The sequence below is a fragment of the Nycticebus coucang genome, chromosome 17 (genome assembly GCF_027406575.1).
Source record: "Nycticebus coucang isolate mNycCou1 chromosome 17, mNycCou1.pri, whole genome shotgun sequence".
Lineage (NCBI taxonomy): Eukaryota > Metazoa > Chordata > Mammalia > Primates > Lorisidae > Nycticebus > Nycticebus coucang.
The window spans coordinates 40794178-40864952 of record NC_069796.1 but is presented as its reverse complement, the minus strand read 5'-3'; the positions used below and the strand labels follow the sequence as shown (position 1 = coordinate 40864952).

Below are 70775 nucleotides of genomic sequence, written 5' to 3'. Positions count from 1 at the left end.
TAACATTTTAAAAATTCTAGAAAATGGCTGGGCACCCATGCTCAGTGGTTAGGGCACCAGCCACATACACCGGAGCTGGTGGGTTAGAACCTGGCCAGGGCCTGCTAAACAACGACAACTACAACAAAAAACAGCCCGGTGTTGTGGCAGGCGCCTGTAGTCCCAGCTACTTTGGAGGCAAGGCAAAAGAATCACTTAAGCCCAAGAGTTTGAGGTTTCTATGAGCTGTGACACCATGGCACTCTACCAAGGGCAACATAGTGAGACTCTGTCTCAAAAAAAAAAAACAAAATCTAGAAGATAACCTAGGAAAAACTTCTGAACATTAGCATAGGCAAAGAATTTATGACTAAGATTCCTAAAGCAAATGCAACAAAAATAAAAATAAATAAATGGAACTTATAATAAAAAGCTTCTGCACAGCAAAGGACATAATCAATGGAGTAAACAGATAAACTACAGAATGGGAGAAAATATTTGCAAACTATGCTGCCGACAAAGACTAATATCCAGAATCTACAAGGAACTCAAACAACTAAACAAGAAGAAAAAAACAAACAAACAAATAACCCCATTAAAAAATGGGCAAATGACATGAACATTTTCTTCAAAAGAAGACATGCAAAAAACATATAAAAATGCTCAACATCATTAATTAACAGAGAAATACAAATTAAAATCACAATTAGATATCATCTTACTCTAGTCAGAACGAACATTATTAAAAAGCCAAAAAAATAGTCCAGGCATGGTGGCTCATGCCCATAATATTAACACTCTGGGAGGCCAAGGTGGGTGGATTACCTGAGCTCAGGAGTTTGAGACTAGCCTGTGCAAGAGTGAGTCCTCATCTCTAAAAATAGCCAGGCATTATGGTGGGTGCCTGTAGTCCCAGCTTGGGAGGCTGAGGCAAGGGGATCACTTGAGCCCAAGACTTTGAGGTTGCTGTGAGCTATGACACCACAGCACTCTACCAAGGGCAACAAGGTAAGACTCTGTCTCAAAAACAAAAAAAAGTCAAAACATGGCGGCGCCTGTGGCTCAGCGGGTAGGGCGCCGGTCCCATATGCCGGAGGTGGCGGGTTCAAACCCAGCCCCGGCCAAATTAAAAAAAAAAAAAAAAAAAAAGTCAAAACATAACATATTAGTGAGGATATGAAGAAAAGTAGATGCTTATACACCATTGGTGGCAATGTACATTAGTACAACCTTTATGGAAAACAGTATGGAGATATCTCAAAGAATTGAAAATAGATCTACCATTCAATTCAGCAAGCCCAGTAACGTATATCTACCCAAGGAAAATAAATCATTATATCAAAAGAAATACCTGCACCTGTATGTTTACTGCAGCACTACTCACAATGATAAAGAAATCAACCTTATGAAATCAATCTAAGTGGCCATCAACTGATGACTATATAAAAAAAGTGACACACGGGCAGGTGTCGTGGCTCACAACTGTAATCCTAGCACTCTGGGAGGCTGAGGCAGGTGGATTGATTGAGCTAATGAGTTCGAGACCATCCTGAGCAAAAGCAAGACCCCATTTCTAGAAAAAATGAGGCAAAGGGCTTGCTTGAGCCGAAGAGTTGGACTCATAGCTGTGAGCCATGACACCATGGCACTCTACCCAGGGTGACAGCTTGAGACTCTGTCTAAAAAAAAAAAGTCACACACACACCATGGAATACTACTCAGCCAGAAAAAATAATAAATTAATGCCCTTTGCAGCAAATTGGCTGAAACTTGAAGTCATTATTCTAAGTGAAGTAACTCGGGAACAGAAAAACAAATACCATATGTATTCACTTACACGCTAAACAATGGGTACACATGTCCTTGCAGGGTGGAGTAATAGACACTGGTGGCTCCAAAGGTGGGATAGTGGAAGGGGAATGAGAAATGAAAAATTATCTATTGGGAAGTATGTGCATTATTCAGATGATGGAGATACTAAAAGCCCTGACTTCACCACTACACAATATATATCCATGTAACAAAATTTCATTTATACCCCCTCAAACTATACAAATAATATTTTTAAAAAGCTGTTGGTCAGTTGGCTGGATACAGTGGCTCACGCCTGTGATCCTAGCACTCTGGGAGGCTGAGGTGGGTAGATTGCTTGAGCCCTTGAGTTTGAGACCAGCCTGAACAAGAGCGAGACCCCATCTTTACTAAAGATAGAAAAATTAGCAGGGCATTGTGGTGGGTGCCTGTAGTCCCAAATCCTCAGGAGACTGAGGCAAGAAGATCCCTTGAGCCCAGGAAACTGAGGTTGCTGTGAGCTATGATATAGCTCAGCAGCTAGGGCACTGGCCACATACACCAGGGCTGGTGGGTTCGAAAGCGGGCCTGCCAAACAACAATGACAACAACAACAAAAAATAACTGGGCATTGTGGCCGATGCCTGTAGTCCCAGCTACTTGGGAGGCTGAGGCAAGAAAACTGCTTAAGCCCAAGAGTTTGAGGTTGCTGTGAGCTGTGACACACAGCACTACTGGGAACAACATAGTGAGACTCTATCTCAAAAAAAAAAAAAAAAGACCTGTTGCAAACTATACATCACTGAGCAATGAAGATAAAATTAGAGGGCCAAGCACAGTGGCTCATCCCTACAATCCTAGCACTCTGGGAGGCCAAGCTAGTATTGATGAGCTCAGGGGTTCCAAATCAGCCTAAGCAAGAGTGAGACCTGTCTCTACTAAAAATACAAAAATTAGCCAGGCAGGGTGGTGCACATCTGTAGTCCCAGCTACTCAGGAGGGTGAGACAGGAGGATTCCTTGAACCCAGCGGTTTAAGGTTGCAGTGAGCTACAATGATGTCACTGCACTCCAGAGAGGAAAACTCTGTCTCAAAAAAAAAAAAATTTAGATCATAAGCTCAATTTACGAAGAAAATAAGATTTGGTTTATATGCTTGTCAAGAACACATCCATTTGTAACTGCAATAGTAATGGCAGTCTCATGAGCTGTGCTAATTATGTTTCATACATTAATTCAATAAAAAATATTCACATATGAATGAGTATATATATAAACAAGCAAGAACTATAAAGAGGCCACATTTGCAGATGGTCACAGATCAGCCAAGTAACATAGCCCATGGTTTAGCACATAAGCTCTAGACTGCTTCTAGTTCAAGCCCTGGCTCTATCATTTATTGAGTGTGTGACCTTTACAAAAAACATCTTTCCGGATGGCATGTGGTCAAATGGCCTTTGAATGGTTTTATTTGTTGTTACTAACACTAGTGCTGCCAGAACAAAGTGTGAGTCTCCTATCCAGCAGGGTAAGTTGGGTCTATAGCTACTTTGGACTTCACACAGCCTCATGAATATCCAGAGGGATCTGGGGTTGCCTCAGGCCGCGTAGTGTGATAAAGAGCAAACCCCTAAAAGATCCAGGTTTGTCTCAGCCTCTTTCAGCCTTAGTCCCCAACATGTTCCCCCTGATTAATTTCAAAAACAGGTTTCAGAATAGAACAGGGAAGTTCTCTGAGTTCCCCCAACCCCCTAGCAATGGCTAAACAATAGTGGAAAACTTACCTTAGCAAAGTTTCCCAAGCTACTGAGTGTCCCAAGCTGTTTCCATGCCACCTACCACGTTGTATGCCACACGGTCCCCAGGCTGTAGCCCCCCGACTGTAACTCCGCCCTGAGCTAACTGCCACGTTCTGCTCTTGTTTTTGCTTGCTGGCATGGCAACAAAAATGGTATAAAAGTCAGCCTGCTCCTCACTTTGGGGCCGCTTGCCTTCTCAGCAGCAGTCCCCTGGGCAGGTGTAATAAATCACCACCTGATTTATACCTGAAGTGGGGTCTGAGTCTTTTTTACGGGTGGCAGAGGGTACAACGATAGTTGCTGAGGTGTACTTAGAGACGGAAGCCACCTGCGGTCCTGTCTTACGTCCCTCTGACAGGTGAGATGGCACCAGCACTCACGTTGGGTGCCTCTCCCTATATAGAAAGCATGTCCTGGAGACTGTGGAGATCTACAAAATAGGTGAGAGTTTGCTTTAAGATTCAAACAAAGGAGTAGACATACTATGTCTGGCACACAGCAAATAATCGTTATTATGTATTATTACTATCTGTAATTGTATATAATTTGCTGAAGCATCTAAACACGTGACCTCATTAATAACAATTAACATTGGCTCGGTGTCTGTAGCTCAGCGGCTAGGGCGACAGCCACATGCACCAGAGCTGGTGGGTTCGAATACAGCTTTCCAAACAAAAAAGACAACTACAACCACAAAATAGCTGGGCGTTATGGCGGGCACCTGTAGTTCCAGCTACTTGGGAGGATGAGGCAAGAGAATCTCTTGAGCCCAAGAGTTTGAGGTTGCTGTGACCTGTGACATCACGGTACTCTACCCAGGGCGACATACTGAGATTCTGTCTCAAAAAAAAAAAAAAAAAATTAGCATTAATTGAGCACCTACTCCAGGAGCCATTTCTTGGGCCTGGATGCCCAATACTTCACCTTTTCCTGATGACAGCACTGTTTTCCTCTGTCTTCCCCACCCCCTCCCATGGGCCTGGCAGGGCTGCCCATCACAGTCCTCTATTCTAGCCCCTGACACTTTCTTTAAAGCTGCATCAGCCAGAGACCACTAGAAAAGAGCCTACAGTCTGACAAAATCGAATTTCTTGACTTCAAGAAGTGAGATAAGCTTTGGATTCCTGCTCAAGGATTCCTGGAGGCAAGCAGGAATCAGTTCTGAATTGGCTGCTGTTTGGGGTGTGGAATTAAAAAAATTGAGGATTAACTAGGAATTGAATGAGGTGTGGGTGGCCGAGCAATTGCTTATCCCCAATTGATAGATGAGAAGAGCAAGCAAGCCTCTCATTGCATCTTTTGTCACAGGTAAGAAAGCAGTGGTCACTCGGAGAGGGGTCCTTGTAGCATTTTACAGCTGCCGCATGACTTGGGGGGACAGTGTTTCCGTTGGCTTTGCAGCTGGCTTTATCTTCTCGGTCCTCCCAGTCTGCTTTTTCCTTTTTCAGCACAAGATGTTTTTTACTTTTTACTTTTAGTCGTAGATAGGGGTTTTATCCTTTCTTTCTTTCTTCTTTTTATTTTTTTAGAGGCAGAGTCTCACTTTGTCGCTCTTGGTAGAGTGTCGTGGTGTCACAGCTCACAGCCACCTCTAGCTCTTGGGCTTAGGTGATTCTCTTGCCTCAGCCTCCTGAATAGCTGGGACTATAGGCACCTGCCACAACACCCGGCTATTTTTTGTTGCCGTTTGGCCAGGGGCGGGTTCAAACCTGCCACCGTCAGTATATGGGGCCAGCGCCTTACTCACTGAGTCACTGGCCCCGCCTGGGGTTTTACCCTTTTTACCCCAACTATGTCTTTCAGCAAAGATACTTTTCCTCAAGACACTTTACTGCTCTCTGCCAGAAAATTGTCATAATAATTTTTCAAACCTCTGATGACTACGATGGGTAACCTTGGAGCTGTACAAAGCCTAACTGCAATTATAGGCAGCAACCCAGCACCACATGCCCTGAGCTGTGGCAATTAGGCACTGGAAGCTGGGGCAGGGCACGCTCAGGTCGTCTAAGGCAGAACCCCAAAGGAGGCTGAGCTATGAACTATTGCTGCTGAAGTTCCTGTCACTGCCTGGGCTCTTCTGGGCCTTCCTGAGGACAGATTGTTTAGCTCTTTTGATTCTGGAGCTATCCCAATCTTTCCCCAGTCATTCTTGTTAAATTGAGCCAGTCAGTTTTTGTGGCTTACAACCCAAGAATACTAAGTAAGATTATCTCTTTTTTAGGCCTTGTGTTGGGTACTGGGGCCAAGAAGAATAAAGTGCAGGCCCACAGTGGTATATGCCATTGTTTACCTAAAAGAGTCTGGGGTGGTGCCTGGGGCTCAACAGAGTAGGGTGCTGGTCCCATATGCCAGAGGTGGTGGGTTCAAGCCTAGCCCCAGCCAAAAACCAAAAAAAAAAAAAAAAAAAAGATACCAACAGATTCAGTGAATGAATGAAATGAATGAATGGAAGGGGCTCATAATTAAGCTTATGCACATGCTATTAACAAGTGATAGAGATTCCAAACTAGGACAGTCTGTGTCTTCACTACCCACACTATGTTCCTTTTATTCACCCTAGAAAGCAGAAAGTCAAGGTGTAAAAGGAAAGATTCTAATGTGAAAATAGCACGTTCTGATTTGGCAGTTCCTCAAAAAGTTAGACACAGAATTACCATACAACCCAGCAATCCTAAGTATATACCCAAAAGAGTTAAAAACAAGTAATCAAATAAGTACATGTATACACATGTTCATAAAAGCACTATTCATACAGCCAAAGGTGGAAATAGCCTAAATCTCCTTCAACGGATAAATGGATGAACAACTCTGGCATACGCACCCAAAGGAATGTTATGCAATAGTAGAAAGGAAGGAAGTATTGATATATGCTACAATGTGGATGAATCTTGAAAACATGCTAAATCAAATAAGTTAGACACAAAAGGTCACATATTGTGTGATTCAAGTTACATGAAATATCCAAAATAGGTAAATCCATAGAAACAGAACACAGATTGGTGGTTACCAGGGTAGGAGGGAATGGGGAGCAATTGCGTATCAGGTACAGCGTTTACTTTTGGGGTAATAAAAGTGTTTGGAACCGGGCGGCGCCTGTGGCTCAGGGAGTAGGGTGCCAGCCCCATATGCCGAGGTTGGTGGGTTCAAACCCAGCCCCGGCCAAACTGCAACCAAAAAAAAAAAAATAGCTGGGCGTTGTGGCGGGCGCCTGTAGTCCCAGCTGCTCAGAAGGCCGAGGCAAGAGAATCGTGTAAGCCCAAGAGTTAGAGGTTGCTGTGAGCCGTGTGACGCCACGGCACTCTGCCGAGGGCAGTACAGTGAGACTCTGTCTCTACAAAAAAAAAAATGTTTGGAATTAAAGAAGTGGTGGTTTTACAACATTGTGAAAGTCTTAAAGGCCTCCAAATTCTTCACTTTAGAGTTGGGCAGGGTGGCTCATGCCTGTAATCCCAGCACTTGGTAGGCTGAGGCGGGGGTTGGGTGGGGGGTGGAATTGCCTGAGCTCACAAGTTTGAGACCAGCCTGAGCCAGAGCGAGATCCTGTCCCTAAAAATAGGCGTTGTGGCGGGCACTTGTAGTCCTAGCTACTTGGGAGGCTGAGGCAAGAGGATCCCTTGAGCCCAAGAGTTTGAGGTTGCTGTTAACTATGACGCCATAGCACTCTACCCAGAGCAACAGAGTGAAACTCTGTTAAAAAAAAAAAAATTGTTCACTTTAAAATGGCTAATTTTATTACGTGGATTTCACCTCAATAATAAAAATTCCTAAAGCTACTAAACTGGACACTTAAAATGGTAAGTTTCATGTCATGTGTATCTTACTACACAAAAAAGTCCAGGCATGTGGCTCAGTGCCTGTACCACAGTGGTTATGGCGTTGGCCACATACACCCAGGCTGGTGGGTTTGAACCCAGCCAAGGCCAGCTAAATAACAATGACAACTGCAACAACAAAAAATAGCCAGGCGCTACCCTGGCACTCAGGAATACCATGTGTTTTCCATGACATCTCTCCTAGTTTTAGGGAATGCAATAGGTGCTCATGAGGGTTTGATGTTTTTAATTGGTTTTTAGGCTGTACTGCAGAAGCCCTCTTCTGGAGGCCATAGAGTTGAGTGGTTAGAAGTATAGACAGTCTGCCTGGCTTATTGTACCCTCAATGAATCCCCAACAATAAAAAAAAAAAAGAAAAAAAGAAGTATAGACAGTCTGGATTCAAATCTTGGGTCAGCTACTTATCAGCTTGGTGACCTTAGGTCAATTTATAAACTTGTCTATACAGGTTTTCTTTTCTTTTCTCTTTTTGAGACAGAGTCTCGCTATGTCACCCTTGGTAGCGTGCTGTGGCATCACAGCTCACAGCAACCTCAAACTCTTGGGCTTAACCGATTCTATTGCCTCAGCCTCCCAAGTAGCTGGGACTACAGGCGCCCGCCCACCACAACGCCAGGCTATTTTTTGTTTGTTGTTGTAGTTGCCATTGTTGTCTGGCAGACCCAGGCTGGGTTGGAACCCGTCAGCCCTGGTGTATGTGGCTGGTGCCCTAACCACTGAGCTGCAGGAGCTGAGTCCTATGCAGGTTTTCTTTCTTTTTTTTTTTGAGCCAGAGGACTATGCAGGTTTTCTAATCAGTAAAATTGGAGTAACTGTGTCTACTTCAGAGGGTTGTTCTAAGGACTAAGTGAAATGATAATACACGCAAAGCACCTGGAATAGTCCCTAGGCCACAGAAAGTGCTCAATAAATACCAGCTGCTATGATTAGGGTGATTATCTGCTACAGTGGGTTCTGCTACTCCCAACCCCTCCAGTTCCACAAACGTCCACCTACCTCTCTGTAATACATTTGGGACCACACTCTCAAAGCAGGCTGACTCCCAAACGAGGAGGCTTCTTATGACAAAATTCCAATGAAGCCCCGGAGACCCTTTCTTGGTTAGTATCTCCATCAGCAGTGGAGCGCTCCCAGGAAGTGACTTCTAGCCTGTGCCCTTTGGCTGCTTATGCAATTTAGCACATTTATTATGAGCTCTGTTTCTTAGTCATTTGCTGTGTGGGATGACACTGCTCCCCTCTGGAAGAAAGACTTCCCCCTCTTGCACTCAGGCTATTTCCTGTGTTCTGTGATGTGGAAGAGACTTAGAGACATGGAAAACATCTCATAGCAGATTGACCAGGCTCAGAGGTCCCTCAGCTTCAAGGGTCACCAGGCTCAGAAGACATCCTGTTCACATCTGCAAATGTATCTGTGCCTCTTATCCATTCCCAGACCCCACATTTTTTTTTTTTAATTATTATTATTTTTTCTTTTGGCCGGGGCTGGGTTTGAACCCGCCACCTCCGGCATATGGGACCTGCACCCTACTCCTTGAGCCACAGGCGCCGCCCCCCAGGCCCCACATTTAATTTTTTACAAAATCATTGTTTCAAAAATAGCTGGGCGTTGTGGCAGACGCCTGTAGTCCCAGCTACTAGGGAGGCTAAGGCAAGAGAATTGCCTAAGCTTGGGAGTTGGAGGTTGCTGTGAGCTGTGATAAAGTGAGACTCTGTCTCTAAAAAAAATAATAATAATTGTTTCAGGTTGGGAGCAGTGGCTCATACCTGTAATCCTAGCACTTTAGAAAACCAACATGGGAGGAATGCTTGAGCCTGGGAGTTTGAGTTTGCAGTCAGCTGTCATGATGCCACTGCACTGTAGCCTGGGCAACAGAATGAGACTCTATCTCAACAAAGAGGAAAAAAAGGTCATTGTTTTAAAAATAATCATTAAAATTGTTTAATATGGATAATGTACCACAAACAATAAAGAAATCAAAACACTATGTTAACCAGTGTGATAAAAATGTCAAATTGTATATAAAACCATGTATGGTGCCCCATGATTGCATTAATGTACACAGCTATGATTTAATAAAAAAAGAAAACAGTATCAGAAGGCTATACCCAGAAAAAGACTCTATTTCAGTTTCCCTCCCTCAAGATCACCATCACCTGTTTCTTCACCATCTTCCTAGAGACAGTCTATGCATAAGGAGCTTATCTTTTTGAAAAGAATGTCTCCAAGTCTCTTCCACAATATTCATATTTTAGTACAGATGATTCTGTACATGGACTTCAGCATCTTACTTAATTTTTTGTTTTTAAGAGATAGTCTTGCTCTCATCTCCTAGGGTGCAGTGCAGTGGCCTGATCATAGCTCACTGTAACCTTGAACTCTTGGGCTCAAGCAATCCTCCCACCTCAGTCTCCCAAAGTGCTAGGATTACAGGCATGAGCCCCTATACCCAGGCTTTTTCTTTTCTTTTTTTTCTTTTTAAACTTAACTACTTGATAGTTTTCATGTCAGTTCATGAATACAATTCATCCATTTTATAGATGAGCAAAGCTGTATTAAATCATTCCTGATTGATGAACATTTAGGTGGTTCCAATATTTTCCTTAATAAACAGGGACACAAACCATGCCCTTCAAGAAGGAAACAGGAATTAGATGTCCTTCTGTTGAGGGTGGGGCTTTCTCGTCCTTCCCCTCCCACTTTCCCCGGAGCTGCAGGTATATACAGGACATATCCTGTGACTTGTCCCACATGACTTTGTCAAGACATCCTGAATGTCTTGTGTTCCCCTTTTTGAATAAATTCAAAAATTCTTCAGATAAGGATCTGGACCATCTCTTATGGTCTCCTGTCGGTTAGGCTGAGGAAAGAATAGGAGGGACAACTGAGAATGAAAAGCACTTATTTTCCTATTCGGGAAAGGAAACACTGTTCTTTGGCAGAAGTCCCAAGTCACGAGCAGTAACCACCGTTAATTAGACATACCTTCCAATCGGCACACACGTTCTGAAAATCAGCCAGTCAGCGGCAGCCTCTCTCTAGAAACTGCACTCCTGAGGGTGAGCAGATCCATGACAGCCCGAAAGGCAGCCAACCAGTGTCAGCCCCTCTTTCTAGACAACAGCCAATAGGCAGGTGGCTCACTCCAGGATGCAGCTTCTGTATGTCAGGGTGCCTTAGGCTCAAGGGCAGCCTTACTCCTGTGACACGTTATCACAGCTCCAAGTCCTTAGATTCCTAAATACTTGTGCTTCAGAAGCTCCAGCACGCCCTGAATGCCAGGCTTTACAACACCTCACACAAAATCAGCACTGGGGTTTTGGGGAGACTCTGCTACACAAGCACAGTTCTCTCTTGCAGGCAAACAGGAAGTTCCCTTTTGTTACTTTAGATGTCATATTCAATTTAATGCAACTCTTTCAACAGTTGGACCCATTTGTGATTTGTTATAAGTTTGGACTTGTAAGTAAAAGATGCACAGAAATAGGCAGCGCCTGTGGCTCAAGGAGTAGGGCACGGGCCCCATATACCAGAGGTGGCGGGTTCAAACCCGGCCCCGGCCAAAAAAAGCAAAAAAAAAAAAAAAAAAAAAGATGCACAGAAACTTAACAAATTCAATCTCTTCCATTCTTGCAGTGGTTTCTTTTCTTTTTTTTCAGACAGAGCCTCAAGCTGTCGCCCTGGGTAGAGTGCAGTGGCATCACAGCTCACAGCAACCTCCAACTCCTGGGCTCAAGCAATTCTCCTGCCTCCACCGCCCAAGTAGCTGGGACCACAGGTACCTGCCACACGCCCGGCTATTTTTTGGTTGCAGCTGTCATTGTTATTTAGCAGGCCCAGGCTGATTCGAAACTGCCAGCTCAGGTGAATGTGGCTGGCGCTTTAGCTCCTTGAGCCACAGGTGCTGAGCCATACACTTTTGAATTTTCAATTGAGGTCCCAGATATCATCGCCACTGCAGCCTCTGAATTTGTAGCCTATAGAGACCAAAAGAGATAATAAATAATTATTGTTGTTTTAAGTCACTTAAGTTTGGGGGTGATCTGTTATGTGGCAATAAGATAACTAATAAAATACCCTTCCGGAATTTCCTCTAACTAGCTTCAGGGGAAAGGAGGGATATTTGTGTATTCCTTCATTCACTCACCCAACTATGGAACTCAAAAGTATATATCTGGCTTCAGACATGCTAAATCTAGAGGATGCACATGATGTTATCAATGCTCTGAATCTCCTATTGGTTCTACTTTTTTCTCTGGAAGCTCTAAGTTTCCCTGAATTTTGTAGCTTAAGATCGCGATAGAAGGGGCGGCACCTGTGCCTCAGTGAGCAGGGTGCCGGCCCCATATACCGAGGGTGGCGGGTTCAAACCCGGCCCTGGCCAAACTGCAACAAAAAAATAGCCGGACGTTGTGGCGAGCGCCTGTAGTCCCAGCTACTCGGGAGGCTGAGGCAGGAGAATCGCCTAAGCCCAGGAGTTGGAGGTTGCTGTGAGCTGTGTGATGCCACGGCACTCTACCGAGGGCAATAAAGTGAAACTCTGTCTCTACAAAAAAAAAAAAAAAAAAAAAGATCGCGATAGAAGAAGTGTATTTCCCCCAAATAGGAGCATAAACCCTAAGACCTGAATTACCTGTTCTAATGGTGAGTCATATCTTCACTTTTAAGTCTTCTACTGTAATAACAATGGCTTACAGTTTACTTTAAACCATTAGGACATTTATTATTTATATAGAAAAAGTCTATCAGTAGGAGGCAGCAGCAATAGTCAAATATCAGCAACTTAAGTTTTTTTCCCTATCATCCACTCTATTCTTATGCTTCTGGCCTTATAGTCACAATGTGGCTTCCCCAGCTCCAGTCATTACATCTGCCTTCGAGGCAGGAAGGAAAAGAAACCAGAAACAGCCAGTTTGTTGCTCAAGTATGTCACTTTTTTCTCAGGAAGTAAAATATCTTCTGAGAAGAGAAGCTATCCTTTGACCTCAAAGGCCAGAGGTAGGCTGCCTGCCTACTTTCTACTTGCAAGAGAAGCTGTGAGAAAAGATGACTTTCTAGCTTTTACTTCTACAATGGAAAGCAGCGAGGGAGACGGGAGCTGTGAATGGCTACGGGATTAGTGTTTTCCATGCCTGCCCAGCCTCATGGCCAGGGCAGTGGAAGTCTCAAATGGTTAGCTCCTAGGTCAAAGGGTAGGGCCAGCTCCACACAAACCCTATGGAATAAACAGGATTTTTGGCATGAGGGCAGTATTTGCCCAAAGCAAGGGCATATTACATGGTACAAAAATATGTGACCATACAAGAGTTGCAAAACATTTCATTGTATGGATGAACTCACAATTCTTTCAATTTGCCATCTTTAATTCTATGACAAGATAGGATTGTGTGGGTAGCAATTTAAAAACAGGTGGGGAGCATGCACAACGGGAGAAGAGGTTAAGCCTAGAGATTCTTTTTTTTTTTTTTTTTTGTAGAGACAGAGTCTCACTGTACCACCCTCGGGTAGAGTGCCGTGGCTTCACACGGCTCACAGCAACCTCTAACTCTTGGGCTTACCCGATTCTCTTGCCTCAGCCTCCCGAGTAGCTGGGACTACAGGCGCCCGCCACAACGCCCGGCTATTTTTTTGTTGCAGTTTGGCCGGGGCTGGGTTTGAACCCTCCACCCTCGGCATATGGGGCCAGTGCCCTACTCACTGAGCCATAGGCGCTGCCCCAAGCCTAGAGATTCTTTCAGGGTGATTAGAGAACAAAGTAAGTAAAAGGAGGGAAAGAGGAAATAAGGTGTTAAGTATGGCTGGTCATGAATGCCAAGCTATGCTAATACAGTAGAAGCTCCATAGCTGACCACTGCCCTCTATTGACCACCCCCTTAAGGTGACCTAATTTTCATAGACTGGACCTGCACCACATGTGGGTATCAGTATAGTGGGCCTAGTTCCATATGTTGACCAGTCAATTACAGAGGTTCTACTGTATTTCCTTTAATACTCACAACAGCCACACGAGGTCAGTATTACTTAATTTCCATTCAATGCCCATGTTCTAGATAAGAAAACTGAGACCTGGAGAATTTAAGTCATTTGCTTGAGTTAATCACTCAAGAACCAGAGATTGGTCAGACCAGAATTCAAGCTCAGGTCTTTCTGATTAGTTGCCAGGCTGACTCCAGAGCCTCCAGGTTTTACAGAGACCCTGCAATGGTTTCCTTGAAGGAATAACTCAGGGAAGTTGGCTCAATTAAAGTCACATGAAGTTATTCTCCTCCTAGAACTGCAGACTAGGCCCAGTATTACATGAGTGTGAAGATCACACACTCTTTGTGAAACACTGTAATCCTCATGCTAAAATGAGATTTCTGACCAAATTTAAAAACAAACAAACAGAAACTATACTAACATTGAGGCCAAAGAACAAGTCCCCCAAACTGTAAAGCTATCAGTTCCACCATCCTAGGTCTCAAGAGGGTCTGACCAGATGAAGCCCACCCCTATCAAGTAGGCCTGTAGCTGCTGTTGGGCCCAGGGGGTGAATATCCACCGGTGAGCAGAGTCAAGAGAATTGCAGAATGTGACCTACCAACTGACTGATGAAGGCCCTGTCACCGTGGCATGTAGACAGGGATCTTTGGCCTTTCCCTGCTAGAGAAGACCTCAGCTGACTGAGGCCTCTCCACTGCTTCCCAGTCAGCTGACCATAGTCCAGAATGTCCCAGACTGTGAGGTCATACACTACAAGTCTCTGTACTTTTTGAGCCCCAGTTTCTCCATCTATAAAATGGCAATGATCATACCTGCCTATTGAGAGAGATCCTGTGCAACCAGGGGCATCAAGGCCCTTAGCAAAGCCCTACAATTATCAGGGGTGTCTAACCACTGCCAACAGGCCCCATGCTAATTATTTGAGGCCTGTTTTGCTTATCTGTGGTGTTGGATATCATGAAAAGATTGAATGAACTTTCCCTTTTTTTTTTTTTTTAAACAAAGTTGAACCTTGGAAGAGATCACAAGAAAAGAATTTGGCTCCTGCCTTAGCTCTTCCTAAGTAACTTTCCCTTTTTTTTGAGACAGAGTCTCACCCTGTTGCCTAAGGTAGAGTGCCACGGTGTCAGCTTAGCTCACAGCACCCTCAAATTCCTGGGCTCAAGTAATCCTCCTGATTCAGCCTCCGGAGTAGCTGAGACAACAGGTGCGCACCACAGTGCCCAACTAATTTTTCTATTTTTAGTAGAGACCCAGTCTTGCTCTTACTCTGCTGGTTTCCATCTCCTGCACTCAAGTGATCCTCCTGACTTGGCCTCTCAGAGTGCTAGGATTACAGGCATGAGTGACCACAACCAGCCTGCAAGGGCCTTTTTTTTTTTTCTCTTTGTTCACCTGCTTCCCTTAGCCTTTGTGTATTTAATATGTGGCTCAAGCCAACTCTTCTTCTTCTAATTTGCAGAAGAGAAGAAAAAGGGTTTGACATTTCTGCAGGCCTACACAGTGGAAGGTTTTACTAATAACCAGACATTCAAGTCCTCCCTCCCAGCCTCGGCATGGAAAATTCCCAAATGTTCCCAGAAGTCTGGTATGCTTAAATTTTGACTCAAGAATAAGAAGGATCTCTTTCTTTACATATAAGTTAACCAAATTCTGTTGTCATACCAGTTGAGAGGCAATATATACTAGTGGTAAAAAGCTATTGGTTGGTCAGATTCCCCCTGAATTGAAGTCCTAGGAAAGCTCTCTCCATGCTTCGGTGTCCCCATCTGTAAAGAAGTAATGGCAAACTTACCTCATGACATTTGATAAGGATTAAGTGAAAAGATTAATTCAGTGAAATACCTGACTTGGTATAGACATACTGGGTGTATAATGTGTTTCTATTTCTGTAATATAACAGTGTAAGCAAGTTTGTAAAAAACAATTTAGAATATCCTCCAAACTGTAAGTAATATATATACTTTTGAGACAGAGTCCCGTTCTGCTGCTCAGGCTAGAGTGCCATGGCCTCAGCCTAGCTCAGAACAATCTCAAACTCCAGGGCTCAGCTAGCCTCCTGCCTCAGCCTCCCTAGTACCTGGGACTACAGGCATCTACCACAACACTCAGCTAGTTTTTCCATTTTTAGTAGGGAGGTTCTTGCTCTTGCTCAGGTTGGTCTCAAACTCCTGAGCTCAAGCCATTTTCCACCTCAGCCTCCCAGAGTGTTAGTGATACAAGATTCCACTACTCAGGGATAGACTGGGAGCCCCCCCATTCTCTAGGCCCAGGTTAGCTCAGAAGTCAGACCCCCATTTCCAAGCACAAATAGACTGCCTTTTCGGGACATATCCTCTGGGCTGTGATAAGATAAAAGAACAAAGCAGCCTGTGATGGTTTTTTAGGTGGTTCCACCTTGGGTAGGAACACACACCCTAATCCCTTCTCAGAGACAAAGACGGTAAAGGACCTGATAACCTCGCCCTAGTGAAGGAGGAACTACATTCATTCATTTGTTAATACACTCATTTCCATCTACCAACTGCCAGCCATGTGTAATCCTCTAGACTTAAGATCCCTAGATAAAAGAGCCCACATGGATACTCCTGAGAGAGTTCTTCAGTTCCTTCCCCCTTCCAGAAACTCTGGTGCTTTTTACTTCTGTATTCCTTTCTAACTTCTCATTAAAGTCCTATCTTACCACTGATCTGTGGTCCGTGGGTTCATTCCTTGAATCCCTGAGACCAAGGACCTACCGAAGAGCGAAATTCCAGTATCATTAGGATTACAGGCTTTAAGCACCATGCCCTGCCTTGGAAGCAGTATCTTGCTTTAGGCAGTTGGAGAAACCAGGGACCTGCCTTTTTCTTTAGCATACTCTGCTGCAAAGTTCAAGCTTTTTTTTTTTCCTGAGACAGTTCCTTTGTCATCCTGGGTAAACTGTGATGGTCATAGCTCACAACAACTTCAAACTCTTTGGGCTGGAGAGTTCCTCTTACCTCAGCCTCCCGAGTTGCTGGAACTACAGGCGGCCGCCGCAAAGCCCAGCTATTGACACCGAGTCTCACTCTTGCTCAGGCTGGTCTCCAACTCCTGAGCTTGAGCAATCCACTCACCTCGGCCTCTAACTCCAAAAATGCTAGGATTACGCGCCCGGCCTGCAAAGTTTAATCTTTAAAAAAAGGCACAGGCAGGATGCCCTGGCTCAAGCCTCTAACCTTAGCACTCTGGGAGGCTCAGAGGGGAGGATTGCTTGGCTCAGGAGTTCGAGGTTGCTGTGAAGTAGGCTTACTCCACCGCACTGTAGCCTGGGGAAGCAGAGACTCTGTCTCAAAAAAAAAAAAAATAAAATAAATAAATTAAAATTAATATAAAAGACGTTAAAAATTCAACTATATTTAAAACAAAAAGTTGTAATATCAAGGTAAAAATGTAACTTCAAAACAAACATTCGCATTGCTGTCGTCCTCCCCCGGCTCAACCCCACCCTAAAATCCCGGCCCGAGGGCTGCATTCCTGGGATTGACCGGGTGGTCCCAAGCCTCCCTCCTGCATAAACAAGGCTGTAACTCCCCGCCGGCCTCGGGTGAGCGTTTTTCCGGGGGTCTGTAGGGCCTGCACGCTCCCGGGCCCCGAAGAGAGGGCGTGCACCCGAAGCCGTGCGCGGGGCCGAGTCGGTCGCGGGAGCCGCGGCCCTGCTGAGTCAGCCCGGCGGGCGGCGCGCGCCACCGCGTGACCCGCGGCCACGTGACCCGCGCGGGCCGGGACGCCAGCTCCGTCGGTGCGGCAACCGCGGGAGGCGTCCGCGTAAGTGGGGAGCGGGCTGGCGGGGACCCTCCTCGCGGGCGGAAGACCAGGCCCCGGGAGTACCGCGCTCACTTTTCTCTGGAGCTGAGCTAGTACCTTCTGGATGCACAGAAGGGGAATTAGAGGAGACCGTAGAGGCGATGGGACTGTCCTCGGGGTTGGGGAAACATGGTACCCCACCGACGGCCGTGCGGGCCCCTTCCTACCCTAGCCTCCCACTCCGGCTGACCACAGTGCTGGGGGAGCAAGGGTTCTCATTCCTGAACGGTTCCCTTTACCCCGTTGTGCTTTGTAGGAAACTGGGAACCCTCAAAGGCAAGGCAGGCCGGTGGGTGCCCCTTCCCTAGTGAAAGAGCCCACACTTCGTAGGCAAAGCCTGTATCGCCCCGCCCCCTTTAGTGGCCCGTGAGGATCCCGTGACCCCTGTGCTTGGGAAGAATCTGGGGTATCCCGGAGGAGGTGGGAGTGTGGGAAGGCGGGGCCGAGTGGAGCTGCAGGACTATGGTAATAGCCAACGTATTAAATAACTGTGTGGTTTACGTGCATCGTCAAATTTAATATCCCCATCGTGAAATTCATGAGGTAACTACTAATGTCCCCATTTTTACACAGGAGGAAAGGGTTCGGAGAACTTGTTTTTTTTAGCCGGGGTCCTGAAGTTGGTAATTTTAAGAGTTGGGATTGGAACCCGCGGTCCGTCCCACAGGAGCGCCTCCTGGTGGTCGGTGGGTGGTGGAGGCGGCCGGCCTAGCCTGTTCCTCTGTGCACTGAAAGGTCTTTTTCGGCAACTTGGGAAGGGGATTGCTAATGGGTGAGAGGGGCATCCCCAACCCCATCAACCACCTCCATCCTTTTCTCCGCCCCTTACCATTGATTCCTTTTGTCAACGCCCTGTCTCCACTGCAGGACAAGATGAAGCTCATCATTCTGGACCATTATTCTCAGGCGAGCGAATGGGCGGCCAAATACATCAGGAACCGCATCATCCAGTTTAACCCAGGGCCAGACAAGTACTTCACCCTGGGGCTCCCCACTGGTGCGTTGTTGGATGGAGCCAGTGGGTATCGGGGGCTTTTAAGGGGCCAGGTACCAGGACTCATTCAGTCAAGGGATGTCCTGGAGGGTTCTGAGGTCCTGGTGCAATGAAAGAACACCTCCACTGCCCCTTCCACGTATAGAACAAAGGACTCAGCTTCCTTTATGGTTTGGTTTAGTTGCTGCCTGCTCCTGCTGAATCCTGCAGCAAAAGGGAACTTGGTTAGGAAGGAAGAACTTGATTTTTAGACCACATCTTATGTTAGTCCTGTCAACCAGGGTTCCTTAACAGAATTAAGTCCTGATGCCCTAAGGCATCCATTTTGTGTAATGAATTCCCCTTCTGTGCATCTAGAAGGTACTAGCTCAGTAATATCCTTGGGAGAATTGAGAAGATAGTCCTTCAAATAATTTTCAATAAGTCTTAAACATAGAATCTAAGTGAAAAGCAATTCCAGTTTTTTTTTTCTTTCTTTTTTTTGAGAGGAGTCTCAAGTTGTTGCCCAAGGTAAAGTGCTGTGGCATCACAGCTCACAGCAACTTCAAACTCTTGGGCTTAAGCGATTCTCTTGTCTCAGCCTCTCAAGTAGCTGGGACTGCAGGTTCCCACCACATCTGCCGGCTATTTATTTATTTTTTTTAGAGATCAGGTCTTGCTCTGGCTTAGGCTGGTCTCAAGCAATCCATCTGTCTCAGCCTCCTAGAATGCTAGGCGTGAGTCACTGCACCTGGCCTCTTTTGTTTTCTTAATTTTCTTTCTTTCTTTTTTTTTTGAGATAGGGTCTCAAGCTGTTGCCCTTGGTAGGGCGATTCTCTTACCTAAGCCTCCCAAGTAGCTGAGACTATAGGCACCCACAACAATGCCCTGCTATTTTTTGTTGCAGTTGTCATTGTTGTTTTAGCTGGCCCAGGCTGGGTTCGAACTTGCCAGCCTTGGTGTATGTGGCTGGTGCCCTACCGATTGAGCTACAGGCGCTGCCTAATTGTATTTTTCTTTTGCTAGAAAAGTCTCAGTCTCACTCTCACCCTGGGTGTAGGGTGCCCTGGTGCTGTAGCTCACAGCAACCTCAAACTCTTGGACTCAAGCAATCTTCCTGCCTCAGGCTTCCGAGTAGCTGGGACTACAGGCACCTGGCTAGTTTTCTATTTTCAGTAGAGATAGAGTCTCACTCTTGCTCCGGCTGGTCTTGAACTCCTGAGTTCAAGCAATCCACCAGGCTAGGCCTCCCAAAGTGCCAGGATTATAGGCTTACAAGACATGAGCCACTCTGTTGGCCTCCAGTTTCTTTTGGAAAAAGAATGTTGTCTTTTTAGGAAGTTACTTTGACTCTAGCCCCTCAAAGCAAATGTCTTAAAATATTTCTTTCAGAGATGGGTAGATTTGCCTAAATGGCCTTACTAGACCCACCTACTCTAGTGGGGGGGGGGGGAGGGTCTTTAAATTTTTTCTGTAGATGATCAAATAGTAAATATGTTAGGCTTCACTGTCCATATGGCCTCCATTGGAGTTAATGACTTAACTCTGCCATTATAGTGTGCAAGCAGTTATAGACAATATATAAATGAATGGGTGTGGCCATGTACCAATAAAACTGTGTTTATGGACATTGAATTTGAATTTAATGTAATTTTCACACGTTACAAAATATTATTTGATTTTTGAAAATGTGACAGCAGGCTACTATTGCAGGCCCGTGGGCTGCAATTTGCTAAGCTCTGCACTGGAGTGGCATCTGCCTGTACCTGTGACACCACTATCTCAGGTCCTGTGGGGAGCTGCACTAAGATCCTAAGGGTGGAGCTACCCAACCTCTACGGTGGTCATACTCTGGGCTTTGCTGAAACACCTTCCTAGTTCCCATCATGGCAGAATCAGATCCAAGTCTTCAGAATAGCATTTGAGGCCCTCCAAAGCCTGGTTCTCCCTACCTGTCATGCTTGAACCAGTACAAGCTCAGACATGGCTAAGGCCAGGGACTAATCATTTTGGGTTGCTTGGAACATCTGGCTGGAAATCACAGAAACCAACTAAATTAAGCAGAAAAGGAGTTTCTTGGCTAGATACTGGGGAGCCCACTGGGTGGGAAGATTAGAGGTCTGGAAAATGGCAGGAGTGAGGAAACGGTCAGATGTGGCTAAGGCCAGGGACTAATTATTTTGGGTGGGGTAGTGGGAGCTGCCAGTCACTCATTTAGCAGGTATTTATTGAATGCCCTCTATGTGCAAAGCTCTTCTAGGCTCTGGGGATATACTGTTGTTTTTTTTTTTTTTTGACTGGGGTTGGGTTTGAACCCGCCACCTCCAGCATATGGGGCCAGCGCCCAGCTCTCTGGGGATATACTACTGAGTGAAAAGGATATGAATTCCTGCCTTCCTGAAGTTTAATTCATGGTGGGAGAGACAGACAATAAGTTAATTAGCAAAATATAGAGTACTTCAGATGGTAATAAGAGGGAAGGAGAAAAGTGAAGCAGGGAAGAAGGAAAGGGACTATCTAGGCAGGGATAGGGGTTTGCAATGTTAGAGTCATAGGGAAAGCTCTGTGAGAAGGTGGAATTTGAGGAGAGGCCTTATGGGGTAAGAGTTAGCCATGCAGATACTTGAAAGAAAAGCATCTCTGGGCGGTGCCTGTGGCTCAACGGAGTAGGGCGCCGGACCCATATGCCGGAGGTGGCAGGTTCAAACCCAGCCCCGGCCAAAAACTGCAAAAAGGGGGGGGGGGGAAGCATCTCTGGTAGAGGGAACAGTGTGTGCAAAGGCCCTGAGGCAGAGGTGCCTGGAGCAGGGTGAGGAATGGGGAGGGCAGGGACCAGGTTATGTGGAGCCTTATAGTAAGGACTGTTTACTGCTGAGGGTCATATGAAGTGCCATGGCTGGGGTATTTTTCTTTTTTTCCAGACAGTCACTTTGTAGCCATCAGTAGAGTACCATGGTGTCACAGTTCACAGCAACCTCAAACTCTTGGGCTCAAGTGATCCCCTTGCTGCAACCTCCCAAGTAGCTGGGACTATAAATGCCTGGCTGTTTTTAGAGATGAGGTCTTGCTCTTGGCTCCAGCTGCTCTCAAACCTGTGAGCTCAGCAATCCACCCGACTCTGCTTCAGAGTGCTAGGATTACAGGTGTGAGCCACTGCGCCCAGCATGGGGTATTTTTTAAAAGGAGTACCACAATCTGATTTGGATGGATTTTTTTTCCTTCTAACCTTTTATTTTGAAAAATTGCAAATAATTATTAAAGTTGAAAAAACAGCAGTACCATTCACCTAAATTCCCTATTTGTTAACACTTTGCCACATTTGCATTTATATCTTTCTCTGGCTTATGTTCTCTATTAACGTGTTTTTTCCTGGGTGGTGCCTGTGGCTCGGTGGGTAGGGCGCCGGCCCCATATAACTAAGGGTGGTGGTTCAAACCCGGCCCCGGCCAAACTGCAACAAAAACATAGCCAGGCATTGTGGCAGGTGCCTGTAGCAGGTGCCCAGCTACTCGAAGGCTGAGGGAAGAGAATCGCCTACGCCCAAGAGCTGGAGGTTGCTGTAAGCTGTGTGACGCCACAGCACTCTACAGAGGGCGGTAGAGTGAAACTATGTCTCTACAAAATAAAACCCCAAAACATGTTTTTTCCTGAACCACCTGAAATTAAGTTCCAGGTGTTAACCACCTGAAATTAACACTGACACATTACCTCTAAATCATTCCCTATGTATTTCCTGAGATTAAGAATATTCTTACATACTGTTATCATGCTTAAAATGTAAAATGATGTTATATCATCTAATACACAAAATATGTTCAAATTTTTCCCGTGTCCACATTTGTCTTTCATAGCTTTTTAAAACAAATGAATCGGTGTCCATCAGGGTCCACGCATGTTTACTGGTCTTTTTTGGTTTTGTTTTTTTTCAAGACAGAGTCTCACTATGTTGCCCTGGGTAGAGTGCCGTGGTGTCTGTTACAGCTCACAGCAACCTCAAACTCTTGGGCTTAGGGATCCTCCTGCCTCAGCCTCCCAGTAGCTGGGACTACAGGCGCCCACCACAATGCCCGGCTATTTTTAAACAACCCAGTTGTTTAACTGGGTTCGAAGCCTCCAGCCTTGGTGTATGTGGCTGGCACTGTAACTGTGTTATGGGTGCTGAACCATGTTTACTGTTTTAATGCACAGTGTCCTCCCTTCTATTCTGTGTGTTTTATGACATTTTTTTATTTTATTTTATTTGAGACGGTCTCACTATGTCGCCCTCAGAAAGTGCTGTAGCGTCATAGCTCACAGCAACCTCAATCTCTTGGGCTTAAGCGATTCTCATGCCTTAGCCTCCCAAGTACCTAGGACTATAGGCGCTCACCACAGTGCCTGGCTATTTTTTTGTTGTAATTGTTTAGGGCAGGCCCCAGCTGGGTTTGAACCTGCCAGCTCTGGTGTATGTGGCTGGCACCCTAGCCGCTGAGCTACCGGTGCTAAGCCTATGACATTTTTAAGATGAGACTCAGGAGTTGGCTGCTTCTCAAGTAAGTCTTGCCTGTGCTTCCCCGTCACAGCTGACATTCCTGCTTTGTGTCCCCACTCCTAGATAGCTCTTCTAGGGTAGCTACTGTCTCTTGTTCCTCTGCACCTTTATTGCATGGTCCTGTGCTTGGCACATAGTTGTTCAGGGCATAGGTCAATTAAAGCTGACGTTCACTCAGTGCTAATCAGAGTGATTTCAATCATCAGTGTGCTCAGCACTGGGGATTCAGCTGTCAGGAAGACAGACGTGGCCCTTTGCTTCTGCAGCTTACAATCTATAGGGGAAATAAGCATTAAACAAGCAGTTGGTAGATGGATGGCAGTTAGGATTGGAGCCTTTGGTTGGACTTCATATCTGACTAGTTTCCCTCAGATCTGACAAGTCTTGTGGAGCAGCCCTGATTTTGTTCTTGTGTGCTCCCTGGGCTTCCCGGAGCTAGGGGCTGAAAGGGCATTCAAGCCTGTGGCCTCTCTTGCAGGGAGCACCCCACTTGGCTGCTATAAGAAGCTGATTGAGTATTATAAGAATGGCGATCTGTCCTTTAAGTATGTGAAGACCTTCAACATGGATGAGTATGTAGGTGAGTCTTTATCTTTTCTTACCTGGTCCAACTCTGGAGAGGAATGGTGATGTCCCAAGGAGCATGTGACATTTGGTGATAGGCTTGGGTATCGGCACCTGTCTCCTTCCAGTCTTGGTTTACTCAGCTATAAAATGGGGCAAACAAAGCTGCCACCATAGATTGCATTAAATACAACATATGTGAAAATTTCTTGTATATAATAATAAATATTAGGGCCCTTTCCGCCATCTTGGGGCCTGTGGAGGTCTGCTGGGAACAGGACTTCTTTTTTTTTTTTTTTACGTGTCAAACAATTTTTAGAGTAGAATTACTTTGCTATATACTTTCTATATTATATACATCCGGGAACAGGACTTCTAAAAGGCAAATATGTCTGAAAGGCTGTGGTCCAAGGCCATTTTTGCTGGCTATGAGAGAGGTCTCTGGAACCAAGGAGAGCACACAGCTCTTAAAATTGAAGGTGTTTATGCTTGAGATGAAACTGAATTCTATTTGGGCAAGAGATGTGCTTATGTATACAAAGCAAAGAACAACACAGTGACTCCTGGCAGCCAACCAAACAAAACCAGGGTAATCTGGGGAAAGATAACTTGAGCCCATGGAAACAGTGGCATGGTTCGTGCCAAATGCCGAAGCAACCTTCCAGCTAAGGCCATTGGACACAGAATCTGTGTGATACTGTACCCCTCGAGGATTTAAACTGATGAAAAGTAAATAAAAGTGGATTTGTGCTGTTGTATTTTTATTAAATAATAATAATGATAAATATTAGACCATCTCTACCTGCTGGCTCCCCAACTCCATGCCATTTCTTTCTGGAACAAATGATGACAAATGGGTCCTGGCTGGGGTGTCCGCAGGGTGCATCCTCTAGCTCCCCTTTCTGCATTTGCAAGGGAGCTAAGACTGGTGTTTTTTTCTGCTGCTGAAAAGCTTTTACCTTGGTCTGTCACCTCCTCTCCTTCTCAGTCATTGTAATGGCTTCATTTTAAGTGCTTTTTTTTTTTTTAAAGAAAGTTATTTATTATTATTATTATTTATTTTATTTTATTATTTTTTTTTTTTTTTGCAGTTACTGGCCGGGGCTGGGTTTGAACCTGCCGGCCCATATGCCAGAGGTGGTAGGTTCAATCCTAGCCCCGCCAAAAAAAAAAGAAAAAAAAAATTACGGTAAAATGCACATTACATGAAATTTACCATCTTAGCCACTTTTATATGTACGGTTCAGTAGTGTTAAGTACATCCACATTGTTGTGCACCAATTTCCAGAACACTTTTCATCTTGTAAAACTGAGACTATATCCATTAAGCAGCAGCTTCTCACAGCCCCAGAAACCACCATTTTACTTTCGGTTTCCATGAATTATAAGCAGAATCATAAAGTATTTGTCTTTTTGTGACTGGCTTCTTTCAGTGGCAGAATGTCCTCAAGGGTCACCCATGTTGTAGAATGTCCCCCCTCTTTAAGACTGACTTAAATATTTTTTTTTAAGCTGTATATCTTTTTAAAAGAAATTTATTTTTAATAGGATTAGGGGGTATACGCTGAATTCTGTGACATTTATATTTTTGTATAGTGGTAGAGTCTGGGATTTGGTGTACAGATCACCCAAGTAGTGTCCATTGTACCATCTCACAGATAATTGTTCTTTTTTTTTTTTGGAGACAGAGTCTTAACTCTGTCGCCCTGGGTACAGTGCCATGGTGTTATAGTTCACAGCAACCTCAAACTCTTGGGTTTGAGTGATCTTCTTGCCTCAGCCTCCTGAGTAGCTGGGACTACAGGCAACCACTACAACGCCCGGTTAATTTTTCCATTTTTTTAGTAGAGACTGGGTCTTGGCTCTTGCTTAGGTTGGTCTCAAACTCCTGAGCTCAGACAATCCACCCTCGTCAGCCTCCCAGAGTGCTAGGATTATAGGCGTGAACCACCATGCCCCGCCCAGCCTCCCACAGGTAATTTTTCATTTCCCAACTTATAATATTCTTTTTTGGGGGGCAGTCCCTGTGGATCAGAGGAGTAGGATGCCAGCCCCATATACCAGAGGTGGTGGGTTCAAACCCAGCCCCGGCCAAAAACTGCCAAAAAAAATTTTTTTTTTTTTTTGAGACAGAGTCTCAGGCTGTCACCCTGGGTAAAGTGCTGTGGCATCACAGCTCACAGCAACCTCCAACTCTTGGGTTCAAGTGATTCTTTTGCCAGCCTCCCAAGTAGCTGGGACTATAGGCACCTGCCACAATGCCTGGCTATTTTTTTGTTGCAGTTGTCATTATTGTTTAGCTGACCTGGGCCAGGATCAAACCCACCAGCTTTGGTGTATGTGGCTGGTGCCATAACCACTGCTACAGGCGCTGAGCCAACATTAAATATTCTTAATGCTTAACTTAAACATCATATATTCACTTTAAACATTCTTTCCCTTCCTGGCTAGGGGGAAAAACAAAAACCATTTTGGGAAGCCCTGAGATAAATTCTCTCCAGCCACCTGGTGTTCAGGTTGGGATTCAGGCTGAACAGGGTATAATGGAACGTGGGTAGTGGAGTGGAAGACATGGGGTGAAAAGTGTGCTTGCTTGCTTTCCCAGATGGGCCCAGTTGTACCCCAGTGACCAGGCCACCTCCAGAAGGCCAGAGTATCCCTAGCCTCTAGCCTATGAACATTCTCCTGTGAAAAAGAGATCAGAGTGAGGGAGTTTCTCAGACCTCTGGCATGTAACTATTCTAGTCCAGCCCTTGGCCACTTACAGACACCAGGTCAGACTGTCCCAAGTGGCTGGAGGTCAGAGAGCTGGTTTCCAGGGCACCCTAATGGGTGCTCCCCTGAGTGTCTCTGCAGGTCAGAATGAAGTCTTGCCATCCTCTTTAGGAGGAGGGCTCCAGCTCAGCTTAAGTGTGACTGAGTGTCTCTTGTCCCCACAGGCCTTCCTCGAGATCACCCGGAGAGTTACCACTCCTTTATGTGGAACAACTTCTTCAAGCACATTGACATTCACCCAGAAAACACCCACATTCTGGATGGGAATGCAGCTGACCTACAGGCTGAATGTGATGCCTTTGAAGAGAAGATCAAGGCTGCAGGTGGGATTGAGCTATTTGTTGGAGGTGAGTATTGGAAGTAGGAGGTTAAGACGCCATGTCTGTCTTCAAACAGGCTCCTCTGTCTGCTAGTGACAATAAACAATAAGGTCACTTATCACTGTATCAGTGGTTCTCAACCTAATGCCGTGGCCCTTTAATACAGTTCCTGTGGGTCGTGACCCACAGGTTGAGAACCGCTGCACTGTTGGAGACAGGGAAGGCATGGAGAAAGTGGGAGCCCTAAGTCCCTGTCGTGGCTCTGCTATTCAGGAACTGGGTTACCTTGGAGACCTCCACTTTCACATTTGATACTTTGTCTGTAAATTGAGAAGTCTGGTTTTGGACTCTGAGACTCTGTACTCCCCAGTCTTCAGGTTTTATGGGTCAGTCATAGAATTTATCTAAACATATAAAGTCATGGACTCACGTAGTTCCAGAAGTTTCCCCCACAGTCCTTACAGTCAGCCAGCTGGCAGCAAGGGGTGCAAAGTGAGAGCCTCAGGAGCCCACCTCTCACATCTCTTCTTTTTTTTTTGAGGCAGAGCCTCAAGCTGTTGCTCTGGGTAGAGTGCTGTGATGTTACAGCTCACAGCAACCTCCAACTCCTGGGCTTAAACGATTCTCTTGCCTCAGCCTCCCACATAGCTGGGACTACAAGCGCCCACCACAATGCCCGGCTATTTTTATTGTTGTAGTTGTTGTTTGGCAGGCCCGGGCTGGATTCGAACCTGCCAGCTCTGGTGTGTGTGGCTGGTGCCTTAGCCGCTTGAGCTATAGGCCCTGAGCCTCAGATCTCTTCTGGGCGTGTTTTATTTGCTCCAACTATATCCTAGCAGTAGGACAACCCCCCCACCCCCGCCCCATAGGCAGGAGAGACAGAGAAGTTACATGTTTCTGACAATCTGGGGAGATAGAAGCTATTGGGAGTGCTCCTTACTTAGCTTTTTGAGGGTCATAGCAAGTCAACAATGTCCGTGTGTGCCTCAGACAGAAGTGGCTGGGAGTGGGGCAGGTCACATGCTTAAGGTGTACCTGACCAGAGTTACAATGGGGAAAGAGATATAGTTTCCAAGGATTTTTGTTCAGACCCTAGTTAGGGAAGCAGAGATTGTCCATTCTTGAAATGTTGGATTCCTAGCACTCACTGCACTGCCTGGCTCTCTCCCTGTAGGGATTGGCCCTGATGGACACATAGCCTTCAATGAGCCAGGATCTAGCCTGGTGTCCAGGACCCGTGTAAAGACACTGGCCATGGACACCATCCTGGCTAATGCCAGGTTCTTCGATGGAGAGCTGGCCAAGGTGCCCACCATGGCCCTGACAGTGGGAGTGGGAACTGTCATGGATGCTAGAGAGGTAAGGTTATAGAGGTAGGGTGGAATTCTCTTTTTATTGTTAACTTTTTTAAAGATGAAGACATTATAATAGAGGCTAAACCCCAGTTCATCTTTCCTCTCTAGAGGTGACCATTGTTCCCAGTGTGAGGAGAGTCCTTGGAGTACTTTTTTGATACTTTTGACCAACTGACCAGGAGCTTCAGGCTCTCTGGTCTCTGCTTATGTGCCCCTTTGTGCTTCTCATGGGCAGAGAGAAGCCCAGCATCTCTAATGTTGCAGTGTGAATTTGTACCTGCCTAGGCGCTGAGAGAGGACTCCCTTGTTGCCTATTGATGGTCACTGTTTGAAGGGATGCAAAGGATGCTTGTGGTTAGAAGACTAATAATGCTCTATGGTCAGAGATTAATAAATACAGTGACGTGGGATTAAAATGTAAGTGTCTCAAACTGTTTGAGTTCCCCCAAAAGTGGGGTATCATTTGAATTTGAATTTTTTGTAGTTCTATTTTCTTTACTTTAATTAGAATTTCAAATTCTACCTTTCTGAGATATATTCAATGGGAAGCAACTACAGGCATTTTAGCTGTAAATTTCTTTGCCCACGCCTATAAATAAACATCTATATCAACAAACAGATCTCTGTTTAAAGTGAATTTTTGTGAAATGAGTAATGATACACAGGTTTCTGTTGAGTAGCCTCAAATCAATACCTAGGTGGCTTATCACGAGGGCTTGAAGGCTGTCATTACCAAGTGATTTGGTAATCTTGATTTGTGAGACCTGTGGCTGGAAATCAGGAAATTCTCTTTTCTAAAATGAGTTCTGGCCTGGCATGGTGGCTCATGCCTATAATCCCAGCACTTTGGGAGGCCAAGTCAGGAGGATTACTTGAGGACATGCGTTCAAAGCCAGCATGGTATGGTGACCCACATCATAAATAATAAAATAAATAAATGAGTTCAGAGTTGCTGAGGGGTCCTGAGTAGTTACCTTCTCTCTATGCCTCTATGTTCTCATCTTTTAAGAAAGGAATAGCAAATCCTGTTCATATTGCTATAGTATGAGGGAATTAAAATGAAAGGAAATTTGTAAAGCTGAATTTTTTTTTTGACAGTGTGTTGCTCTGTCACCCATGCTGGGATGCAGTGGCAGGATCATAGCTAATTATAGCCTTGCACCTGGGCTCCAGTGAGCCTCACACCTCAGCTTCCCAAATAGCTAGGACTGCAAGGCATGTGCTACTATATCTGGCTAATTTCTAAATTTTTTCTTTTTTTTTTTTGAGCCAGAGCCTAAAGCTGTCTCCCTGGGTAGAGTGCCGAGGTGTTACAGCTCACAGCTACCTCCTACTCCTGGGCTTAAGCGATTTCTCTTGCCTCATCCTACCAAGTAGCTGGGACTACAGGCGCCCACCACAACGCCCAGCTATTTTTTTTTTTTTTTGGTTGTAATTGTCGTTGTTTGGCAGGCCTGGGCTGAATTCGAACACGCCAGCTCTGCTGTATGCAGCTGGTGCCTTAGTTGCTTGAGCTATAGGAACCAAGCCAATTTTAAATTTTTTTTTTTTTTTTTGTAGAGACAGAGTCTCACTTATGGCCCTGGGTAGAGTGCCGTGGCATCACACAGCTCACAGCAACCTCCAACTCCTGGGCTTAAGTGATTCTCTTGCCTCAGTCTCCCGAGTAGCTGGGACTACAGGTGCCCGCCACAACACCCGGCTATTTTTTTGGTTGCAATTCAGCCGGGGCCAGGTTTGAACCCGCCACCCTCGGTATATGGGGCTGGTGTCTTACCGACTGAACCACAGGCGCCGCCCCAATTTTAAATATTTTAAGAGATCAGGTCTCACTGTGTTACCTAGGCTAGTCTCAAACTTGTGGCCTCAAGCAAAATTCCTGCCTTGGCCTCCCAAATTGTTGGGATTATAGACATAAGCCACCGAGCTGAGTTCTTTATCATCACTTGTTTTTTTGTTCTTGATATTTTAACTGTTAAATGGGGTCTATGCCTTTTTTCTGTATAAACAAAAACCATCACCCCAAATCACATTAGTTAGTAGGTTTATTGCTCTGAACAGAAAGTTGTTCAGATTACTGGGTAGCCTTTGTGGGATTGGGCCCAGTGACTCCCACTATTGCTTCCTAAGCCCCCTGGTGGGTAGTAAAGATTGGGACCCCTCTTTTATAGACCATGAAAAGTCACCCAGCTGTTGGGATAAGAGATATGGGCCTTTGCATGACATGTCTGGTCACAGGGTGCCTTCACAGTCATCATCAAAGATGCCTGAAAACACTGTCACGTGGTGGTCAGGGGTATGGACTGTGGGGTCACAAATGACTTTAGGCAAGTTACTTAAGCCCCTGGAACCCTATTTCCTTAGCATATAACATGGGGATAATGACACTACCTGCCTCAGGTTATCTGGGTGATAAAGCACATGGAGCACTGAGCACAGAGTATGTTGCACAGTAACTGTTTACAGCGTGATATTCATAACAGTAATCCTTATAGTTGTTTGGGGTGGCTGGACTTGTCTTCCCCTCATCCCAGGCTTGTTTTCTGATCCCCAGGTGATGATCCTCATCACCGGTGCTCACAAGGCATTTGCCCTGTACAAGGCCATCGAGGAGGGAGTGAACCACATGTGGACTGTGTCTGCCTTCCAGCAGCATCCCTGCACTGTGTTTGTGTGTGATGAAGATGCCACCTTGGAGCTGAAAGTGAAGACTGTCAAGTATTTCAAAGGTGAGGAAGGGCTGGGTCTCGGAGTAAGTTGTCAAGCTCAAGGTGTACCAGGAGTGGTGAGGACAGAACCTAGCTTTCATCCTCTGGCCATTTTTATTGATAGTAGATAATGATCTTAATAAAAATCAAACCTCCAGCATTCTGGGAGGCTGAGGCAGGGGGATTGCTTGAGCTCACAGGTTCGAGACCAGCCTGAGCAAGAGTGACACCTTGTCTCTAAAAATAGCTAGGCTTTGTGTTCGGTGCCTATAGTCCAGCTACTTGGGAAGCTGAGACAAGAGAATCCCTTGAGCCCAAGCGTTTGAGGTTGCTGTGAGCTATGATGTCACGGCACTGTACCGAAGGTGACAAAGTGAGACTCTGTCTACTCATAGCTGTAAGGATCCATTTTTGGAGATCTCTTTGCTCTGAGGAGGAAAGAAAATGCAAAGAGCTATGTGGTGATCTCCTTGCATTGATATCGAACTTCCAGTATGTTCAGTATCGAACTTTCCTTCTCTTTCCAGATCTCATACACACCTTTCCTCCTCCAGGTAAAGCACTGAACTAGCTGTCATGAGGGGCTTTCTTTTATTTTAAAAGGATACATACTGCTTTAAGCAAACTTAAATGAAAATCTTCCTTTACTAAGCAGGTAAATTAGGAATTTGCTTTTTGCTGAAAAGATTAACCTTTAAATAGCCAACTCCGATAGTGATTCAGTTTACAAAAGTTCCATGAATTTTAGCACTAAAAATAATGATTTTCCTACTCTTAGGGTGTTTGTCATTTGGGGATCACAGAGAAAGAGAATTGTCAGTTCTGGGACCAAATTTATGAGCTTCTAGAAGTTACTGACATCTTGCCCCTACTTGCATTAACTAGTTTTTGTTTTTAATTTCTTGTAGGCTTAATGCTTGTTCATAATAAGTTGGTGGACCCCTTGTACAGTATCAAAGAGAAAGAAATTGAGAAGAGCCAATCTTCTAAGAAACCATACAGCGATTAGCCTGTGCTGGGACCTCGAATCAAGTATCTCATGGGGACAGCGGAGTCTTTCTGGAAATTGTCTTTAGGAGAACAGAATTGTATTTCTTTAATCCAATATGGTTACTCTAGATAAGTGGATGAAACTCTTGTTCTTGACTTTGAGGATAGGAGCCTAGTCATGAAGTTTAGCTATAGGGAGAATGATTATTTGTAACTTAATCAGAAACATTTATTTCAAAAATGTGCCCCATCATTTTAGTATCTGCCAAACCCAGGTTAGAAGTTTTTAACTTTTTGTTCTGCCTTAGCCACTATTCTTATGTATAACACTTCTGTCAGAAACTCCTATCCTTACATGCACTGATTCTCATATGGGGTGGAATTAGGGTTTGGGGAGTCTTGGCAGCCCTTTCACACAAGCCTGCCCCTACTTCAGAATCACTGTTCCAGATTAAGGCGCAGACTTAGTATCCAAAGTAAGTGCAAGGAGGCAGTCCCTCTGGTCAGTACAGGTGCCACGGAAGACAGCTATTCCTTCCCCAGTTGTCTTCTGCTCTCACTGCTGACCCTTCCATGAACTGGGAGGACTCTCTGGGGAAAGGATTTGGGTGGGTGGGACCAAAGAGGTGGCTTTTGCTGATAAACTCAGAGCCTCAAAGGGCCCAGCCGCGTCAAACTTCTCTCCCTCAGGTACCCTCCCGCACCAAGAGGCGGAAGCTCTTTTCCCACCAGAGCACTGTGTTTTTGTCAGAGATCTCACTGTGGCTCCTCTCCGGCATACTAATTAGTAAGTAGGTCCACTGGGGCAGTAGACGCTGCCACAACTTCAGTGTTATGTTCAGCCAGAGGGATGTGAGTTTAGTAGCAACACAAGTGTCCTGCTACCCTGCTTCCATAAGAGATGAGTGCCAAAACAACATACCAAATGCTTCTATTTCCTGACTTAAAACACCGAGCTCTTCTAAGCCTCTCGAGTTCATGTGGTGTGGCCTCATGTTCAGGAACTACAGCCCTCTTGCCCAGTTCTTTACTCCTTGCTCCCAAGATGGTCTATTGCTCAGCCTTCCTTTTACTCTTAAGCCTTTGTGGAGTGGACCCTGCTGCCTCCTTCCTGTTTTGGTGCCTGTTTAAAGCTGCTGCTGCTGCCTCTAATTCTGGGAAAGATCTTTCGGAGCCTGGCTTAGGCCTCTCTTAAAGTGCTGTGTTTGGTACCAGTGTTTTGTCTTTAGCTTTTGTATGTAATTGTGTTGTCAATCTGTTTTAAGCTAATAGATCAATGGACTTGTTTATGATATGATATTTTCTATTAAATTCAGTATTTTCAAATAAAAATTTGTAATTTCTGGATTTCTACCTTTTTTTTTTTGACACGGGGTCTTTCTCTGTCACCCAGGGTTAGAGTACAGTGGTACCATTATAGCTCACTGCTGCCTTGAACTCTCAAGCTCAAGCAATCCACCTGCCTCAGCCTCCTGAGTAGCTGGGACTACAGGCATGTACCACCACCTCCAGCTAATTTTTCTAATTTTTTGTAGATATGGGGCCTTGCTCAGGCTGGTCTCAAACTCCTGACCTCTAGTGATCCTCCTTTCCCAGCTTCCCAAAGTGCTAAGATTATAGCCATAAGCCACCACATCTGTCCAAGCCCTAAATTTCAGAAGGTTTTCTGGACTGATAATTGTATATTTTAGAAACAGCAAAGCCTCAACACGAGTTTTCAAGGTCACAAGCACAGCAACTGTCTATTGATCTCTTCTTCAACCATCAGGGTGAAAGATAAAAGAGTTTATGAAAATGAAGCACCAAGTGACAAAGGGCGGGGAGAGAAAAGATGAGCAACAAACTGTCATGTTCTGGCTGCATCTGAGGTCAAAACAAAGATACAGCTGTTAAAAAGTATAATGCATGAGGCAAGAGAATCGCTGAAGCCCAGGAGTTGGAGGTTGCTGTGAGCTGTGTGAGGCCATGGCACTCTACAGAGGGCCATAAAGTGAGATTGTCTCTACAAAAAAAAAAGTATAATGCAGATTTGTGCAGACGAAAACTGCAAGGTATGGAAAAAACATTTTGGTTTTGTTTTAGTTAAAATCAGTGTAATGGTATATAACCAATTAGGGAGGTATAAGAGTTGGAAGAAGGGTTTAATTTTTTTTTTTTTTTGCAGTTTTTGGTGGGGGGCTGGGTTTGAATCCACCACCTCCGGTATATGGGGCTGGCGCCCTACTCCTTTGAGCCACAGGTGCTGCCCAGAGTTTAATTTTTTTTTTTAACAATTTTGAGCAAAGAGATACTTTACATGCTGATAAAATGTATGTTTTAAATAAAAGTCCAATGATTTTTAACAGGTTTATATCCTTACCACAATTCTTTACCATTTCTATCATTCTCAAAAGCTTTTTACTTCAAACTCCAGCCCCAGACAACCTCTGATCTGCTTTCTGTCTATAGATTACCTTTTCTGGATATTACATATAAATGAAATCATATGATATGATACAATGAACTTGGGACCTTGAAAAGATCTGATTTCCCAACAGCAGTGTCCTACTATAACCAGTGTTTTTGCAGATCAAGTAGGATGTATACGCTGGGCTAGCTTGGGCCTCTAATACTACTCAGGAGAGGGGCTAATTATATGTTGAGGGGTAGGGAACACAGTGGGCCTGGAATATCTTTTTTTTTTTTTTTTTTTTTAATAGAGACAGAGTCTCACTTTATGGCCCTCGATAGAGTGCCGTGGCCTCACACAGGTCACAGCAACCTCCAACTCCTGGGCTTAAGCGATTCTCTTGCCTCAGCCTCCCGAGTAGCTGGGACTACAGGCGCCCGCCACAATGCCCGGCTATTTTTTTTTTTTTTTTGTAGAGACAGAGTCTTACTTTATGGCCCTCGGTAGAGTGCTGTGGCATCACACAGCTCACAGTAACCTCCAACTCCTGGGCTTAAGCGATTCTCTTGCCTCGGCCTCCCGAGTAGCTGGGACTACAGGCGCCCGCCACAACGCCCGGCTATTTTTTGGTTGCAGTTTGGCCGGGGCCGGGTTTGAACCCACCACCCTCGGTATATGGGGCCGGTGCCTTACCAACTGAGCCACAGGCACCGCCCTGGAATATCTTGTTAATGAAAATAAGTGTGCTTTCCAAATGTGTTGAGAGGACAAAACAATCAGTTAAATGGGGTTTCCACTAGCCAGGTTGTGACAATTTGATCAAAAGGAATTATTAGGCCAGGTGCAATGGCTCATACCTGTAATCCTAGCACTCTGGGAGGCTGAGGCTAGAGGATCACTTGAGGTTAGGTGTTTTGAGACCAGCCTTAGTAAAGTAAGACCCCATTTCTACTAGAAATACAAAAATTAGCCAGGCGTTGTGGTGGGCAGTATAGTTTTTGCTGTTTCAGAGGCTAAGGCAGGAGGATTGCGTGAGCCCAGGGGTTTGAGGTTGCTATGAGCTAGGCTGAGGCCACGGCACTCTGGCTTGGGTGGCAGAGCAAGACTCTATCTCAAAAAAATTAAAAAGGATAAAAAAATGAAAAAGAAAGTTTATATTATTATTAAAAATAAGTATTAAGGGCGGCACCTGTGGCTCAAGGTGTAGGGCGCCGGTCCCATATGCCGGAGGTGGCGGGTTCAAACCCAGCCCCAGCCAAAAACCACAAAAAAAAAAAAAAAAAAAAAATAAGTATTAAATATTGCTGATTGAGCTGGGCATGGTGGTTCATACTTGCAATCTCAGTACTTTGAGAGGTTGAGGTAGGAGGATTGCTTGAGCCTAAGAGTTTGAGGCTGTAGTGAGCTATGCTGACGCCACTGCCCTCTAGCCTTAGGCAAACAGATCAAGATCCTGCCTCCAAAAAAAAAAAAAAGTCATGGATTGGAACAAGTTGAATTTATAAAACTTTGAGTTTAATAACCAAAAGGGAAAAGGCAATGGTAAGTAAACACAGTTGTATTTCAGGAAGAGTAGACTGAAGGTGTTTAAAATTTTATTACATGTAGTAAGAAGTGGCAGAATGGGTATCGCCTTCCTTGTACTACGTAGAGATGTAGTACAGTAGAGATGGATACAATAGCCTGCCTGGTCCGCTATTCCAGCCAGCTCTTCCTTTCTTCAGGCCTCTACTCAAATGTCAGTTATTAGAGATCTTCCCTGACCCTCTAATATAAAGCAGCAATCCACAAGTCCATACATGTCCTCCTTGCCTTGCTCTATTTTCTCAGCCACTGACCATGGGACATGTATTTTGTTTCCCATTAAAGGTAAGCTCTGCACACTATAGTCTGCACACTGACCATGGTACATGTATTTTGTTTCCCATTAAATGTATGCCTCATAGTTCTCCCCAAGAAGAGTGGTCATACACAATAACCAGAGGAAAATTATATGGTAATGGATGAGCTAGTTGGCCCATTGAGGAGCTCTAACTTTGCAAATTTGATGTTTCTTTCCTGGCAAACAAAATCCTGACTGGAGCATGCATAGGTTTCCAGTAGGACAGACTATGACAGACTCTTCAGTTATTAACTGGCAAGTAAAATGAGTAATTTAGACCTCAAGGGAGCCTTTAAGACCAGCTGGCAATCATACTGTATTAATAATCATACCTAGAGTCTACTTAATCCATAAGGTCTCAGACCTCTAGCCCCTCTACCCCAGCTTTTCTCTCTGCTGATGTTGAAAATAGAAGCAATCAGAAAAGTACGTCCCCAAGTTCCCATCATACATACCCATGTGTCAGTCCCACTCACACTCTGCTGTCCTGTTACCTGCTCCTTGGCTAAACCCATTGTGCACTAGATCCCATTCTCTCTTGCCTCCGTGAGGACACTGGTCCAGCAAGATTCCCCTCTCTCACTTGCAGCATCAAACTGTCCACTCCTATCAGCATGCAAAACAAGATTTAAAACCAAAACTCTACCCCCATTTCTCTCCCTCCAGTTACAGCTTTATTTCTCTGATCCCTTTTACAGCAACATTTCTGGAGTTCCCTGGACTCTGGCTATCACTTATCTCTCTCTTCTCCTTCTGGTACCTTAAACCCCCTTATCCACACGGAATATGTTCTAAGACCCTCAGTGGATGGCTGAAACCATGAATAATACTGAACCATATATAGATATACACACACTATCTTTTTTCCTATATGTGCATACCTATGATAAAGTTTAATTTATAAATTAGGCACAGTAAGAGATGAACAATAATAGAACAATTATAACAATATACTGTAATAAAAAATTAGGTGAATGTGGTGTCTCTGAAAATATGGTACTGAACTATTTTCAGGTAGCAGTTGACTGTGGGTAACCAAGGAAAGGGGAAACTACAGATAAGAGGGAACTATGCGGTTCCCGTTAGGCATAGTTACACTTTCTATAACTGTCTCACAATTCCTGGATAGTCTATTCTGAACTTTTTTCTTTTTCTTTCTTTCTTTTCTTTTTTGTAGGGACAGAGTCTCACTTTATGGCCCTCGGTAGAGTGCCATGACGTCACACAGCTCACAGCAACATCCAACTCCTGGGCTTAAGCGATTCTCTTGCCTCAGCCTCCCGAGTAGCTGGGACTGCAGGTGCCTGCCACAATGCCCGGCTATTTTTTGGTTGCAGTTCAGCCGGGGCCGGGTTTGAACCCGCCACCCTCGGTATATGGGGCCGGCACCTTACCAACTGAGCCATAGGAGCCACCCCTCTTTTTTTTTTTTTTTTTGAGACAGAGCCTCAAGCTGTCGCCCTGGGTAGAGTGTTGTGGCATCACAGCTCACAGCAACCTCCAACTCCTAAGCTCAAGTGATTCTCCTGCCTCCGCCTCCCAAGTAGCTGGGACTACAAGCACCGGCCACAATGCCCGGCTATTTTGTGGTTGCAGCCGTCATTGTTGTTTGGTGGGCCCGGACTGGATTCAAACCCGCCAGCTCAGGTGTATGTGGCTGGCGCCTTAGCCGCTTGAGCCACAGGCGCCGAGTCTGAACTTTTTTCTTATTCCTTTAAAAAAATCTTTAAATTTCCTGGAAGGAGTTGAAACACATTCTCCTTAGTAAAGTATCACAAGAATGGAAAAGCAAGTATGCAATGTACTCAATACTAACATGAAGCGGTAGATGAACTATAATACATACCCACATAAGAAACTCAACTCAATTCAAGTGGGGGGGGGGAAGGAGGATAAGGGAAGAAGGGAGGGGGATTGGTGTGCTCCCATCTAATGGCACACCTCCTGGGTGCAGGTACAACTACAACAGGGACTTTACCCAACAAATGCAAACATTGTAACCTAATCGTTTGTACCCTCATATTAATATGAAAAAAAAAATCTTTAAATTTCAAACCAGGTGTAGTGGCTCATGCCTGTAATCCTAGCACTCTGGAGGCAGAGGTGGGTGGATTGCTTGAGCTCAAGAGTTCGAGATCACCTTGAACAAGAGTGTGACTGGCATCTCTAGTAAAAATACAAAAATTAGCCAAGCACTGCCTGTAGTCTCAGCCAGTCCAGAGGCTGAAGCAAGAGGACTGCTTGAGCCCAAGAGTTGGAGGTTGCTGTGAGCTATAACATCATGGTGCTCTACCCAGAGCAACAGAGTGAGACTCTATCTCAAAAAAACAAAACAAACAAACAAAAAAAAAACCCTCCAAATTTCAGTTTGGGACTTTTTCATTAACATATTTTCAAGCTCACTGATTCTTTCCTGGCTGTGTTCAGTCTCCTGACAAACCCATGAAAGCTATTCATCTCTGTTATAATATTTTATTTCTATTTGTTTTTGAGCCTGTGAGTTTCCATCTCTTGCTTATATTATGGGACTATTCTTACATGTTGTTCACTTTTTCTTTTTTTGAGACAATCTCACTTAGTTGCCCTTGGTAGAGTGCTCTGACGTCACAGCTCACAGCCACCTCAAACTCTGGAGCTCAAGTGATTCTTGGTTGCAGCCGTCATTGTTGTTTGGTGGGCCCGCTCAAGTGATTCTTTTGCATCAGCCTCTCGAGTAGCTGGGACTACAGGCACCTGCTACAATATCAGGCTATTTTTTAGAGATGGAGGTCTTGCTCTTGCTCAGAGTGGTCACGAAACCCCACCTCAGGCAATCCACCCTCCTCAGCCTCCCAAAGTGCTAGGATTACAGGTGTGAGCCACTGCACCCGGCCCTGTTCACCTTTTCTATTAGAGACTTGAGCACATTAATCATAGTTATTTTAAATTCTCACTCTGATAACTCCTAAATCTCTGCCATATCTGAGTCTGGTTCAGATGCTCACTTTGTCTTGCTTTTTTCCTCTTTAGCATGCCTTGTATTAATATCTTATTGAGGCTGAGTTACAGTTTTTGTGGTGGAGGCTTTCCCTGTGACCCAAGTTCTCTGATAGACCTAAGAAAAATTGGCATGCTGTTTGCTCAGTTTTTTCTTGTTATGAAGATACCTCATTCTCAAATACACTTTAACTCCCCTCCACCGAAACACTTGTCAAAGTCCCCAGTGATCTCCGTATTGATTGCCTAAGTCAATTGTTAAGGCTCAGATGGCTTATTTGTAGGATCTGACACAGTTGATTACACCTTCTTTCAAACTTGACTTGGCTTTAAGACACCTGTTGGTTTTCTTATCTTACCTGCCACTCTCCTGTCTCTTTTGCTAGTTCTTCCTCATCTCCCTGGAGATGACCCAAACACTAAGTGACTTAGTCCTGGGACCTTTCTCTATATACGACTCACTCCCTAATGTCTTCACTGTGGTAACTTCCAGGCATCCCAAATTTGTCTTTCCACAACTAAATTCCTGATCTTCATCACAAACCTGGGGTACCTACAAGTTTCTCCACCTCAACTGCTCAACAAAAATACCTAAAAATCAACTCTGATGTCTCACTTTTTCATGTTATATATCCAATCAGCAAATCCTATTAGTTTTACCTTCAAGGTAAACCAGTTCTCAGGATTCCAACTACTGGCACACTGGTACAAGTCACTTGGGACTTCTCACATGAGCTACTGCAAATGGCTCCTAACTGATCTGTTTCCACTGAACTGTATGTTCATCAATCCTCTTGTTCTCCAGAATGTAAGTCAGATCCTCTCATTATTCGATGCCCTCCAAAGCTTCCCATCTCAGGGTAGAAGGCACACACGTCTCTACAGTCTGCGGCATCACCCACACACATCCTGTCTCACTCTTCTCTCTTCCTCAGTGTTCACAAGTTCACTCCCACACAGCCAAGCCTTTGTTAAAATGCTTTTTTCCTTTTTTTTTTTTTTTTTTTTTAAGACAACGTCTCACTCTGTCACCCTGGATAGAAAGTACCATGGTGTCATAGCTCACGGCAACCTCAAATTATTGGGCTCAAGCAATCCTCTTGCCTCCTACACGTGTCCACCACATCTGGATAGTTTTTCTATTTTTAGTAGAGACAGGGTCTTGCTCTTGCTCAGGCTGGTCTCAAACTCCTTGAGCCCAAGCAGTCCATCCTCCCTGGCCTCCCAGAGGCATGAGCCACAGCACTGGTCTCAAGTGCTGTCTTGATGAAACCTCCACCCTTTAAAATTCCAACATTGCTCTACCTCCTTTAACTTCCTATTCCTTTCCCCCAGCTTCTTTCCATAACAATTATCTTCTGACAAACCAGATGACTTACTCAGTATCTGTGCCCTTCAATCAGATAAGGACACAGATACTGAGTAAATCATACATTCTTTGGTCCTACTTAGAAGCTTCATATATAACTTAAGTTTCCATTCTTCAGAGTCTGAAGATAAGTGCTACTATCAAGAGTGACTCTCTGCTATGTAACAATTGTATAAGATGTCAACTGTAGTTCAAGTACTGTTTAAATAAAGTAGCCTTAAAGTGTCTGATAATACTGCTGATGCTGTCTTAACATTCTGTCTATCAAATTATAAGGAAACCCAATGGGGAAAATTTAAATCCCAGAAATCAAATCTGCTCCTATAAGAAAACAACATACTACTCCTGTCTTAATCATTTACTGAATTTTTACAACATGGACCTGCTGCCACCTGCTGGTGATGCTTACGACAAAGTTAATACTTGGTGGGAGATTTCCAGTCAAAATTTTGAAATTTCCTATTTCAAAGCAGGTAACCGTATGAATAACTTCATGATTCTCTGATCTGATTAACCCTCATTACTCTTGACAGAAAAATTAGTATTAAAAATATTAAGGGATTTCTAATGTAAATTAGAACTCTACTAAAAAGAATGACCTCACTGACAATACTTACAGGTCTGGGAACATGGCTTCTGAGCTTTTCTTTCCTATTTCAGTTCCTCGACAGAAGAGCTGCATCCACCTGAATCTGACAGAGATGGTAGATAATATTCTCTGTGCAGAGCCTCAGGGGTCCCACTGACTCACAGAATAGCCTGATCAACCAGTCCAGCGATAAATCATTTTTTCATGAAGCTGAGCAGGAAAATGTTTACTAGCATAGGCTAACAGCCTAAAATTGTATACACAGCCAGTGAAACATCCTGAGATACAACTAATTTAAAGCTATAAAAAGACCTCAATTAAAAAGAATTTCATTGATTTGCTGAGCCTGCTAGGATTAGGTAATCAGCCTTCAAGAGAAATTTTGTGGCTCTGACCAATCCAGATGTATCAAGATATAAAGGATGGGGGCAGCACCCACAGCTCCGTGGGTAGGGCGCTGGTCATATACCTCGAGGCTGAAGCTGGTGGTTCAAACCTGGCCCCGGCCAACTATAACAATGACAACTGCAACAACAACAAAAACAGCAGGGTGTTGTGGCAGGCGCCTGTAGTCCCACCTACTTGGGAGGCTGAGGCAAGAGAATTGCTTAAGCCCAAGAGTTTGAGGTTGCTGTGAGCTGTGACACCATGACACTCTACCAAAGGCGACAAAGTGGGACTCAGTCTCAAAAAAAAAAAGATATAAAGGATGAGGCCAGGTACAGTGACTCAGACCTGTAATCCTAGCACTTTGGGAGGCTGAGGTGGGTGAATTGCCTGAGCCCATGAGTTCGAGACCAGCCTGAGCAAGAGCGAGACCCTGTCTTTAAAAATAGCCAGGTGGGGGCGGCGCCTGTGGCTCAAGGGGTAGGGCGCCCGTCCCATATGCTGGAGGTGGCGGGTTCAAACCCAGCCCTGGCCGGAAAAAAAAAAAAAAAAAAAAATAGCCAGGTGGTGTAGCAGACGCCAGCTACTTGGGAGGTTAAGGCAAGCGGATGGCTTGTGCCCAAGAGTTTGAAGTTGCTGTAAGCTATGATGTCATGGTACTCTACTGAGGGTGACAAAATGAGACTGTCTCAAAAAAAAAAAAAGTATATAGGATGTTTATATAACACCAGTCACAAAAATGGGTGAGACAACTGTGACAGCGAAGAGGAGACACGATGACTAAATGAAATAATGTGGTATCTTAGGTGGGGTGTCTTAGGACAGAAAAAGGACTTTGGGTAAAACCGAAGGAGATCTGACTGAAGTATGGACTCTGCTTAATACTAATGTATCAGTTTTGATTCATTAATATGACAAATGTACCATACCAACATCAGATGTTAATAATCAGGGAAACTGGGTATGGAATATTTGGGAATTCTGTAATCTCTTTGCAATTTTTCTGTAAGTAGAAAACTTGTCTAAAATAAAAATTTCTCTTACAAAATAGATGAAAAAAGATGCACTTTCGCTGACAAAGGAAAACCCTTAAGTTAGTTTAATCACAAGCTCAAAATGTCACAGAGTTCTACTTTGACTTCAAGGGAAGGTTATTTGGTAGTTTATTTACATTTTTCAGCTCTAGACTCAAGTCTTTTATATAAAAATCAAGAGACACAGCATCTTAAAACTCTCACCAAAAAGACCCATGAAGTTCATGTCAATTTATAGCAAATCTGAGTCCACTTGTTAAAAAAAAAAAGCTTTCATGAAATAACTTAGGTAAAAAACTCTTTATCATATACTTTTCTGACACATCAACTTTCCATAAACCCATTTCTTTAACAGAGCATTCAGGGTGTTACTCAATCTTTTATTTTACTCAGAGACAAAAGTACTCTGCTAAATAGAACTAGGTCATAACTCATGCCTCAGAAATAAGACTTTATAAGCCCTATTGCCTTTGATTGTACCTAAAAAAGAAATACTCAGATGAAAGAACAAGTCTCTGAGACCAAACAGCTATTTTTTTATTTTTTATTTTATTTTTTGCAGTTTTTGGCCGGGGCTGGGTTTGAACCCACCTCCTCTGGCATATGGGGCCAGTGCCCTACCCCTTTGAGCCACAGGTGGCGCCCAACACCTATGTTTTTTAAAATCATAAATGGAAAGAAATTCTCCTACTTCTTTCATAAAACTGTATTATAAAGGTGCCTTTTCTACTTCTCTGACATCATCAACGTAAGTACAAAAGCCTAAAATGAAATGATCTCAGGAAAATATTAAGTAGCTCTTGAGCTAAAAAGCTTCTGAATGGCTACTACTGAAAAAAATCTGAATTCAACTCCTATCTAATCACAGAATTCTTAGTTATATACTGTATAACTAATCATTTTTTTTTTTTTTTTTTGTAGAGACAGAGTCTCACTTTATGGCCCTCGGTAGAGTGCCGTGGCCTCACACAGCTCACAGCAACCTCCAACTCCTGGGCTTAAGCGATTCTCTTGCCTCAGCCTCCCGGGTAGCTGGGACTACAGGCGCCTGCCACAACGCCCAGCTATTTTTTTTTTTTTTTGTTGCAGTTTGGCCGGGGCAGGGTTTGAACCCGCCACCCTCGGTATATGGGGCCGGCGCCTTACCGACTGAGCCACAAGCGCCGCCCTATAACTAATCATTTTAATTTCCACTTCTTTAAATTAACTTGAGCTTTTTCCTCTATTAATTGTCATAACTTCAGTTTACATGTAAAATGGTCTAAATGGAAGTCCATAAAACCATTTTTTTTTTTTTTTTGCAGTTTTTGGCCGGGGCTGCGTTTGAACCCACCATAGGCACCACCCCAGAAACCATTTTGTTTAAGCAAAATATGGGCCCTAAAACCTAAGCTCAGTCACAAGCCCAGGTAGAAGAAGAGGTGCTGTCCCATGATTTTTTCTACTCACTCTAAGAATATGTTATATGCTAAAAGAGTTTTAAAATGTGACTAGTTGCACTGGTGACAGAACAAATAGCAGCAATTCTGTTCTAATTATAAGGTGATTTTTAAAATTATTTTTATTTTTAAGATTAAGCATCCTTATTGAAATTCCAGAAACATAGTCCTCGCTGATTCTTTGGACACCCACACCCCACACCTCAAAAAGTTAAAAGTGATTCTTCAATTTTCAATGACAAAGTGGAAAAAAGGAACATGTTTATAAGCTATAGTCCAATTCTTCTGTCTTTTCAAGAAAGTCTTATTTTGCTACCAAGCTGCTCACCAAACCTTAAGGAAAGCCAGGTTTTCAAAAACCCAACAAAACTCAGAAATAGGAATCTAGGTGTTGATCCAAAATTATCACCTCCAAACACTGCTGTTGCAAAAAAGGGTAGGAAGCCAAATTCCCATTTCTCATCAGAGAAGACTTTTAAAAACACACCAGAAAGTTAGAAATTCTGGAACTACAGTAGCATAGATTCAAAATGCAGATAATTAAAGAACATTCAGCTTGGGAATATATTACGTTTTCTCCTATCCTAATGGAGGAAATAAAAATGTGCTGCTGGAATATTAACATTATTCTTACTAACAGAAGGTGAAAGGAGAGAATGTGGTTGAAAGGTAGCAAAAGAGAAGTTGTTTTGAATCTAGGCTCTACTGCCCAGGAAGTTGAATAAAGCTGAAACACTTCTAAGCCAGGATAATTAAATTCTACATTTGGCCTAAACCATGTACTATACACACCACTAATAAATATCAAGTGACCAACAGTGTTTGTGGTTTTAAAAAATACTTTTAAGATTATTATAAATTTCTATTCTGGAAAGTAGGAGATCAAAACGACACGGAACCATCCAGTCAGTTATAGAATAAAGGGCTCCCTCCAAAGAGAACTGAGCAGATATTTCGGTGGAAGGGACATGAGTGACATGGAGGAAATGAGATCAGGCTCTCAGGAATAAGGCTTCTCACCAGCCCCAGCTCGACGAGGGCAGCAACAGAATGTCTTAGGAATGCTTCTCAGAGATAAAACCAAAGGGCTGGTTCTCAGAGACAAAAAGGATCTGTAAGTTTAACTCCTGAGCCTCTTTGCCTTATTAAAGCTTGGGGAAGAAAATAAATATTTAATTTTTAACTATTCAGAGCTTTAGGCACATTATAATATTTAATATTCTGTAGCTTTCATTTTCTGAACCTTTGGCTTAGAATTTTTCTCAATGTATGTTACATGTAAAAATGCATGAATGTGCCTTCATCAGTAGTACCACATGAAAATATACACCTGGTTCTTCCATAGCGTCTACATAGGAAGAGTGATTGATTGGTACCCTAAATACTCTTCAGGATTACTCTGTGTTTGTGATAAAAGATTAGTGCAAACCATTCCACTTCCATATCTTGAGCAGGAGTTAACTAGTCTTCAATCTCATCTTCCCAAATATCTCCATTGACATCCACAGCATGAAACAACCTGGAAACATAAAATGAGGTATATTAAGGTCAGGCGCAGTGGCTCACACCTGTAATTCTAGCACTCTGGAAAGCTGATGTGGGTGGATTGCCTGAGCTCACAGGTTCAAAACCAGCTTGAGCCAGAACAAGACCCAGTCTCTAAAAATAGTCATGCGTTATGGTGGGTCCCTGTACTCCCAGCTACTCGGGAGGCTGAGGCAAGAGGATCACTTGAGCCTACGAGTTTGAGGTTACTGTGAGCTATGACGCCATAGCACTCTACAGAGGGTGACAAAGTAAGACTCTGTCTTAAAAAAAAAAAAAGAGCTATATTTTTATGTGCTTTGACAAAACTGAATATCATTTGCCTTTCCTTCTCTCAAATCCATTTTCTGCACTCTCTGATAACATCTTTGTATAGCTTTTCTTCTCCTTTAATCACTCCACCAAGGGCTGAAATCTGAGTTCCTCTGAACAAGTTATCTTAAAGTTTGTAAGAACAGCCTTTTTGGAACCTAGACAAACCCTCTAGGGCCAAGAAGCAGCTGAACTCTTTCAAGATGCTATGACATGGTGGCACCTGTAGCTCAGTGGGTACAGCACTGGCCAGACACCAGGCTGGCAGGTTCAAACCTGGCCCAGGCTGGCTAAACAACAATGACAAAAAAAAAAAAAAAAAAAAAAGATGCTATTACATGCCTTCCTTCCCTTATGCCACCTAAAATTTACACAATTGTCAACACTAGATGCCCAATAGTTCATGGGAAGAGATTGTTTCTTCTGTTTCTCTTGTAGTTTCAAAGTACCAATGTAGGTACTCTACAGACGTCTATTAACAACGATTATCAATTAATGCTGAGAGGGGAGAGCCGCTGGACAATAGGATGTCCACATTATGCCAAGGAATCAACCCACAGATTGCTTACTAATAACAGGAAAACTTACCTTTAAGTAAGTTATGAAACAAATGATGGAACTGAACATTACACTAATAGAGGCACAGCCTGACATAGTGGGCCTCCTCCCGTGATGTGACGTGGAGTACTCGTCACCACTCATCAAGTCTCATCAAAAATGTTACTCTAAATCTAATCAAAATTAAGTCTAGCCCTAACTTCCAGTTCATAGAAAATAGAGAGGATAGAGAAACAAGCTAAAAGGCACTGTGGAGAAACAAAACTCTACAAGGTACGGCATTATATAGGACAACTGCCTGGACTCCTCAAAGAAAGAATGTTTTCCTCACCATACACACACAGAAAAGGAGGACCAAAACTTTTCTGTGTTAAGAGACAACAGAGACAGAGCCAAAAGCAATGACTGAACCTGATTAAACCCTGGTTCAATACAATAGCCTAAAAAGACTTTTTTTTGAGACAGTCTCATTATGTCGCCCTGGATAGAGTAACCGTGGCGTCACAGCTCACAGCAACCTCAAGCTCTTGGGCTTAAGCAATTCTCTTGCCTCAGCCTCCCAAGTAGCTGGGACTACAGGTGCCTGCCACAATGCACGGCTATTTTTTTTTTTTTTTTTTGGTTGGAGTTGTCGTTGTTTGGCAGGCCCAGGCTGGATTTGAACCTGTCAGCTCTGGTGTATGTGGTTGGCACCCTAGCTGCTGAGCTACAGGCACCAAGCCAAGATTTTCTTTTTTGAGACACAGTCTCACTCTGTTGCCCGAAGCTACAGTGCCATGGCATCAGCCTAGCTCACAGCAACCTCAAACTCCTGGGTTCACCCAGCTAATTTTTTCTGTTTTAGTAAAGACAGAATCTTGCCTTAGAAGATATTATAAGGACAGGAGTGATGGTTCACACCTGTAATCTCAACACTCTGGGAAGCCAAGGTAGGAAGACTGCTTGAGGTCAGGAGCTCAAGACCAGCCCGAGCAAGACAAGAAGAGCTCATTCTACTAAAAAACAGAAAAACCAGCTAGGTGTTGGGTGCCTGCAGTCCCAGCTACTTGGGAGGCTGAGGCAAGAGGATTGCTTGAGTCTAAGAATTTGAGGTAGCGGAGACCAGGGCACTCTAGCCTGGGTGGCAGAGCAAGACTCTGTCTAAAAAAAAAAGATATTTTAGGGATAATTGAGAAGTTTTAAAATATGTTGCATTTACTAGATGATAATAAGTACACCACTATCATTAATTTTTTTTAAGTATTTAAAGTATTATCATTCTGTAGAAACATTTTCTTTCTTTTTTTTTTTTGAGACACAGTCTTGGGCAGCACCTGTGGCTCAAGGAGTAGGGCGCCGGTCCCACATGCTGGAGGTGGCAGGTTCAAACCCAGCCCCGGCCAAAAACCACAAAAAAAAAAAAAAAAAAAAAAAAGAGAGAAAGAAAAAGAGACACAGTCTCACTCTTGTCACCCAGGGTAGAGTGCAGTGTGTCATCACAGCTCACAGCAACCTCAAACTCCTGGGCTCAAATGATCCATCTCTGGAGTAGCTGGGACTATAGATACCTGCCAGAATGCCCATCTGTTTTTTTCTGTTTTTATTAGCGACTGGGTCTCCTCGCTCAGGCTGGTTTTGAACTCTTGAGCTCAAGCAATCTATCTGCCTCAGCCTTCCAGAGTGCTAGGATTATAGGCATGAGCCACTGCACTTGGACAGTAGAAGCATTTTCTTATCTTAGGAGACATGTGGAAGTACTTAGAGTTGAAGCATTGTTGTAATTCCAACATAGCTTTATGCAGTTTGGCAAAAAAGTTAAATCAAGAGAACAAAAGCATTATCAATTGTTAATTTAGGTGGAAGGTGTTTTTCTGCTTTGTTTGAAAATTTTTACTATAAAAAGTTAAGAATAGGCTCAGCGCCTGTGGCTCAAGCAGCTAAGGCACCAGCCACATACACCTGAGCCAGCGGGTTCGAATCCAGCCTGAGCCCACCAAACAACAATGACGGCTGCAACCAAAAGATAGCCTATAGTCCCAGCTACTTGGGAGGCGGAGGCAGGAGAATCGCTTGAGCCCAGGAGTTGGAGGTTGCTGTGAGCTGTGATGTCACAACACTCTACCCAGGGTGACAGCTTGAGGCTCTGTCTCAAAAAAAAAAAAAGTTAAGGATAAAAAACTAAACATTTCTAAGTAGTATATATTCTCATTATAAAGCTCATTAAAAAGATAATATACAAATTCCTATATGTGGGAAAACATGTAGGAAAATTCTCTAAATAAGCCCACGTACTTAAGTAAACATGGGAATTGTGGTCAGCAATGATAAAATTGTGACTGAGCCTAAGGAACTCCGTGTATACCTACCGGTTAAAACACGGGGAAGCAGGATCAGTGAAATGTTTGTAAGGGTTGGCTCTAGAGAGAGAACCCATGCAAATCCAGCAGAAATACTGCATACAGCCAGTACATGTCATCTTGTTACATCCATCTAATTTCTGGTGGGAAGGACAGAAAGAGAAAAATATCAAGGCTGTAAAAGCAAAAGTGAAATGTACTTGCAAAAAAGATTCAGTGTAACACTCTCCTAGTCTCCTTGCTTTTCTCATGCAGAGTTGAGATACACAAGTAACACAATGATAACTAATTAGTGCTTACTATTTTGCATTACATGTAAAATAAAGAAATCATTTGGCAGATGTTCTCCCAACTAGATACATGGCACAATCTCTTTTGATAAACAGAATATATACAAATCAAACACATAACTAGAACATATAGTTAGGTTAATATTAACGTGTTTGAATTTAACACGTTTAAATTGGAAAGTTTTACATAAATCTAAATAAACATTTGGAATCAAGTCCTCCACTCTACTATACGGCTAAGACATAACAAAAGTGGCTAAATATAATGCCAGTTCTCTTTTATTTTTTGAGACAGAGTCTCACTATCTCGCCCTCAGTAGAGTGCTGTAGTGTCACAGCTCACAGCAACCTCAAACTCTCGGGCTTATGCAATTCTCTAGCTTCAGCCTCCCAAGTAGCTGGGACTACAGGTGCCCGCCACAACGCCTGGCTACAATGCCAGTTTTCTTAATGGAGTAACCGGGGAATCACCACTAGGTTCAGTTCAAATATAACAGATTGGAACAGTAGAATCAAATGCAAAGATATATTTTGATTATAAAAGCTATTAAGATTTTGTCAAGAAGCAATAAACACATTTAATTATTTTAGCTCAGAGTAATAGAAAAATGTTTCCATTTCCTGAATGAATAGTAAACAGGTATGCGGCATTCCAGGATAAATAGTTCTGAGAGGTCAGATTTTATTCTTCAATCACATAGATGAGTAAAGACTTGACTGCAGCTCCAATATGCTTTCCTCATAATCCATTCAATTTTGAGGAAGGTATAATGTGAGAACTGTTACCATATGAAAGCACTTTAAAAAGCAAAGTCTACATATATTTAAGGTCAATAATACTTAGTAGTAAATTTCAACCTTGTAAGTAAAATGGCTTCACAAATACCAACATGCATTTTCTTAATAAATCATAAAATTGACTGACTCCTTAAGGCAATCATAACATGCTTGCAAATCTTTTGCCTCCAAATCTGTACCAAAACATGTACCTCTATGGGAGTCCCACAACACGGGCAGCTTTTTGAGTTCTTTTCTAGCCACTCCTTACTTTCCATCTCTTCCAGTGCCTTCTGAATCACCCTCTTACCATACCTCTGTTCCAAAAATCTTTTATTGGCTTCATCTGCTTGTAGGTACTCATTTCGTAAGTCTATTAATTTTTCTAGAAAGTGAAATGGAAAATTAACTTTTATATAACTGTGCAATGCTGACCAAAAAAATCATTAAAAATGGCCATGATCTTTGGCTACTCAATAATGCTATTCCTGGGACTTTATCATAAGGAAATAATCCAAAGTAAAGTCATGTGCATGGAGATGGCTGTAACAATGGCAAACAAATTAAATTTCAAAAAAAAAAAAAAAAAATTATGTGTAGAAGAGCCATCTAATGACATGATATTCCGCTTAAAAAACCAATAATTAGGATGGCTATGATCCATTGAAAACATTCATTACAGAATCCAGAAAGAAGTATGCTGATGTTATAACTAGGTAAAAATCGCACATGCAAAAAAGACAAAGAATGGAAAGGAATCCCTCAATTAGAAAAATTAGACTCACTACACCTGGTAGAATAATAGGTTACTTTTTTCCATTGATTTCTTTTTTTTTTTTAAAGATATTTTTATTTGACAATTTTTTTTTTTTTGCAGTTTTTGGCTGAGGCTGGGTTTGAATCTGCCATCTCCAGCACATGGGGCTGGCACCCCACTCCACTGAGCCACAGGTACCACCCTTTCCATTGATTTCTTAATGTTGATATGTTTGTGCAACTAATGTTTCAAAGACAAAAACGTTGAAACAAATGTTGATTTTCCACTGTCTGCAGTGCTGACCATTTGAAGAAAGCCTATAAAATACAAAGGGCTCTGCACTGGTGGTGGGAATGCAAGCTAATACGACCTTTTTAGAAAGAAGTTTGGAGAGCACTCAAGGAACTAAAAGTAGACCTACCGTTCTATCCTGCAATTTCTCTACTAGGTATATACCCAGATGATCAAAAATTATTTTACAACAAAGACATTTGCACCAGAATGTTTATTGCAGCCCAATTCATAATAGCCAAGACATGGGAACAGCCCAAGTGCCCATCAACCCATGAATGGATTAACAAATTGTGGTATATGTACACCATGGAATACTGTGCAGCCATAAAAAGTATGGAGACTTCACAGCTTTTATGTTTACCTGGATGGAGCTGGATATTCTTCTTAGTAAAGTATCTCAAGAATGGAAAAAAAAAGTATCCAATGTACTCAATACTACTATGAAATCAATATATAATCACTGACACATTCATATGAACAGCAAAACATAACTATAGTCCAGAAAGTAGAAGGGAAGAGGGGAGGAGAGGGGAGATGTAGGAGGGAGGGTATTTGGGGTGACCTCACCTAATGTGCATGATGCAATGGTACATTTCAAAACTATTAAGAAATGAGTATAATTGTGATGGATGTGTTACTTAGTCTGATGTAAGCATTTCACATTGTGTATCAAGGCGGTATACTGAACCCCATATATGCGTCAATGTACAAAGTTATGATTTAATAAAAAATTAAAAAACAATACAAAGGGCTTAAGGGCAAAGACTACCTGTTCAATTCTGTATATTAAAAAAAAAAAAAAAAATCACCCTAATCTCACCCTGTACTGTGCTTTGTTACAGGTGCCGAAAAGTTTTCCCCTGATACTCTTGAGCCTGGCTTCCACTGCTCTATCACTTAACTCAAATGGAATAGGCACCATTACCAAAGGCTTTACTTATAGACAAAAGGCTTTTGTTCTCAATTCTATTACCTTAATTTTTTTTTTTTTTGTAGAGACAGAGTCTCACTGTACCGCCCTCGGTAGAGTGCCGTGGCGTCACACGGCTCACAGCAACCTCCAACTCCTGGGCTTACGCGATTCTCTTGCCTCAGCCTCCGGAGTAGCTGGGACTACAGGCGCCCGCCACAACGTCCGGCTATTTTTTTGTTGCAGTTTGGCCGGGGCTGGGTTTGACCCCGCCACCCTCGGCATATGGGGCCGGCGCCCTACTCACTGAGCCACAGGCGCCGCCCATATTACCTTAATTTTTCAACAAAATTAATTAGACTTCTCTCAGCAACATTCTAGTTGTTTTATGGGTTTGCTTTCCTTTTATTTAGAGGTCTGTCTCCCTTTTAGAGCAATGGACATCTTCTGAGACAGAATTCTATCTGCATTCTGCCTTCACTTATGAATCCTTTCTCTGTGCTGTGCATTCCAAGGCTCCATCATCTCTACTTTGATGTAGCAGAGATCTTTTTAATCCTGTCATTTTTATCCCTTTAATAATTCAAGAATTTTTGTCCTAGTAGACATATTAAGGACAGATTATTGCTCTAATGGTCTCAAAATAATTGTTAGTTTCATATTTTATACAATATATTATGTATATATATAAAGAGAGAGAGATCCATAATTTTGCTGAAGCCCCAAGCCTATCTTTAATTTCTTCCCTCAATGCTGTGAAACACTTGAAATGTACAAAAGTCTAAACTAAAGGCTTTATGTTACACTTCAGTAAGTTCTCCATCCTTTCTGCCCTTAGCTTCTACAAGACTCTGCCCTAAGCAACTAGCATTATCTACTCCTTCTTCACGGGCTACTCTCCTGGAAATAATGGCCCTCTGCTAACATTAGCAATTAGTAACTATGCTAATAAAATAATTAACAGTTAACATTTTGCATTTTACATGTGTTAGCCCACTGTTTCTCAAAATATGGTGAAGGACAACTTTTCTTTCCCTAATCTGTCAAAGATAAACACTTTCGTAAGGCATAATCAAGTGAAGTATTAGAAAAAGGAAAGTAAAGACAAAAAGTACAAATCTAAATATTTATTAGATTTGACTGCCACAAAATTATTCTGTGAAATCACTATAAAGTTTCTAACCCAAATTCTGTATTTATCGCATCAGAGGTCAGTATAACAAATGTCGTAACTTTGAGTACCACTGTATTAGCTCATTTAGAAGAATCCTATGAAGTACCTGTTATCGTCCCTATTAGTCTGAGAAAGACTAAGCCACCTAAGTTCTTTAAATTGACATTAAGGGTGTGGTATCCCTACCCTTATCAGAAACAGCAGATCCTGTGCCTACGTCAGCTGAGAGTGGCTTTCTGAAATGTCACTTTGAGGCAGAGCCTGGGGCCTTCCTGGGCACTATAAGAAAGCACTTGAGTTTAACTGATGACATGTCTGATTGTATGTGTCACAAAGACAAGAATAGCAGTTTAGAAGCCCTGTGTTTGCCACCCAGGATCGACATCATTCCATGTTCATAGGTAAAATTTATCTGACCATTCCTTCTGGAATATTCTTCCCATATCTGTATGTTTTTTTCTTACTTCTTTCAAGTCTTTACTTAAACCATTTTGCCAGCAAAGGCTCCCCTGGTTTCCCTAAAATCCCAAGTCCCCTCCCCTTTAGAACATCTCATATCTTGTCCCTGCTTTCTTTCTTTTTCCTTCCTAGCACTTACTACCATCTAATATCCTTATTTATTTTGTTTGCCTATCTCCACCACTATAATGTACATTCTGTGAGGGCAGAAATATTGTCTCTTCTGGTCATTACTACACCCCCAGAGCCTAGGACAGTAACTGACATAGAAACGTCAGTTGAGCAAATACTTCCTAATTGAAGAAATGAGGTCATGAGGCTTTGGGGCAGTGGGGATGGGAGTTTGGGTTCACAGTTACAACGTACCTGCAGTCACCTTACATGGAGAGACACCATGGTAGGTCAATCTGCACAATGTACAGAAGGCAAAATTGCAGCTGGAGCAGATACCCATGGTGCAGCCAGGCTCCTGCATCACAGGCAACTGGCAGCATGGGCGGGGGCAGTACACCACATCTGCCATCAGGTCCAGGGTGGACTGGAGGAGAAGGCGATCGTAACGGGCAAACAACTCTGCTTCCACTAGCTCTTTGACCTGGAGGGAAATACACCAAAGGTTTCGTGATTCCACAAGAAGTTTGAATCCTGAGGAGATTTCTTAGGATGCTGCTATAAACCAAATGGCACACAGATTAAGACCTCTATCTGGGGCGGCACCTGTGGCTCAGTCGGTAAGATGCCGGCCCCATATACCGAGGGTGATGGGTTCAAACCCGGCCCCGGCCAAACTGCAACAAAAAAAATAGCTGGGTGTTGTGGCGGGCGCCTGTAGTCCCAGCTACTTGGGAGGCTGAGGCAAGAGAATCGCTTAAGCCCAGGAGTTGGAGGTTGCTGTGAGCTGTGTAATGCCATGGCACTCTACCCAGGGCCATAAAGTGAGACTCTGTCTCTACAAAAAAAAAAAAAAAAAAAAAAAAGACCTCTATCTCAGCCTGAGCAAAAGTGAGAACTTGCCTCTATAAAAAACAGAAAAGGTAGCTGGGCATGGTGGCACGTGCCTGTGGGCCCAGCTACTCAGGAGACTGAGGTGGGAGGATCATTCAAATCTAGAAGCTTAAGGCTATAGTGAGCTATAATGAGGCCACTGAACTCCAACCCAGGTGACAAGAGCAAAACCCTGTCTCAAAAAAACAAAACGCCACCCAAATGTTGCTTCGGTATCAAACCAAATATAGCAAGAATATGTATCTTGACGTGCAGTTGCATAGGTCTGCGCATTGTCAAAACCAAGCAAACTATACAATTTAAATGGGTACAATTTATAATAAATGAAATTATGCCTTAATAAAGTTGATAAAAACCAAAATACTAAGTATGCTCTATTTATGTTAAAGCCTATAAATGAGTTGGGTATAATCATTCCAAGCGTTACCTTCTTCGGATCCCAATCTCACACAAAGACAGGCTAGTGATTCCCCAAGTTTGATGGGATCCTAGCCAATATACAAAGCAAATCACCAGAATTACTTTTTTTTTTTTTTTTTGTAGAGACAGAGTCTCACTTTATGGCCCTCGGTAGAGTGCCGTGGCCTCACACAGCTCACAGCAACCTCCAACTCCTGGGCTTAAGCGATTCTCCTGCCTCAGCCTCCCGAGCAGCTGGGACCACAGGCGCCCACCACAACGCCTGGCTATTTTTTGGTTGCAGTTTGGCCGGGTCCGGGTTTGAACCCACCACCCTCGGCATATGGGGCCGGCGCCCTACCGACTGAGCCACAGGCCCCGCCCCAGAATTACTTTTTTAACACTCATCTTTGCCTAGGGCCATCCATTCCAAGGCCCACAAAGGAAACATTTACAATTGCTTAAAGGACAGAGTAAGCCCACAGCATTCTTAGGCTAAACAAATTGTGCGTTGGCTCCAAGGCCTCCACCTGCTCCTTGAGCTTTATTAAGGAAGTTCCTGAGATTCGGTTTCCCTTTGTGGAAGATAATCAGGGAGGCCTGTTAGCAAAGTAAGTAGTTACCTGACCAGGGGTGGCCACAGAAGGGCACTTCGGTTCCGGGCAGTTGAGGCATTGAACCTGGCCATCTCTGATCTGGATTTCAAAGTAGTCCTTCAGACAGGCTTTACAGTACACATGCCTACACTCCAAGAAGTACATGCATTCACTACCCAACTTCTCACAGAAACAGATATTGCACAGGAACAATTTACTATTAAAGCATTTTATCTGCTGAGCTTGATCAAAGTCCAAGATTTCCTGGATTAGACTTGACAATGATTCCACATCCTGTACAGCTCGCTCATCCACAATTTCCTCTTGGTCTACATCAGATGCAGCAGCTCCTCCAAAATCTAGCTCTGTGTTGGAAGAGGCTTGAGCCATCCTTCTCTGAACTTTGTTCTGAGAACCCATCTTGAGCTCAAAAGGGGAAACAATATTCAGGTATGCTAGGGTCTCTTCCTTAAGAAACTGCATCCAAGCAAACAGGACCACACTGCCACGGTGTTCTTCCCATAGGTTGTCTAAGTGCTTGCACAGAGCCGATAGCTAGGAGAAAACACGAGGACACTGGTGAGTTTGGAAAGATGATGCTCCTGCCAAATCCTGGTTTCCCTAAAAACTTTTCAACTTATAAATGAGGCCCTTTCACTTTGCAACACTATTTTTTACTGCTGTGAGATGCTATGCTACAAAATAGTACCAACATTTTTATTGTAGCGCTTCTTACACTAGTCAGCAGGATGAGCCAGAGTAGACTATGAAGTCAGAAGCGCCATGCAAACAAGAAAAACAGCAAGACTCTGTAAGACGGAAAACTTGATTTATATACCTGAGCCACTGAAATGGAGGACTTTTTCCATTCTTCATTTGTTCTTTATCTTACTAATGCTATATTATTTCATGCAGGAGAAAAAGATCTAGCTCTAAAATGAACTATTTCTCTTCCTTTGGGAGTTCTAACTCTTTAGGTATCATGGAATAATCGTTAGGAAAAAAATTTTAAAATTAAATTCTAACTTTCAGTCCTATCAAAATGTCAACTCATCTGAAAAATTACTAAAAAATTTAACCTTAGTCCTGTTTTTCAAATTTACAAGCTGCTTTTCACAAGCAATCTGCGCTTACACCAGATCCGGTTAATGGAGGGAATCGGACTGATTCTGACTCCAGACATGATCACAAGCCCCAGCATGGTTTGGCTGCCACACAGAAAGCCCATGCTTCCTAAGTTAAGCAAGTGAAGTTAAATTATTTTGACTTTTCCTCTTTACAAGTGGTCTGTTCAATTTGAAAGGCAAATATAAGAGGATTTTCCATTAGAAATATAAAATATTTGTAAGTAGAGCACAGGAATTATAAGCAGCTTTTCTTTTTTAGGTAAACATTCTAAAATAAGCCTTTCAGATGGCAAACAAATTTTGTAAATTTAAATAACAAGTGAAAAAGGGCTACATTTTCTGTTCCTTGCTCTGTGTAGCGTTACTGACTAAACCCTGCCCAGGCACTACCTTCAATATTTATGGATAAGTTAAGATTGGACAACTAATGCTTTTTTCACATTTGCATGAATATGCTTATAGGATCAACCATGCTTTTGAGGAATCTGCTAAAATCTATAAAATGTGATAAACACTGAAAGGGAACCTCTGAGTGCTGTGTGAGCTACCAAGTCCAATGAAGTCTTGTATCCTTTTTCATTCCAGTCCTTTCTCAAAAGAGGCAGCTGGGATGTATGTAAATGTGAAGGTGGAGGGGAGACAGAGGAAAAGAGAGAGAAAGAAACTGTGTGTATGTATGCTGAGGGACAAATAACAGAAAATTAAGGGCGGTGCCTGTGGCTCAGCGGGTAGGGCGCCGGTCCCATATGCTGGAGGTGGCGGGTTCAAACCCAGCCCCGGCCAAATTAAAAAAAAAAAAAAAGAAAATTAAACCTACTTCCCCCTATCTACCCACCACAGTTCAGCAAATAACAGGCGCCATGTGTCAATTTCACCACCAACAGGTTATATTAATAATGCCAAGGAATCGGAGTGCAGCAATGAACAAGAATTAAACAAAGAAGGAACATAAGAGACCAATTAAAATGTCAATTATATGCATAAAAATTTGACAAAAATTCTGCTATAATTTTAGTTGTACTCATAAATCAAAAAATATGAACAACCTTCCTTCCCAGCATACCCACTCCCCCAAAGTCAGCATTAGGTAGATGCTGGTTGGCTGGAATCCGAGACTACAACCACATATCCAGTTAACCTATTCTTGTTTTCTGTGTGTTCACATGCATGCATAGATATAAAGTATCAGGAGCTCTCTGGAGAAATGGAACTATAAATATCTAAGTAATTCAGTCAGCTATGAGTGACTAAATGTCAAACAGTCTTGATATTCATGGGCAAATAATCAACTATTTTGCATCTATTGCCTTGGTACAAATAATAGAATGCAAAGTAATACTCCTTTTTATCCTACATGTATTATCCTTTTTGAAGTTTAATCTTGTTTTTAAACCATAAGCTCAATTTTGCAAATGCACTCTCATCTAACAGATTAGACTGGACTTGTGGGTGAGGGAATGAAAACTATATGATCGAAAGTGAAAAACTGATGAGCTGTTCCTTGAGGTCAGCAATCTAACAGTTTTTGTCTTAATATTCATTAACCTATCAATCTTCATTAAGACTTCTAGAAAAGTAGCTGCTATTGATCCTTTATCTATCCCAGAATACTTTGGATTAGCTTCGAGTTACATTTATGTCTCAATCAAGAGTTGAGGTTGGTACTATAAAAGGATATACAACCCACAGGAAATGAAAGTTCAAAATAAGGTCTCGGGCCTTAGTGAGTTATCTGCAGAAATCATACACATTTTTATTTGTGCATTTGTGTCTATGTGACACCCATCGGCATTTGCTATCAACACATTTTTTTTAAAGAAAGCAATTATATTTACTAAGAAAATTTGCTTATTATAACTATATTAACTCATTTTTTAGTCCTAATTACAATTAAATCTTTCATGTAATGAATGGATAAGAAACTAAGAAAAAAAGGTATTCCTTAATACCAACATCTAAGGAAAATGAGGACCTCATAGTCTCCATTACAATACAGATTAAATGGGAAAATAGCAAGACCAGAAAAGAAACAACACACTTGATTAAAAATTATTCCTACTGCAATTCGTAATTGTTTTTAATCACTGCCATTCCTTTTTAAAACACCAAACATTTTCAATTCATCAACATTAGAATTCATGAAGGGGGAAAAAAATTATAAAATCAAAGCCATTTGTTCTCTTCATGCACTGAATTCACGATCATCAAGGTAGTTTTCAATTAAAGATGAGTTTTTAAGTTTCTAAAAATGGATAGGAAAAATTAAGTTTCCGGTCTAACCTGAGTTGGTGACAGCCATTTGCCACTAAGTGTGAATGAAGGTGGGGAGGAGGATGGATAATCTGGTGGCAGTTCAAAGTTCAGCACAAGAGGAGGCAGAAAGCAAATGGTGTATTCAAAGCCACTATTCTGGAGACACTCATTTGAATTGCCTGAACCAAAAACAAAGATTAGAAAGGATCAGTTGGTCAACCCTTGAGTGTCTATTACCATTGAGCATAGCTCAAGAAAGACTTATTTAATGCTTTAGCTGAGGGAATAAAAACCCTCCCCAAAGCACTATTTCCTAATTTTAACTTCGTAGCCACCACCTTAAAAAAATTTTATAAACCCTTGAAAAATCTACTAAGCACCATGAAATGTATAATGAAGACACACAACTTATTCTTGTATACATTTCTGAGTATAATTCCTAACACTAATGACCAAGAAACACACAATGTTGTGTTTTGTTGTTGGTTTGGTTTACAGTAGATGATTACAGACACAATCTAGAGAAAAGGATATTTCTACCAAACAGCCATGACCTACTTAGAACAGCATATGCCAACTACCCCTGAATCATAGTTGGGAAAAAATGTGCCAACACAGTGATCTTAGGCTTGAGGGCATGACACAACACACAAAACTCTCACAATCAAAGCTTCATTACAATTATCACACTTATTTTACTCAATCCCTTTATAGTAGAAACTTTTGAAAAGTATGCATTAAGGTCTTCTGTGAACATTTGTACCAAAAGCAGCAGTTTTGTTTTCTGAAGCAAAAGGTCACAGAGTAACAGTAGGTGTCACAGGTTTATGGTAATTCAAATGATTCTGGAAACCCAATAGTATTAACAACCACCATGGTACTTCAGAGTTTTCCAAGTGTTTTCACATACATTATTTCATTTTCTCTTTGATTATCTCTATTTAACAGCCAATGACTCATGGATGATAAACCACTACTTAGAAGAAGACTAGGATGTAGAAGACTAGTCTACATGAGTGATCAAAAAAGTGGAATCGGGCGGCGCCAGTGGCTCAGTGAGTAGGGCGCCGGCCCCATATGCCGAGGGTGGCGGGTTCAAACCCAGCCCCGGCCAAACGGCAACAAAAAAATAGCCGGGCGTTGTGGCGGGCACCTGTAGTCCCAGCTGCTCGGGAGGCTGAGGCAAGAGAATCGTGTAAGCCCAAGAGTTAGAGGTTGCTGTGAGCCGTGTGACGCCAAGGCACTCTACCCGAGGGCAGTACAGTGAGACTCTGTCTCTACAAAAAAAAAAAAAAGTGGAATCAAATTAAAAACTGTTTAGCTCCTATTCCAATTTTCACTTAAAACAGAAACATTCGGTGGCGCCTGTGGCACAGTGAGTAGGACACCGGCCCCATATACCAAGGGTGGTGGGTTCGAACCCAGCCCTGGCTGAAATGCAACAAAAAATAGCCAGGCGTTGTGGCGGGTGCCTGTAAAATCAGGAGGCTAAGGCAAAATAATTGCCTAAGTCCAATCAGTGTAACCTGGCTTATTGTACCCTCAATGAATCCCCAACAATAAAAAAAAAAAATAAAAAATAAATAATTGCCTAAATCCAAGACCTGGAGGTTGCTGTGAGCTGTGTCGCCACAGCACTCTACCGAGGGTGACGAAATGAGACTCTGTCTCTAAAAAAAATAAAATAAATAAAAATAAAAACAGAAACATTCATTAAGTCTGTAATACTATCATCTATTGCTAATGCCTAAAACCACAAGATGACAGTTTAAGATACACAAAGAAATCAGGAATAATCTTTATTAAGAAAAATCTGTTCAAGAGAATATTATTAACTAACCGCTCACAAATATCTTGAAATTTTGTGGCAAATCCAAATAGATCCTGGTTTCTCCACCTTGAACAGACTCTGCTTTTCTAAATTCATCTCCATCATAAATACTTGCCAGGGCCAGCAATTCATCCTCCTGAGCTTCTCGATCTTCTGACGACATTTAATTTTCTGAGGAACTGAAGATAATCATTCAAATCAGTTAAGAATAGAAAAGGCATAGAGTTGGCAAAAGTTCAATGTTACTTAACAAACTTCACAAGCAAAGAATTCACCAATATTCTTACTTTTCTGCTAACCCCCAAATGACAGTCATCTCTAACATTCCATCAGCTATGCAATAATAATCATCTTTTTCGGGAGGTGCCTATGGTTCAGTGCTGGCCCCATATACTGAGGGTGGCAGGTTCAAACCTGGCCCCAGCCAAACTGCAACAAAAAATAGCCGGGTGCTGTGTTGGGCACCTGTAGTCCCAGCACTCAAGAGGCTGAGGCAAGGGAATCACCTAAGCCCAGGAGTTGGAGGTTGCTGTGAGTTGTGATGTGATAGCACCCTACTGAGGGGGATAAGTGAGACTCTGTCTCTAAAAAAAATAATAATCATCATCTTTTTCAAAAGAGATGGGTGATGGGCCAGCATAGTGGCTCACAGTTGTAATCCTAGCACTCTGGGAGGCTGAGGCAGAAGGCTCGATTGAGCTCAGAAGTTAAAACCAGCCTGAGCAAGAGCAAGACCCCATCTCTACAAAAAAATAGGAAAAATTAGCCAGGTGTTATGGTAGGCACCTGTAATACCAGCTACTCAGGAGGCTAGGCCTGACTGCTTGAACTCAGAGGAGCTAAGCTGACATGGCACTCTGGCCTGGGGCAACAGAGTAAGGCTCTGTCTCAAAAAAAAAAAAAAAAGAGAGAGAGATGGTTGAGGTGCTATAATTGCAGACTTTATCAGTTAGGTATTTTATGATTAATAGGAGGAAAAAGGTATGACTTAAATTTTTTTTTTTAAAAAGGACAACTCATGGGCAGTGCCTGTGGCTCAACAGAGTAAGGCGCCGGCCCTATATGCCAAAGGTGGTGGATTCAAACCCAGCCCTGGCCAAAAAAAAAAAACTGCAAAAAAAAAAGGACAACTCACAAATTATTTTGACTAGTTCACTGAACCTAGCAAAGTGCTTTGATCATAAAAGTCAAAATGTATTTGCTATAGGCTCAGCACCCACAGCTCAGTGAGTAGAGCGCTGGCCACAGACACCAAGGCTGGTGGGTTCGAGCCTAGCCTAGGCCTGCTAAACAACAACTGCAACAAAAAATAGCCAGGCGTTGTGGTGGGCACCTGTGGTCCCAGCTACTTGGGAGGCAGAGGGAAGAGAATCACTTAAGCCCAAGAGTTGGAGGTTGCTGTGAGCTGTGATGTCACTGCACTCTACCAAGAGCAACACAGTGAGACCGTGTCAAATAAAAAAAAAAAAAAAGTATTTGCTGTAGATCTTTAATAAGTGAATTTTTTAAATCTACAGGAATTTCTAGGGCAAGTTATCTCAGCCTCAGCACTATTTTTTTTTGAGACAGAGTCTTACTATGTTGCCCTCGGTAGAGTGCCATGGCCTCACAGCTCACAGCAACCTCAACTCTTGGGCTTAAGCGATTCTCTTGCCTCAGCCTCCCAAGTAGCTGGGACTACACGTGCCCGCTACAACACCTGGCTATCTTTCTGTTGCAGTTGTCATTGTTGTTTAGCTGGCTCGGGCTGGGTTCAAACCTGCAGCTTTGGCATATGTGGCCAGCGCTACAACCACTGTGCTATGGGCCCCGAGCCAGCCTTAGCACTATTAACATTTTAGAGCAAATCACTTTCTTTCGGGGCGAGCTGTGTTGTGTATTATAGAATGAGAACATTTCCTGGCTTCTACCCATTAGATGCCAATAGTGTTCCCCTCCCAACCTTGAGAGTTGTGATAAAATTATCTCCAGATATGGCCAAATGTCCCTGGAGGAAAGGGAATAAAATTGCTCCCAGTTAAGAAAATCGTGTACTAGAGGATGTTACAGGCAAAGGCACTATCTAAGAAAGACAACTGAGCAAGTAGCAAAATGTTAATTTTTTCTTGAGGCAGAGTCTCACTATGTTGCCCTGGGTATATAAAGTGCCCTCACAGCTCACAGCAACCTCCAACTTTTGGTCTCAAGAGATTCTCTTACCTCAGCCTCCCAAGTAGCTGGGCCTACAGGCATCTGCCACAATGCCCGGCTATTTTTTTTGTTGCAGTTGTTTAGATGGCCTGGGGAGGGTTTGAACCCGCCACCTTTGGTGTATGCGGCTGGTGCCATAACCACTGTGCTACAGGCACCAAGTCAAATTTTTAAAATAGTAATTCTATCAACTCTAAGTCATCAACTAAGAAGTCAATGGTTTAAAAAAAATTTTATAACATTTTATATAACTCATAAAACAGTGCTTGAATAAAAACTCACACAAAGTTGCTAGAGAGCATACAATTTCCAACAACATCCTTGTTTTTGTTATATTCAGTTTTCTTTCTTTTTTTTTTTGAGACAGAGTCTCACTTTATAACCCTTGATAGAGTGCTGAGGCATCATAGTCACAGCAACTGCAGACTCTTGGGCTCAAGTGATTCTCGTGCCTCAGCCTCCCAAGTAGCCGGGACTACAGGCACCCACCACTATACCTGGCTATTTTTAGAGATGAGGTCTCACTCTGGCTCAGGGTGGCTCAAACTTGTGAACTCAGGCATTCCACCCACCTTGCCCTTCCAGAGTGCTGTGATTACAGGCGTGCAGGGCTACATTCAGTTTCCTAAGGATGCTCTCAAATCAGTGGTAAAATGCATACATGTGATATTTTATTATCTCTGCTAAAACTATTCTCATTATTCTGTCACCTTATAGCATTAAGTCTGATATCCACTTTGAGCAGGGTTTGCTATTACTAGGATGTTAGAAAAACATTAAGGGCTCGGTGCCTATGGCTCAAGCAGCTAAGGCACCAGCCACATACACCTGAGCTGGCAGGTTCAAATCCAGCCCAGTCCCACCAAATAACAATGACAGCTACAACCAAAAAAAAAAAAAAAAAAAAAAAAAACAGCCGGGCATAGAGGCGGGCACCTGTAGTCCTAGCTACTTGGGAGGTGGAGGCAGGAGAATCGCTTGAGCCCAGGAGGTGGAGGGCTATGAGCTGTGATATCACAGCACTCTACCCAGGGCAACAGCTTGAGGCTCTGTCTCAAAAAAAAAAAAAAAAAAAAAAATTAAAGCTAGATCTATAAGAGGCAAGTGTTTCCAAACAGCAGTAACAGCTCAGACCCCAGCCCTACTATCTTCTTTTTTTTTTCTCTCTTTTTCTTTTTTTGTAGAGACAGAGTCTCACTTTACTGCCCTTGGTAGAGTGCTATGGTGTCACATGGCTCACAGCAACCTCCAGCTCTTGGGCTTATGTGATTCTCTTGCCTCAGCCTCCCGAGCAGCTGGGACTACAGGCACCTGCCACAACGCCCGGCTATTTTTTTGTTGCAGTTTGGCAGGGGCTGGGTTTGAACCCGCCACCCTCGGTATATGGGGCCGTCGCCCTACTCACTGAGCCACAGGCGCCGCCCCCCAGCCCTACTATCTACACAGTCTATCTACAAAGCTGCGCAGGGTGAGCACATGGCTTCCAGTCAGGATTCTCAAGACCCCCTGTCAAGTGAAAATATGGAATGCTTCATGAATTTGTGTGTTGACCTTGCATAAGGGCCATGCTAATCTGTGTATTGCTTCCAATTTTAGTACATGTGCTGTCCAAGTGTGCAGAAATCAATGTTTTTAATTGTAGCAACTAAAAGACTCAGCAGGACTGTGCAGAAGCTAAAAGTGAAAACTATGTATCATGAAAATTTATAAAAGTACTTTAATAAAACAAAAATATTGGGCGGCGCCTGTGGCTCAAGGAGTAGGGCGCCGGTCCCATATGCCAGAGGTGGCGGGTTCAAACCCAGCCCCGGCCAAAAATAATAATAATAATAATGATAAATAAATAAATATTACCATTCTATCAATTATAATGTTGGACTACGATTACAAATATATTCTCTCTCAATTAAAATATTTTTAATTGAAATATACAAAATCAAAAAGTTAGGACATTATCTTATAAAAAGTGATACTACAAAATTTAAACAAATTCATTTAAAAAAATTATTTTCCCAACAGATGTTTGTCCTGCTTAAGCTGCATCCCTAAGACACAGTGACATGCATGTTCTACCTGAGGTCAGTTAGTACCTGTTAAGGACAATCAGAAGAAAAGGATATTAACACTGTAACCCCGTGTATTTCAGTTCAATGTGGAATTCATGCAAATCCCATTTATTTTCCAGCTGGTAGATCTGAGACTGCTGAAGCTGGATAAGAGGATGAACTGTGGAACTCATACTACATATACTATGGAAATCCTGCCATCTGTAGAGAAGAAATAGGAAAGATGATGTTAGGATCCTGTCCAAATTAAAATCTAAATTTCCATTATCACTACTTAAGTCAAACACATCTTAACATATAACTAACTCTTAAGCTATAGCAGCATATTACCTAGGACAGACTGAGTCATGTGGTTAAAGAAGTCTTTGCAGCAATGACAGAGGCCTTCTTATCTGACTGCCTTCAGCCCTGGGAGGAACTAAGGAGGAACACCAAAGTTATGTGAGAGGACAGGACACCGTGTCCTATAACAAACATTCTCTTAAATTTTGTTTGCTCCTACTTTCCTCTTCTGCATCTTCTATGCCTTCATTTCCCATCTCCCTCCAGTTTTTCCTTTTTCCAGCAACTCTGCCAGTGAACCTCAAAGTTAGGTTAACTTTGCTAGAAGAGTATTTAAAAACAAAACAAGAATACACACATGAATTTCTAAGTTTTATTCTAAATGCATTAGAGCTGGACTTAACTGGGATGAAGGGAAAAGGGAATGTGTTCCAAGATGAGTTATGGGGAGTCCTATGAACACTCTAAAATTATATGCACAATATTATATACCAAGCCATAATTTTAAAGCTCTTAAATGAATTAAAGAATGAGATTCAGAATCAATGTACATTTTTAAGCACTTAACTATTTACTGTATTAGGACCTTTCACGTTATCTTATTTAATACTGAATAGTTTTACCAGGTGGTTGTACATGGTGTTTAAGCTTTCTTTTCTTCCTGTTAAAACCTTTATAAATAGGATTAGAGATGAATTTATAGAGTTTATGATTCTAGGTTAGTGTTCTCCATCTTGTCTACACATTAGAATCCTCTAAGGAACTATTTAAAGTCTCAATACTCAGGCCACAACCCAGAACAAAGAAATCAGGCCTCAGTAGTTGTCCAAGCTCTCCAGGTGATTCCAATGTGTAGCTAGAACTGAAGACCTCTATTCCAATCAGTGCTTCCCTTACCAGGCATCCTCAAACTTTTTAAACCAGTTCACTGTCCCTCAGACCGCTGGAGGGCCGGACTATAGTTAAAAAAAAAACAAACTATGAACAAATTCCTATGCACACTGCACATATCTTATTTTGAAGTAAAAAAAAAAAAAAAAAACGAAAACAAATACAATCACACCACCTCATGTGGCCTGCGGGCCGCAGTTTGAGGACCCCTGCCTGAATTCTTCATGACCTGCCCCATCAGACCTCAGCTTGTGAAGCTGCCATCTGAAGTGGGTCCATACCTACTGATTCTATCCATTTAGACTTCAAGGTCCACGGCCAAAGCCCCAATTCCACCAGGCATTTCCCAATCAGACATCCCATCTTTTTTTAAAGTCCAGGCAAACTAACTTTCCTATGACATTGTCACATCTCATCTTGCATTACAGTAGTTTTTAAACTTGGACTTCCTCTCCTATCAGAATGTATTAGTTCCTCAAGCGCGAGGATCGGGTCATTTCCATCTGTGTATCATTTTCAGCATCTAACAACCTTTGCATTAAACACTGAAAAAAAATTATAACCAAATTGGGATGAAATAATGTGTGCTGGAATGGGGGACTTGGAGGACAGTGTTCAGTGACCACTACCCACATTCTGCGGGAAGCAGAAGGTTGGGTAGGTCGTAACAATATTAAGAACAATAACAGTAAGCTCTTACACCGTTGTCAGGCATTCAGTTGAGCCCTTTCAATGCATCATGTGATATTAGATTCCCACAACCACAAGAAGCAAGGCTTATAATTACTTCCATTACACAAATGAGAAAAATAACAGGTCAGGTCCCTTTCTAGCACAAGGTCACGCAGCTTATAACTTATAAATCTGGATTCAGCTCGCCCTGTTTCTTCATCTGTAACCCCAGTACTACAAGAGGTAATTCAAAGTTTAATTTTAGCTTTGGCAAACCGGAAACCGCAACAACAGCGAGGAAGCCCCTCCTCCGCAGTGTTTCCCTTCCGCCCGGGAAAATCCTACTCATCCTCCCAGGCCACACCGAGCCGACTCCAGCCTTGGGCTCGGCTCTAGTACGCATCACCACGCCCCGGTGTCTGCGCCGCTCCATCTGACTTGCAGCGTCTTCGTGCAGCTGACCAACAACCCGGAGCAAACCCGAGCCTCGCTACCTGCCCCGGCGCTGGGAACACAGGGCGCGGCGTGGGAGCTGCGGGCGGGCCTGGGGCGCACCCCCCATCCTCCGCAGCACCCCGAAGACGGTCATGGGCCGACAGTGCTGGGGGCGCCCGTCCCGGGTTTGGGTGACTGAGGCCCACTGAGCACTCCCTGCCCAGCCGCCCTTCTCTGCCTCGCGCGCTCCGAGCGCAGTCCCCATCGCACCTTCCGGCCACCCCGCCGTGCCGGGCCCGAAAGTTCCGCCCTCCGCCCTTGCCCCGGGGTCCCCTCACCGCTACTCGCCGACCAGGCCTAGAAACGCCCGGCTCAACCTGCGCACCGCCTCTTCCGTTCTTGGGAGCTGTCAGCTGAGCTGGGCGGATCCCCCTGGGGCTGCAGCCGGCGTGGGGAGAGCTCTGCGCAGCCGCCGTGACCACCCCAGTCTCTCGGGCTCCCTCCGCAGGCCAAAGGCAGCCCTGCGGGCCCTCAGTGCTCTCAGTCGTTCTGATGGGGGCCGGGAATTCTAATTTTTACCATCCCTAGAGGTGATAGATCATGAGGCAGTGGTCGACCTGGGGCAGAAATTCTCATAGCAATCCCAGACCTGCTTCTCTATGTGGACTAAACATGCTCCCTCTCCCCATCCCAACTATCTTTTCAGAAATGCTGCCCATCTTTCTGGCATCCCCACTATGAAAGCATTCATTTGTTGTTCATTCTGTACTAGTAACAACTACCACATTTCTCGAGCAGTTAGACTGCTTCAAGTACTGTGTTAAGTGCTTTATGTACATTTTCTTCGTCTTCACTAAACCCTTATGACTTAGGTGCTATTTGTTATTCTCACTTCACAAGTGAGGAAAGTGAGACTTAGGGAGGTTCAAGAACTTATCAAAAGTCACATGATTAAAGCAAGGCTGAGTGAGAATTAAAATTATGTGCCCCCCTACCTCACACCTTATACAAAAACTAACTAAAAATGGATCAAAGATCTAAATGTAAGAACTAAAATTGTAAAACCCTTAGAAGAAAATGTAGGAGTAAATCTCTGTGAACTTGGATTAGCCAATATTTTCTTACATATGACACCAAAAGCACAAGCAACAAAAGAAAAAAAATAAATTGGATTCATCAAAATTAGAAACTTTTGTGCTTCAAAGGACACTATCAAGAAAGTGGAAAGAAAACCCACAAAATAGAAAATGTTTGCAGGCTCTGTACCCATAGCTCAATGAGTAGGGCTACGGCCACATACACCAAGGCTAGCAGGTTTGAGCCCAGTCCAGACCTGCTAAACAACAATGACAATTGCAACAAAAAAACAGCCAGGCATTGTGGCGGGCGCCTGTAGTCCCAGCTACTCAGGAAGCTGAGGCAAGAGAATTGCTTAAGCCCAGGAGTTTGAGGTTGCTGTGAGCTGTGACACCATGGCACTCTACTGAGGGCGACATAATGAGACTCTGTCTCAAAAAAAAGTTTGCAAATCATACATATCCGATAAAGGTCTATTATCCAAAATATAAAAATAACTCCTGCAATTCAACAACAAAAAGACAAATAATTACATTTAATAATGGGCAAAGGATCTAAATAATTCTCCAAAGAAGATAGCCAAATAGTTAATAAGCACATGAAAATATGCTCAACATCCTCAGTTATCAAGGAAATGCAAATCAAAATCATCTTGAGAAACCACTTCACACCCTCAGGATGGCTATAATAAAAAAGGCATATAATAAGTGTTGGTAAGGATGTGTAGAAATTGGAACCTTCATACACTGCTGATGGGTGTAGCCACTTTGGAAAACAGTTTGGCAGGTCCTCAAAAAGTTAAACATAGTTACAACAGGACTCAGCAATTCTACTCTAAGATACATATACCCAAGAGAACTGAAAATATATTTTCACACAAAAACTTGTACACAAATGTTCATAGTAGCAGTATTCACAAAAGCCCCCAAAATGGAAACAACAAAAATGTCAATCAATGGAAGAGATAAACAAAATGTGGTATATTTATACAACATATTATTCAGCTATAAAAAGGAATAAAGTACTGTTATATGCTACAACAGGGATGAAGCTTGATAACATTATGCCAGTGAAAGAAGTCAGGCACAAAAGGCCACATATAGTATTTTTTCATTCATATGAAATATCCAGAATAGGCAAATCCATAGAGACAGAAAGCAGATTAGTGGTTGTCAGGAGCTGAGGCAGGAGGGAATAGGAAGTCGCTATTGATGGGTATGTGGTTTCTTTGGGAGATGAAAATATTATGGAATGAGGGTGGAAATGACTGTATAACTTTGTGAATGTACTAGAAGCCACTGGATTGTATACTTTTAAAGGGTTACTTTTATTATATATTACATCTCAATTAAAAAATATTTTAGGTATGAAGCACTTTCCTCAGCACTTAAGTGTAATATAGAAATGTTAGCTCCTATCCTGTGCCTCTAATGATCCAATAAGTTCCTATGTCCTTCTTATCATACATTTCTTCCACCCCCAAAAGTAACTTGCCGACCTAGGACACTACCCAAACCTATAGGACGCTAAAGCTTTCCCCACCACTGTCTCCCAGGCAGAACTGGCTTCATAGGACAGCAACCTGTGCAGCCACACAGGGCCCTGAATTTAGAAGGGGCTCAGGCTTAGAAAAGCCTTGATCTTCATATGATGCTGTGCTGTCAACAACTTGAAATTCTTAATAGTTTTTCTTTTAATTTGTTTTTGTTTTTTTTTTTTTTTGGCTTTTTAATTTTATTTCGTTGCTTATTTTTTATTTCTTTATTTTTTTTTTTTTGTTGAGACAGGGTCCCACCCTATGCCCCTGAGCAGAGTGCAGTGGGCGTGGTAGCTCACCACAACCTCAGACTCGGGCTGCGGGCACCCCGCTGCCTCAGCCTCCGGAAGCCACTGGGATTATAGGCGCTCGCCTCGGCGCCCGGCTGGGTTTTTCCATTTTTTTCACGAGTCGGGGTCTCACTGTCGCTCAGGCGAGTCTCGAACTCCTGAGCTCAAGCGATTCTCCCTCCTCAGCCTCCCACAGTGCTGGGATTACAGGCATGAGCCACCGCGACCAGCAATTCTTAATAGTTTTTAAGCAAGAGGCTGTATTTTTTTCTTTTCTTTCTAGAGAGTCTTGCCATGTTGCCCAGGCTGGCCTCAAACTCCTGGCCTCAAGTGATCCTCCTGCCTGGGATTACAGGTGTGAGAGCTGTGGTACCCAGCCAAGAGGCTGCATTTTTATTTTGCTCTGGGCTCTGCAAATTATGTAGTTGGTCCTACACCCACGAGAGAAGAAAAACCAAGTGGGTAAATCAGGGCACCCAAGGGCTTACCTGGCTGTCACAGAGATAAAACTTGAAATATAAATACTGATTCCTAATTTTCTGTACTATGAATCTTGATCGTCTCAGAACAAAAACCTAACAACCCTTGTAATAGATACCAAAACAGATCCCCCAAAAAAGCAAAGGAAGGAAGAAGACTCTCCAAAGCCATTAACTAATATCATTATTCATGTTTAGCCAAAGGAATAAAAAACAAAGAACAAAACACATGACAACCCTACCTGAGAGTGCTCAAGAGGTGAGACTAGAGACCTCTTAGATGCAAACAGTGAGAGAGCCTAAGAACCACCTCGGGAAATTCTCACAAAGTTGTAGCAGGAGGTGAATTGTGACATCACGTTGTGACCTCAAGTCAAAGGTCATAAGATAAAGAGAACAGAAGCCACAGCACACCCGGCTAGAGTCCAGTTTTGAGGACAGGATTGCATAAAGAGTCTCTTAACAAGCTTTGTTTTAGACTCCATGAAAAATAACAGACGTGGGCTGGGCACGGTGGCTCATGCCTGTAATTCCAGCACTCTAGGCCAAGACAGGTGAATTGCCTGAGCTCATGAGTTTGAGATCAGCTTGAGCAAGAGCACGACCCCATCTCTAAAAAAAAATAACTGGGTGTTGAGGTAGGTGCCTATAGTCCCAGCTACTGGGGAAGCTGAGGCAAGAGGATTGCTTGAGCCCAAGAGTTTGAGGTTGCCATGGGCTATGACACCATGGCACTCTACC

The 70775-nt window shown here is 43.2% G+C and overlaps 2 protein-coding genes, 1 non-coding gene and 1 pseudogene across 13 annotated transcripts; 2 read left to right on the top strand and 2 right to left on the bottom strand.

Annotated features, from left to right (window-relative positions):
- The first annotated feature begins 17021 nt into the window (after positions 1-17021).
- GNPDA1 (glucosamine-6-phosphate deaminase 1) lies at positions 17022-31697 on the top strand. Of its 4 annotated transcripts, XM_053566281.1 has the most exons (8): positions 17140-17172; positions 17785-17834; positions 18079-18208; positions 23194-23295; positions 26219-26401; positions 27549-27733; positions 30284-30458; positions 31346-31697. In XM_053566281.1, exons 3-8 carry the CDS (start codon positions 18085-18087, stop codon positions 31444-31446), a joined length of 870 nt encoding a protein of 289 aa, XP_053422256.1. In that variant the 5' UTR covers positions 17140-17172; positions 17785-17834; positions 18079-18084; the 3' UTR covers positions 31447-31697. The 4 variants fall into 4 exon arrangements, with proteins under 4 accessions (XP_053422258.1, XP_053422255.1, XP_053422256.1 ...); XM_053566283.1 differs by lacking the exon at positions 17785-17834 and having other exon boundaries at positions 17022-17172; positions 26219-26377; XM_053566280.1 differs by lacking the exon at positions 17785-17834 and having other exon boundaries at positions 17022-17172.
- LOC128568611 (60S ribosomal protein L35a-like) lies at positions 23668-24378 on the top strand (annotated as a pseudogene).
- Positions 31698-43596: 11899 nt separating the features above from the next.
- Positions 43597-67123, bottom strand: RNF14 (ring finger protein 14). 8 transcript variants are annotated; one of them, XM_053566264.1, is made up of 10 exons: positions 66990-67046; positions 64702-64789; positions 64396-64572; positions 60125-60294; positions 58312-58463; positions 54932-55459; positions 53271-53499; positions 49523-49695; positions 48253-48383; positions 43597-45011 (listed from the first exon to the last, which is right to left on the bottom strand). In XM_053566264.1, the coding sequence occupies exons 4-10, from the start codon at positions 60276-60278 to the stop codon at positions 44954-44956; spliced, it is 1425 nt and encodes a 474-aa protein (XP_053422239.1). In that variant the 5' UTR covers positions 60279-60294; positions 64396-64572; positions 64702-64789; positions 66990-67046; the 3' UTR covers positions 43597-44953. The 8 variants fall into 8 exon arrangements, with proteins under 8 accessions (XP_053422239.1, XP_053422238.1, XP_053422242.1 ...); XM_053566263.1 differs by lacking the exon at positions 66990-67046 and adding an exon at positions 64874-66976; XM_053566267.1 differs by lacking the exon at positions 66990-67046 and adding an exon at positions 64874-66976 and having other exon boundaries at positions 60125-60306; positions 64426-64572.
- On the bottom strand, positions 63821-63923 carry LOC128569398 (U6 spliceosomal RNA). Its single transcript, XR_008375354.1, has one exon. It is a non-coding gene; the product is annotated as a U6 spliceosomal RNA (small nuclear RNA).
- Positions 67124-70775: the final 3652 nt, after the last annotated feature.

Coding starts and splice junctions, on each gene's coding strand:
- GNPDA1 (XM_053566280.1), top strand. CDS start 18,085: ATGAAGCTCATCATTCTGGACCATTATTCTCAGGCGAGCGAATGGGCG. Junction 18,209..23,193: donor CACCCTGGGGCTCCCCACTG/GTGCGTTGTTGG, acceptor CCTCTCTTGCAG/GGAGCACCCCACTTGGCTGC. Junction 27,734..30,283: donor CTGTCATGGATGCTAGAGAG/GTAAGGTTATAG, acceptor TCTGATCCCCAG/GTGATGATCCTCATCACCGG.
- RNF14 (XM_053566265.1), bottom strand. CDS start 60,278: ATGTCGTCAGAAGATCGAGAAGCTCAGGAGGATGAATTGCTGGCCCTG. Junction 55,460..58,311: donor AATGGCTGTCACCAACTCAG/GTTAGACCGGAA, acceptor GTTTTCTCCTAG/CTATCGGCTCTGTGCAAGCA. Junction 45,012..48,252: donor GCTTCCCCGTGTTTTAACCG/GTAGGTATACAC, acceptor TTATGTTTCCAG/GTTGTTTCATGCTGTGGATG.